General features: G+C 36.5%; 2 protein-coding genes, 1 long non-coding RNA gene and 1 pseudogene across 3 annotated transcripts; 3 read left to right on the top strand and 1 right to left on the bottom strand.

The window, feature by feature from the left end:
- The first annotated feature begins 4127 nt into the window (after positions 1–4127).
- On the top strand, positions 4128–14076 carry LOC110921865 (diacylglycerol lipase-beta). Its single transcript, XM_022166188.2, has 14 exons — positions 4128–4517; positions 7053–7191; positions 8163–8382; positions 8462–8562; positions 9683–9804; positions 9879–9970; positions 10067–10172; positions 10935–11089; positions 11681–11784; positions 12522–12643; positions 12728–12825; positions 12915–13168; positions 13258–13657; positions 13741–14076. Exons 1-14 carry the CDS (start codon positions 4236–4238, stop codon positions 13817–13819), a joined length of 2274 nt encoding a protein of 757 aa, XP_022021880.1. The 5' UTR covers positions 4128–4235; the 3' UTR covers positions 13820–14076.
- Positions 14077–23274: 9198 nt separating this feature from the next.
- On the bottom strand, positions 23275–24249 carry LOC118488904. The gene is made up of 2 exons (XM_035986328.1): positions 23960–24249; positions 23275–23851 (listed from the first exon to the last, which is right to left on the bottom strand). The coding sequence occupies exons 1-2, from the start codon at positions 24247–24249 to the stop codon at positions 23275–23277; spliced, it is 867 nt and encodes a 288-aa protein (XP_035842221.1).
- Positions 24250–36638: 12389 nt separating this feature from the next.
- Positions 36639–37521, top strand: LOC110921069. Its single transcript, XR_002582142.2, has 2 exons — positions 36639–36799; positions 37061–37521. It is a non-coding gene; the product is annotated as an uncharacterized LOC110921069 (long non-coding RNA).
- A 15021-nt stretch (positions 37522–52542) lies between these two features.
- LOC110923253 lies at positions 52543–56903 on the top strand (annotated as a pseudogene).
- Positions 56904–72089: the final 15186 nt, after the last annotated feature.

Here is a 72089-nt window from a genome sequence, read left to right as displayed (position 1 = left end):
GTTTGTACTTAAACGACTCCAAACGCACAACTATTGGCCAATCGCACAAGCCCATTCGGGCCTTACTCTTTGTATTCGGATCAAGGGCAGCCCATGATGGGTTCGGCCCACTTCATTTGCACGCATAACATTAGGAGGTAGGGGTATACTCCTCATTAGTTGCAAAACACACAACACACACAAACCCTACACGCTCTCCTTCTCTCTCTCGTGAAGTCGACGGCAACATCCCTCGTTCCTCTCGAAGTTTTTGATTCGGATCATCCTCTCCTCTAGTCGGTTAGTACTTGTGTTTACCGATTACATGTTTGACGATGTTGTGATGTTTGTGTGCTATAATAATCTTGCATGATGATCTAGGGTTCTTGTTAGCATGATTGATTATGATGTAAATTCTTAGTGTTCATGAAATCGGCTCGTATGTGTGTATTGGAATATGTCCATGTTAATCGGATTTGCACATTATGGATCTAGAACCGAATGCTTGTTAATCGGCTGCATGAGTATGAAATCGGATTGTTAGATGGTCGAGTAGGAAGTATTATGAGATGATTGAAACCCCTAGATGGATATGTTTAAGTGTTTTGAATTATTGTTCATGCTATGATTATGTTAGGGTTCATATGAATTTTGTGATGAAAACCCTTTGTTTGATCGAATATTGACTAAGCTTGAAACTGTTGATTTTGATTGATTGATCGAATAAATGGAAACTGTTAAAAATTGATTTACAAATAAAAGGGGTAACCGGTTTCCATAAATCATGGATATTAAGTCTGATTGCACAAGATTCCCATCGCACAAGTCTCTTGATCGCACAAGAGGCTCTGGTCGCACAAGATCACACGCACAAGGGAATCGCACAATTTGATTTAAACTAGGGTACACCGATTAAAGCGTCTTGTACAAGCTCACTAAGCACGGTCGCACAACATCTTGTGGATCGCACAAGAATGTGCCAATCGCACAAGGTGTTGGGCCGCCCAACATAATTTATTATGATAAACAGTTGGGCCGATCAGCCCAAATCCAATCGCACAAGACACCTTCAGTCGCACAAGATCAATGTTTATTTGTTTGGGCCGTTACATGTTGGACTGGTTATGCTTATTTTGGGCCGGGTACTATTGGGCTTCTAAGGGTGAATCGCACAAGGCAGTTAGACTTGTGCGAGCCCAATCTCTTAAATCGTACAAGAGTGATTATGTTATGTAATTATCTGTTAAAGTGTTGCCATGATCTATATGTGTTCGTAACATGTCAACTTGTGTGAAACTTATGTGCATCACTTGAAAACAAAACCTGACTTGTATGGTAACCATGTTAGGACGTGGTTGACCACACTTAGCTCGAGCTACCCCTTCTGTGTATCTGCCGAGCAAACCAAGGTGAGTTCACACTCTTACCAAGGCATGGGATTCCCGGGGTAGGGAATGGGTTTGAATAATGGGGTTGAACGATTATTTGTACTTACACTGTTGCTAGTCAAGTAGGTGATGTGACGCCTACGTGTAGTTAAGGGGTGTGAAAGTATACCCCATAGCCTAATATAATATATTTTTGTTGGGTTAAATAGATAATACTTTATTTTTATTAAAAATTAAAATATTACGTTTTATGTAAATTATTTATTTGGAACAAATTGTATATTTGCGTGTAATCATTTTTTTTAAACTTTTCTGTGTTGGAGCTCAAGGGAGTATTTGTACTGTAGCTCTCAGAGTGAGCACGTGAAATAGGCCTGACCGTGTGGGCCCACAAACACATGAATGCGACAACATTGTATGGGCCGTTATGGAAATCCAACTGGACCGTATTTTGTAATTTTGGTACCATAATAACTAAAATAAAATAAATACAATATTAATTAGAGTTGACTACGAATTTGGTTCATGGACCATATGTCAACAATTTCTACTTTTAGGTTGGAGTTCATTAAATATCATCTTTGATGTTTTTTTGGCAAATTCAGCTCGACCTGATTGGCTTGTATAAACATTTGAATCAAGTTCGAGTTTAAAGTTACTCGTTATAATATATTTTTAATCCTTGTATATTAATAGTTTTATACTTTGTTAATTGAGACTTTGATAAGGATCTAGTCAATTGTTTTGATTAGCTTTAGTGTTTCTTTCTCTTATAATATAGTTCGAGGAGACCGAAAGTGAACTTTAAATTCTCTGATACTTTATAATGAAGTTTGTTGGGGGTAGTATCTTCTTCTCCAAAGAAATAAGTTGGCTATATGAGCTCAATTCTAGGATGAATTAAAGATTACTAGCGGAGCTAACCCGACTTGTATTTTTATGAACTTTGGCTCAAGTTTATGTTGACTCAACTTTGCTCCCTCGTTAAACAATCTATTTTAATATTCTTATATTTTAAACAAGAACATACCACATATAATAATTATAAATAATAACAATAATAAGAAAATTTGCAGAAAAGTGGGCATCATTAGGCTAATCTATCAAACCTTATTAACAAGTAAGCAAGGTATGTGTGAGACAAGCTTCTGCTTACTAAAGCCCCCCACATGTTATAAAATAGGGAGATATGATGCTAGTGAACACCAAATAGATAAGGCGAAGGACCCAAACCCTTCAAGGAAATCTTTATATAGAAGTTAGTGATCAGTGATGATTTGTGAAAATTTGATAGGGTGCTTTCAAGTGATTATGATATATTGATATTGTCAACATAGACCACCATATATATAACAACAAACCGCCATGAGCTATCTAAATGATGGAACTCTTGGGATCGAACTACATGGCTTTTAGAAAGGGACTTAAATGAAATGAGGGTAGGTGGATGGTTTCTAGTGAAAAAGTTGACTTGTCAAACCAAACATATCATGTGGGCATAATACGTGAGAAGTGCAAATGTTTGAGACATGTAGTAATTAACTGGTTGTGGGGATGTGGATGTAGCCAAGGAAAACATAATAGGAGTAGGGGCTCCACTAGTGATTGAATTCCATCAATCACAATATCCAATCAAGCTCCGTCACGTTATCAAACTTTATTCCATCACTAATGATGAATTTTAGTGGAAACGCACGTCACTCGTTCCATCACTCCAAAGATACCAGCAAAAAAGATGGCTGTGCCTGAGATTTGTGAAGTTTTAATGCGACATGGCTACAACGCGTCATGAGTTCCACGCGTGATAGGATTGAGCGGCGACGGTATTCCACAGGGATCCATGCGTGGTCACCGTGCCACCACGGAGCGCCCCGTCCCCTAAGGTATGGATTGATAATGAATCTTGTGTGTGTGTCACAAGACTTGATACATAAAAAAATGAAGCCAACTAAATACGCCTGAATTTAAATAGTCTCGAAGTTCGTATACAATACACTTAAGTGTTGAAAGATTATGAGACACAAAGTCAATAAAGTAAGCTTCACTCCAAAAATACCATAAACATTAAGAAATGTGTGAATGCACAAAGTAAGCAAGTGTGATCATATTCATATGTTTATTTTGGTTATATATATTTTTTTTTCATTGGACATGTAATATTTATATTCCACCTTGGTGAAAGAGAGAATGCTTTTTAAAAATTCTCCCACCCCTCAAATGCATGGCTTTAAGGTTATTAGGTTAGTAGAAAAAAATGATTGCTTTTTAGTTTTTGGTTTGGTTAACATTTTATTACAAAGCTACACGTGACACAAAAATCTCTAAATAGCCTAAACTTAACAGTTTATTACCCTTAATTAAAAGTTAAATATCATTTTAATCTCTGTGAATTGGCCATTTTGACAGTTTAGTCCAAAGTTTTCATTTTTCGACTGTCGGTCTAAAAAAGGTTTCACCATTGCCATTTTAGTCCACTGGATTAACTTCACTTATTTTTTCTGTTAACGAGAAAGGCAATTCGGTTATTTTATATGGCTGAATTGCCCTTCTAGTTAACAGAATTACATATAAAATGACCAAATTGCCCTTCTCGTTAACAGAAAAAACTGATGAAGTAAACCCAATGGACTAAAATGACAACGATGAAATCTTTTTGAACCCACACGTAAAAAATGAAACATTTATACTAATGACAAAATAACCGGAATCACAAGAATTAAAATGTAACTCCTTAATTAATTTACCAAAAACGATTTTAAACAATCAAATTCAACAAAGATACATCCATCCTTATACACAACCGTTTCCAAAATCCCCGTTGATCATATCGATGCGATTCATCATAATTCATAATCTACAGGCATCACAATGATCTCCAGTTTTCACATCAAGCAAGTGCGATGGAGTGCGCTATTTCTAGGCCTTTCAAATCTGTTTTTGATGATCATCAGCCTCATTTTAATCATCGCTGCATATCCAGATTGTGCATTTGCAGACGTTTTTCCACTTATTGTCATTCTGCTTGTTTCCTGTTTGAGAATCTCCACCATGATTCCCATTGCAATCGCCCAACGAGCCACCGCTTTGACGATTGTTAGTACCCCTACCGAAACAAGAGCTGCTGGAACCCTAATTAGACGTCACCAGCGGGTATAATGATTATTAATATTCATTTGTTTAATTACCTATTTATTTATTTTAGTTGTATGATATGAATTCGGTTTTATTAGCGAATTATGGATTAAACTTATTCTGCATGTTTGTTTAACAACTAGATGATTTGAGTTTGATTAATATCGTTGGTCAACACGGGACATGTTAATTGCAATAATCAAATTAAAGAGAATAAAATGTTCATTTATGTTGTGTATTTTTTTTTTTTTTTTTAATTTTGAAAAAGTTATGATTGTTTAAAAACTGCAGAGAAACAAGGGCAATATTGTCAATATTTAATTGTTTAATAAAGGTGGGGATATATTACTTTTAGCTTGGATTACATCTAAGAACTACTTAGTGGTCCTTGAAGTTATAATTTATAAAGGGTGTTTATGTCATTTCATAGAAACCTAACTAAAAAAACTAACACATGTTAGGGCCGTTTGGCAACATCTGAATGGTTAAGTGCTGAACCAGTAAGAGGTTTGAACCATTAAGTGCTGAATCAGTAAGAGGTTTGAACCATTAAGAGCTTGTATAATTCTTAACCGTTCAGAGGCAAATGTCTGAACCATTCAGACATCTGCTCGCGAAACAAACAGTCTGAACCATTAAGTGCTGAACATGTAAGAGGTCTGAATAATTAAGAGCCTCATTAAGAGGTAAATAAACAACCCCTTAGTCTTAGTACTCTAGGTTGTTACAAAATTGGAAGTTGATACCTTAGAGTGTGACTTTAAACTATTAGCACCTGACCTTGTTACTTCTTATAAACCACAGGGAATTAACTCTAATACAGTATAAATAGATAGTGAGTAAGGATTCTTTTAATGCTCCTGGAGAAAGAAAGTATGAAGTTTATAGAACAATGACAGAATGAGATATGTTTTAGAGACATGAAGTTTGTGTTTAGGTGGCTAATAGGAGGCGGTGGTGGTTGTGGTTGTGGGACTGTGAGGCATTGTTAGGGTTTAGTTAATGAGTTAATTGATAGTTGGGCTTTTGATGCACAATCACCTTAAGGCTGGCATTTGATTGTGATCTAAGGTTAAGCTTGCTGAAAACCAATCACTCATCTTCAAGCATTGGCGGTTGTCCATTTTTATTAAAAGCCCTCCCTCATGGTTTTAAAAAACGGTTGAGGCGTGCGCCTCAAGGCGAAACGCCCAAAAATGATTCTGAGGCGTGCCTCATGGGGTTTCTATTGTACGTGCGCCTCAGAGGGGCTGAGACGCTAAAAAAGCGGCGCCTCAGGGGTTTCTGATGTTTGTTTTTGATGTTTTTGACTTTTTGTGTCAATTTCTAGCAATTTATGTCTTTTTTATGAGTGTTTTTGATGAATTTGATTAATTTAGTTAGTATTATTATTTTTATAAGATGTATAATTTTATATTTATTTTTTAATTCTGCCTCGGGCTTACGCCTCGGTTCGCCTCGAGGCTTACGCCTCGTGAGACGAAGAGAAAACGCCTTGAAACTCGTTTCCGTTTTTTTAAACCTTGCCCTCGCTTCATGCGCCTAGTCGCATTTTCTAGGAGAGTCCCATAAATTGTGCTTCTAGTTCCAAGGCGCTCGCTTCAGCTCTCCAGTCCAGGCACACTAAATACCGATTTATTCTTTTTATTATTATTATTATTTAATTTAATTTAATTTAATTTAATGCAAAATTATTGATCGTCTTCTCAATATAAGCTTCCACAATACCGATTGAAGCAGTTTCATCCAGATTTCTGATCCAATTGAGAACTTTAGAACTTTCAAGTTTTGGAATCACATTTGAACCTTCACTATTTTAGAACTTTTGGTACTAGTTAGAGGATATTTAATGTTATATAATGGCTTTCGTTTACTTTATTTGTAGAATAGTACTATTCTAATACATAACATATTTTTTTTTATTTTTTTCATTTAACTGCGCTTTTTTTCTTAGGCTCTCGCTTTTTTTTGCGTCTTGAGCTTAGGCCTCAGGCGAGGCGTATGCGTCTTGAGTGCGCCTAGTGTCTTTGATAACTATGGCGTTGTTATTACCGACTTACTAGTTTTGTGTCCTGTTATATAGTTAAGTTTATATTAATTTATGTGCGTGCCATTTATTGTTTTCAGGTTGTGGATAGGTCCATAAATTTGCTCTTTTAGCTGCATTTAGGTTCTCACTTGTTGGACTTTTTGTTTCTTTTTATGGTCAGGTGATTTAGGTGATTCGTATATTTTCTGTATATATGTGTATAGCATTTTAACCTAGTTATAATTGTAAGTTAAGCTGTTCACTTAAATAGCTCTAGATTGCACTTGAAATTTTCTCTGTGCCATTGGGGATCATACGTTTCTTCAGACATTGTTGGTATACATCTATACATTCGTGTGTGTGGGAAGTTTATAAAAACATTGTTTTAAGTAGAAATAGAATGACCTTATAAGCTTATACATTAGCAAACTGTGGCTACCTATATACCTGACGTCATTTCTGTATGCATTTTTTTTGGATTGACACATGTACAAATGTCGCTGAATTTATAGATTATCTAACAGATTAGGTACAAGAAGTGGATACGATGGACCCGGATTGCATTTGTAATTACAGTGTTGCAGTTTCTTGCAGCGAGTTATCTTCTGATCGATATTTCAAAACTTGTTCTCGAAGAGCGAACTCCGAATGAATGTATATTAGGTACACCTGAGAGACCTTTAATCTCTCTACTTCTCTAGACCTGTTCAGTTGTTCTCTTGTTTGAAGTTAAATGAGTTATATAGAATGTTCTATCAAATGAAACTGTATTATGAATATGGTTATATTATTCTAATAGTCTTAAGAACAGAAGTTGGTGGATTTTACGCCACCCCCCCCCCCCCCATTTTTAACAAAATAGACAAGCCAACCCTTCCACTTGACAAAATGGCATTTTTGCCTCTTTTCCATACAAAATGACAAATGCACCCCCAACTTCGCGAAATGGCATTTTTATCCCTTGCTCCATTTTACCGGCATCCACTATACTTTCAAAGTTTGCATTTTTACTCCCTTTGCTTTTCGTTTTGTGTTTTTAACCCAAAGTTTCACCAAATTGCAATTTTAGTCCCTTGGCTTTGCTAACATCAAGGTTTAATCCCCCAGGTTTCTAATATTCCAACATATATAATATACGTTTTTAACATATTATTTTCTTTAATGATTTTCGTTCACTAAGAACTAATTTGTCGTTAACCTCCTCGAGTTTCAAAAGTTTCGACTTTACCCCTTTCGTTCCTTTACTTCAAAAAAACTAACTTTTACGTGCGGATTTTTATGTACGTGTCTGTATAAATTTGAGTTGATCTACTTGTAGACGAAAACTTTTCTTGGGAAACGAGTCAGTGAAAGTATAATATGTTTTCGTTACATACCAAACCGAACGTCGTTAAATATAATACTTATTCATCCGATGGTATAAATTCGAGTTACTCTGCGTTTTGTGTGGTTTCTATTTTTTAAAGCTATAACAAGCCTCTTTTGATTGTTGCGCATCAGCCGCAGGTCACGTAACGTTTGCACTAATCTGTTCGATGTTTGCTATGTACCCGTGCCGCAACGCGCACGGGTCTATGTACTAGTTCTTTATCAATAGATAAAAGCAGGGCTTACGATAATTATTGTTTTTGCAGGGCTTCTTTCAACTAACACCACATGGCTGCGTTATATGGTGGGGGTATTTATCATCATGGTGTGTGTTGTCACTCTGATACAATGCTTTTCAGGATCTGATGTGTTAAGATGGAGGTCTTTCTACACAAATGAAAACAAAGCATGGAAACGCCATTATCGAGAGGTATTTGATCATGGCTTGCGCGAGGCATTGTGCTGTCTGGGACGTTTCAAATACTTGTATGATTCCTCACTGTTGCTTGGCCTACAAGTTTTAAATGTATTGCGTATTTTTAATTCTTTTTACTTCAAAATGTAGGACTGTAATGGAGGAAGATGAAGTGTTTTCAGTTGCACAGTTACTCGGTGACCTTGTTTCTTACCGTGCATCTGGGAAAGGACATCTAGAACTCTTGGCAGGTCTGTCTTGTTCCATTTTATAAACATGATGAAATTATTTGTTCTCCTTTTTCATACTATACATTCTCATAAGAATTCCATGATTCCCATTTGTTGAAATTACCATGCTACATCAGATTCAATACTTGTAAATTTGTTGTTAAATGGTCATTTGTTTTTCAAAAATAGCAACACCTTGGTATTTCCTTCCTCACATAAAGTGATAGGCGTTTATTAGGGATTCAAACGAACCGAACGAATGTTCGTTTGTTAAAGAAATATATGTGTTCACTAACTCTTCATGAACACTTACCGAACGAGATTTTCTGTTCGTGTTCGTTCGTTAAGAAATGAACATGTTCATGATCATGTTCGTTTGTTAATTTTAAGTAACAAACGCGAAGGAACATTCATAAACACAAACTAATGTTCATGAACACAAATGAAAACAAATGAACAAGCGTTCATGAACAGAATATATACTACATTGATACTTATTAAACATTTTATTAGTCAGAATTTTGAATTATTTAGATAAAATATAAAAATAAAAAAACTAACAAACTATCAAACACAAACGAATATAAACGAATACGTTACCGAACGTTCACAAACATAAATGAACAAACGCGGCGTCAGTTCATGTTCGTTCATTTAACTAAATGAACAAAATTTCTTTCGTGTTTGTTCAATTATTAAACGAATGAACACAAACGAACTTCCTGCCGAACGATTCATGAACTATACGCTGAACGTTCGGTTCATTTGCAACCCTAGCGTTTATCAAGGGGCCACCTTTTTAAAATGTTGCATACAACAGTCACGAGTAGTTCATTTATCACGTACATGTTTGCCTGTTTTAGATTCGCACATCAAGAAAAGTTGAATTTCGTATAGTAGACTTCCTGTTTTATTGGATCATAATAAAAAAAATCATTAGAATTGTTGTAATATATATCCTTTTCCCACACTATAATTTATCAAATTCCTTACTTTACACTCAAAGTCAAATAGTTGAACTTTATCTGTCGAGAGACGTTATTGTCCATAAATCCCTGAAATCTAAGTAGAAGATTGGTGTTTACCCACTGTACAAATTGTCGTTTAACACAAAAAATAATGCTCCATTTGCTTTAATCAGGCCTAGCTTTGTTGAGAAGAGAAAGCCTAATGCCAAAAGTTCAAGAGGAAACCATTGAGGCGCCTGAAGAATTGATTCAAGGAGCTGTCGATTTTCATCGTTTTGCTGAAGCTGCATATACGGTCCTCTCAGAACTAAGATCTTTATATATATATAATTATTATAAATTCTTAACACTAACTATTTGTTAGTGCAGGGTCCTTTACTTGATGTTGGAAGGAATCCTATTCTGTTTCTTTGTGCATGGTTGTATAGGCAAGGGGTTATGACCCCTTGGGCTAGGAAGAGGTTGACCCACATTAACTACTTTTTTGTGCAATTTCTTTGTTTTGTAATTTCCCTTATCATCTTAATGGAAATATATACAAATGGCTTTTTCTGCAGGCTTCCCAAACTCAAAGGTGACAATTGGTGGAGAGGTCATGCAAGAGCTTTTCTGAAATATGTAAATTTGCCTGCCAATTCACTTCGACAAGGCCGTGTCTGTCAGGTCCTTGTAAATATAGATATATAAAAAATGTGTGTGTTTATAATGTGTATATATACATAAGGTGAGGTTGAGAACTCATATATTTCGCGAGAACTAGGTCAGAAACCATTCCAAAATAAGGAACTTATTTACACTTATCATTGTTATCAAAATAACGTATTAAAAAATAAATTTACACGTCTAAATTTACATGCATTAGTAAATAATTTTATATTTACACATGTAAAAAATATATTAAGAGGAGAGATGAATTCATTGGAGAGTTAATTCTTTTTTTAATGCTGTAATTTAATAATAATAATGGTAGTACAAAAAAATTGATTTTGATTGGTTTTTTCATGAGTTCTTACGGTTCTTGCAATATTTAGAGTTCTCAAGATAGAACGAATGAAAAAACAATCAAAATCAATTTTCTTTTTAATTCAAATCTCATTATAATTAAAATACAACATTAAAAAAGAATTTACTCTTTATATAATTCATCTATCCTCTCAAAATTACTCTTTAATAATTTTTTACACGTGTAAAGTTGTTGTATTTACGAATACATGTAAATTTAAACGTGTAAATTTGTTTTCTAATATTGTATTCAAATAATAATGATAAGGGTATTTTTTAAAAAAAAAAATTCAATAGTTTTTGACCAAGTTCTCACGGATCTCACGAAATATATGCATTCTCATTTTAACCCTCCCCTATATATACTATTATTATTATATTTCAGGATTCTATATTGACTGGTTCACATTTGTTGGTTTTCAGACAAGGTGTGAAGCCGCATACTTTGTCGTGGTTCTCCATGATATAAAATCTGTTGTAATTTGTGTGCGGGGAACTGAAACTCCTGAAGATCTCTTGACTGATGGTTTAAGTAGGGAATGCTTGCTTGCTACACAAGATATAGATGGTTTGATATAGTAAGTTCTCTCTCCTTCATTTTCTCAGAATGCATACTTCCAAAAGTTATCTTTTTTTTTTTTTTTTTTTACAACTTGCATACCTCAACAAATCATATCTTTCAATCAGTCATATATTAAGATTTTCACAACCATATCAATGATATCCTCTCCTTCCATGGAGTAGTATTTCTTTTCGTAACCATGAGTACCTGTTAGGAAAAAATCACTGGCTCACCAATACCTATTAACCAGTGGCACGTACACTGTAATCCACTGAGGCCGTCCCTGATATAGTCCCGGACTGGCCTGTAGATCCAAGTGTTCAAGTACATCCCATAGCAAAACGACCTTCGAACATTTGGCCCGTGACATTACACTGGTCAGGTGGCCTTCAAGGGGTTAAGGCGGGAAACCAGTGGAAGCCGGGTTGGAAACCGAGACCTCTGCTAGAGGAGATCAGGTGCTTGCCACTGTGCCACTCCTTGAAGGTTCCATGTAGTAGTATTTATGAGTAACGTACTTTTTTCTTGCATATAGAGTGGCTTATGACTTATGACACTGTAACATTTTCGTGACCAGAATCCTTCTTCCTCCTCATCCTTGTCACAGTGATAATCTTATTCCGCCAGGTTCTACACATTATGGACACTCTGGTATAGTGGAATCTGCACGTGATTTGTATGAACAAATTGATGGAAATTCCGAAAACAAAGGTATGCAATGATCTTAATCACTGGGAAACAAATAACATAGAGCGTACTTTCACAAAAATATTAGAATAAAATGCCATTTTCGTCCCAGAGCTTTGGCTAGTTTTCGAGCCGGGGGTCTCACTGGAAGCAACCTCTCTATTCCTAGGGGGTAGAGGTAAGGCTGTCTACATCTTACCCTCCTCAGACCCTACCTTAGCTTTGCTATTGGTGGGATTTTTAGAGTATGATGATGAGCTTTGGCTAGTTTTGCGACTTTCGTCCAAAGGTTTGTTTTTCAACATCTGGATTTAAAAGGTTTGAAATGTTGCCATTTTCATCCGGCTCGTTAACTTCATCCATTTTTCTCCGTTAAGTCAAGGGTATTTCGTCTTTTTTGTTAACCTAAGGGTATTTTCGTCATTTTTGAATACTTGTACATTATGCTAAATGCTTGTACATAAAGTGAAAAGACCGAAGCCCTTTAAGTTAACGATAAAGACGAACATATCCCTGCCTTAATGGAGAAAAGGATGGAATTAACGAGCTTTATCAAAATGGCAACATTTCAAACCTTTTGGATCCAGATGCGGAACAACAGACCTTTGGACGAAAGTCGCAAAACTGGCCAAACCTCAGTGACGAAAATAGCATTTTACTCAAAATATTAACCATTTCTCGTCTAAAAGATTCTGATTCCTTTATGAGATACCACTGATTTCTTCACGAACTGGATTCTTACAATTCGAATGGTGAATCAGAATTCCAAGAAGGTAGATTGCTTACTTCGTTACTGGGAGCGGGATGCGAGTGTGAAGGGTACAACCTTCGTATTGTGGGACATTCCCTTGGAGGGGCTATTGCTGCGATGCTAGGATTGAAGGTATGGTCTTATATCTTCATTTAGAGTAAATTACGATTTCGTCCCTCGACATGCGATCATCTAATTTTTTATTCTTATGAATAGTTATACGGACGATATCCTCGATTACATGTATATAGTTATGGACCGCTTCCATGTGTAGATTCAGTCTTAGCAAACGCATGTTCAGGTTTTGTGACAAGGTAATTAACTAATTATTCTTGCTAATTTTCTGCTATTTACGTCTCCAACCAGTTGTCGATTACTTGATTATTGTCTATATCTGCTGCAGCATTGTGTATGATAATGAATTTTCATCACGCCTTTCGGTTGCTTCAATTATGAGGTTACAAACAGCTGCCATGCTGGCACTAACAAATGATGCAGATGCTGACTCAGCCATAATGCATAAACTTGCACGCCGGTTTCTTTCAGTAACCAATTATCTGTGGAACAAACACGAGGAAGAGCCTCCAGCTTCAGGGTCAAGTTCATCGTCAATGAGAAGAGAAAACAAGCATGATAATGAGGGTGAACCCATGCACGGTACATAACTATATACTACTAAATTAACAAATTATATCGTGTGGCTGTATATATCGACACTAACATCAATTGCCTGAAAATCACTGTAGTGAGAATCCAAGAACCAGATGAAGATTTTAACCTTTGGGACGATATGGACATGTATGATAGTTCAGATGATCATCGTGATGTACGCGATCCATCAAATAGATTCTCTAATCCTTTTTACGAGTCTTCTGATCCCGAGAACTCACGTGCTAGTTTCATGTCGCAATTTATGCAAGCAATGCCGTCACGGAAAGATGATTTATCTGAAGACTTTAGAGAAATGTTTTTGCCGGGTACAGTCATTCATATAATCCCTGAGAATAATAGCTTTCATACACCTTTATATAAACGATGGGCCACGCCATCTCGACACTGTGGATATGAAGCTTATGTGGCGAATCGGGAAGCCTTCATGGATATAATTGTATCACCTGTTATGTTCATTGACCACCTCCCATGGAGGTAAATCCTCTACATGGTTAATTAAAATTTGTGTTTGAGGATTGACCTGCAGATACTAATAATATACATGTATTCATTCTCAGATGCTCCCATGCTCTAAAGAAGATACTGGAAAAGCGAAAGCGTCAACGAGCCTCGGATGATGTGGGTATGAGTCCATGATTCCGTCTTGCGTTAATGCCCATCTATAATCTAAAGTCTGTTATATTTCAAACCGACCCTGCGGTTTTAACAACTGACTACAAGAAACGCACCCTTCCATCCGAGATCACGATTCGAATGGACTTTGTGTAAACTCTATTCGTGTAAATTCCAAAGTAGGATATTCATTTTCTGTTTTGTACCCTGAACCTTGACTCGGCCCTATGATAGATTGAGGAATTTCACAGGGGCTCAAAAGTCAAAAGTAATTACAGTAATATAAGCGAGAGGGTTGGGTTACAAGTTGGGTAAAAATGGATGAATCAATATCTCAATTTAAATTTTCCTTGCAAAAAAGATGAAAAGAATTGACCATTGGGTTGATATGAATGGGTGTCTTTCCTCCCTCTTTAAATGTCATTGTACTTCTAGAGTGGTTGTTTAGAGGGTGGGTTGGGTAAAAAAAATGGGATCCAGGTAATAATAAATGATACTATTAAAACAAAACAAAATAAAAGTAAACAATTTTGAGGTAGCCGCTGGCCCATTTTGAGAGTGAATTGTTCAGGTAAAAAAATCCTTGTATGCTTGTTGTCGACTTGAGGTGGCTATTGGCTATTTGGCCCATTGTGAGAGTGAATTCCTCATTTACTCTCAACTTTATCAGGAACAGGGGCGCAAGATAGAAGGGGCTGGGGGAGGGGGGCGCCCGACCCTCTGAACTTTTCGCTCAGTAGTGTTTGGTATGTAGCTTTTGTATAGAATTTTTAGGTATATACGTTTTCGACTCCGGTTTTAAATTCTTTTTAGGTATATACATTTTCGACCCCCGGTCGGAAATCTGAAGCTTCGCCACTGGGGAGCAAACAAGCTGAGCCCGAGCCTGACGAGCTTCACATGCCAGGCTCAAGCTCGGGCTTGATAAGGCTCGGCTCGTTTTGAGCTTTTTTTTGAGCTGATCTTGAGCAACTCACGAGCCGCTCAGATCGTTTGCACCCTTAGGAACCATCACTAAAGTCAAACGATGTAAAAGAAACAAGATTCGAATCGAACCATCAACAACAGCTCGACTATCTTACAATGCCATGATTCGACATCGGCTATTAACCTAGAACAAGTCCAAGTCTGTTTCACTTTCTTCAACTACATAAACCATTTGGCTTATCTTTTGAACTACAGTCTCATAATGCCATGATTCGACATCGGCTATTAACCTAGAACAAGTCCAAGTCTGTTTCACTTTCTTCAACTACATAAACCATTTGGCTTATCTTTTGAACTACAGTCTCATGAATCCTCTCTTGAACCATAGTCAACGATCATCAACCAACTATCATGAGCTATCATTACAATCGTAAACAAACTAAACCATTTTCTAAGGTTATCGTGGACTAATGTCGAATGCTCGATTACCCTCTTTAGTTTTTCAAATATGGAGGGTGACAGACGTAAATGTTTTGTCAATTTAAGGTGAATTGAATTATATTAGTTCCTTATTTGTTCTTGGCTTCTTGCCGTTTACGTGTTATAGTAATACACCATACATTATTATTTTATTTAAGGTTGATAATGATTATAAGTGTTATATAAGAATAGTAAAATTAAAATTAAGAGAAAACAACACGTTATAATTCAAAATATTACTTTAGTTCTCACACACACATATAAACCATAGATAATAGGGTATAATAGATGATGATTTATCTTAAAAAAAAATAACGCAAAAGAGCTGGCCCAACCATTTTGAAGGCGCTAGTTCACTTAACGATGGAAAAGATAAGAACGTAAAAGCAAGAAAGTAAAGGAAAATAAAGTATGTCTTTCCTTCCATTTCCTTCCAAATTGAAAGGAAAGAAAAAACTAAAGAATTTAGCCTTATTTTCCTTCCATTTCCTTCCTTAAATGAAACTTTGGAACACAACATTTTTTATTTTCTTTTCTTTTACTTCCTTAAATGAAACTCTGGAACACACTTTCTTTATGTTTTCTTTCCTTTCCTTCCATTAGTGAACTCTCGAACAAAGTGAAAAAAATAGGCCTTTTTCCGAATTGTTTTTTTTTTTCTTTATTGAGATATAAATTACTAAAAAACTGACAAATGAAACTTATATAGCACCTAATCAACTCATAAACTAAGAACCTAATCAAATCTCACCAAACAATCAATTTACCTAATCTATCACTGACAAGTAACAAATTTTCATTTGTCTCGAGGTAAATTAATATGTTATTAATCACTATATTTGTCTTCTTAATTAAAAAAGAATATATAAGTATAAATTAGAATATAAAAATGCATATTACCTTGGAGGCAGGGGCGTAGCTTTGTGGGGGTCGGGGGCGTCCGACCCCCCGAACTTTTCGCTCCATAATGCCCGGTATGTAGTTTTCGTATAGGATTTTTTAGGTATATACGTTTTCGATCCCCCGATTTTATAGTTTTTTTAGGTATATACGTTTTGACCCTCAATCGGAAATCTCAAACTTTGCCAATGCTTGAAGGGATATGTCTTCCACTCAAAACATACAGCGTCACACTTCCATGGTTGTAAACCATACTCTACATGTTAAATAATTTAAATTAGGGTAAATTACTTTTTAAGTCCCTGTGTTTTAGTGGTTTAACTAGTTGAGTCCAAAAGCAAAAAGTTTAACGACCTGAGTCCCTATAAGCATTTTCATTAACCATTTGAGTCATTTTGAGTCCAAATTTTAACCTTTTGAGTCCAAATTTTTGGACTCAAATCGTTATAAAATGAACAAAATTGGACTCAAAACGTTATAAAATAAATGGCTAGGGACTCAGAGAGTTAAACTTTTTGATTTTGGACTCAAGTGGTTAAAACTACTAAAACACAGGGACTCAAAAAGTAATTTACTCTTTAAACTAACAAAAGAGAAAAAAAGCAATGGGGTTTAACATGGGTATGCCTTAGTTTCAACATGATCATGCTTTTATTTTAGCATGATCTAGGTTTTAAAACGTAGGGATGAGCATTTGGTACTGGGTACCGGTACCGAATTTCTCGTACCGAATTTTTTCGGTACTGGTAACCACTTTTTAGCATTTTCGGTCCGGTACCGGTAAAATACCGAATTTTACCTTCAAATACCGGTATCAAGTTTTGGCGAATTTCGGTATCGGTATTTTCGGTACCACGCTCATCCCTATTAAAACGCAATGAAACCCAAAATCAAGAATTTATGATCATGCTTCTATTTTAGCATGATCATGTTCTTTGCAATCTAGGTTTTAAAATGCAATGAAACCAAAAATCAAGAATTTGCACTGCATTCTAAAACGCAATGGAGTTTTAACATGGTTATACCTTTGTTCCAACGTGATCATGCTTCTGGCTTAGCATGATCATGTATTTTGCACTCCAGGTTCTAAAACGTACACTCCATGTCTAAAACGCAACGAGTTTCACATGTCCATGTTTCTATTTTTAACATGGTTATGCATCTGTTTAAACATCCAGAAGAACAAAAATGAAAAAAAGAACTTTAACTAAAACATAATGTGGTGAAAAACACAATTGAGGTTTGATAACCTAAAACACAATGAAAATAAAAAACACAACTTACAAAAGAACTCCGATTAACGATGGTGGACGGAGACAGAACTCCGACACACCGTGGAGAAACTGGTTGTGGTGGCGGTGGGTGGTGGAGCTGTTGGTGCATATTTCGTATGTCTACGACTGTGTGAATAGGTTAGATAGAGCGTGTGTTGAATATTGTATAGAATAGTGTGAAATCCAGTACGAACTGAAAGGTATTGTGATGTAATAGTACCTTCGTATGAAGGGAGTCTCTTCGTATGAACGGACACCTTGATCAGTTCGTATGGATACACAAGACCACTCACCATCTCCATACGAAGGGGCTATGTAGCTTCGTACGAAGGGGCTTGTCCTATATATAGAGGTGCTTGGGTCTTGTGATGGACAAGCTTTTGGTTCCCTAAGGGGAGATATTGTCTAACTGGTTTCACGGGTATGTAGCTTTTAAACATTGAATAGAAACCATATTAAATTGACTTGTTCGGTGTCGTTTCTACTTCTACTCATTTCTTAACACCGAACCGGTTATCTCGGGACCAAAACTCTGTCAAACCTGCCGGATCCTGGAATCTCAATTGGTATCAGAGCTATTGTACCGATTCAATCGATCTAACAGTAGATTGAATCACATACGCTCCTTATTTTTGGATTTTGAGGAGGTTTTGACGTTAAACATCAAATTGAAGGTCAATTCACGGATGAAATTTGAAATTGAAGACATTATTAGATTCGTGATTGATTTTCGCACAATCCTTTGAAGTTTCATCATGAAATTCGCAGAAATAAATATGTTGGATCGAAAAATGTGCTTGGAAGTATTCTTGAGAAATTAGTTTCTCTGGTACGAACGCGCAGCTTCGTACGAACCGGCATTACAGCTTCGTACGAACCGGCGTTACAGCTTCGTACGAACCCACTTATGTCCAGCTTCGTACGAAGGGACCAGGTTCGAACGAATCCACTCACGTCCAGCTTTGTACGAAGGGACCAACTTCGTACGAAGGGACCGTGGTGCAAAATGTCAAATTGATCCAGAACAAATGACTAAAAAAGGCATTTTTTGATCGCAACGACGAGGGGAGTCTCCAGAAAAAATTTGGTGATTGAAAATTTTTTCGAGTTTTTAACGACCAAGCTGGGTTGTTCGGGAACACCGTCCGGGGCTTCAGCGAACAAATTTGATGATGCGATCACTGATTGTGGAAATTAGTGTGGTAATCATGATACTGGTGCAGAAGGTTTATCATCTGGGTTATCTGACTATTTATGGGCCGTAACGTAAAATCCACAATGATGAAAAACTGATGTTTGGGGAAAAATTGTCATATTTTCGGCATAGTCGAGTTTTTCAGAGATAAAAGAGAACTGGATTGCTCAATTTGAGGGGGAATTCAATGATAAGATGTCAGAATTTGCAAAAATGAGGGGGAATAAAAATTTCAGATGAAATTCCAGCATTTTTGAAATTCGTGACACTACAACAGTATTCGGGTGGTTCCGACTTCAGGATATCTGGAGATGCATAGGAACTGGATTTGTGAATTCGTGATCATTGGAAGTTCAGACTCTACAGATCAGGGTCAGATTGACGTCTTAGGGTTTGAGTCCCGGGTCTTCGTCAAGCCGGTCAGCAAGATTAGCATCAGGAGATGATACTTATAAGATATCGCAGACGTGTGATAGTCTAAAGTGTCAGAACGGTTAATCTTCGAGCAGATGAATTGTTTTTCGGACTAACCATCGGGTAATGAAGATGTTTATTGGTTAAGTTGCTGCCGGAACTTACGGAGAAGACTATACATCTGTTATCGTGACTGAAGAGGAAGAATGTGAATCTGATCGTGAATAAATGTTTCTGAGTTTTGAATGCGTTACCAGATGATTCATTATCCGATGAAGATTTGCAGATTGTGGAGAATACCATTTACACGGATCAATCATTCTTATAGGTGCTTAAAGGTGATCACGGAAAACGTGAAATCAGATGTTCATGGGTAATCACATATTTAAAGTTAACCAGTGGGGTGTTCGAAGTTTCTATCAATTGCCGGTTGGGTTATTGTACATTAATTAGATCAAGCAGGCGGAATGCACGATCGATGGTGCTGAAATGATCTATCAAAAACCGAACGCGAATGTTGTCACACCCCAACCGATGGCGGAATCATCGGGGCGCGGCATTGAGCGAAACAGATTGTCCAGAAGTTTCCATAATAACTATAATTACCAATTATTTAAAGCAACATGTCCCATACCATGTCATAAAAGATAACATAATTATTACAGACAAGATCTAGTCAAATTGTTCTGTTTCGACAACTCAGATTTCAAAATACAGACAATTGTTTATTCGTTTCTAGACCTTTCCTAGCCTCGATTTCATAGCAAGCTAAGCATATAAGCATCCTAAGAATCTGTCACATACGTTAAAGTAAAAGTCAATACACATAGTGTAAAGGTGAGCATACAAGTTTAAATAGATATAATAGAGTTCGAAATCGTTACGCATAACCAGCACGTACACAGAGTAAAATGAGGCATGTTAGTTATCGACATGAACCTATCGATACCAATGACTGCGGGTTGACTGCCCAGGGTAGTTCGTAATACACACTCACCACTGTGAGCCATGTAACAAATTGTCCGTAACAACCCCTGAGTGAACAGGTGCCGAGTCCAAACAAATAGTACTATCGTTGCTAAGGCAGGTAGACAGCATTTCATGTGTAAACATAACAAACAAGCATTCATTAAGTCATGTATAACATGCGGTAATCGGTAAGCGTTTAAAGTATTGGGTAGTGTGTTCGATCTGATTTAGAATAAGTAACGTATGTAACACCCAAAAGTGCATGAAGCAAAAAGGGATCGAGTATACTCACAGCGATTGATGGATTGAAGGGAGCGCTAGAGAGTAAGGTTAGCCTGATCAGAACGATAGCATAACGATAAGCGACGCGTAAAACGATGCAAAGTGTCAGTGGGTCGGACAGCAATCCGATCGGATGGCAATCCGATCGGGTGGCCGGTCGAGCGGGTGACAATCCGCTCGGATGGTCATTCGATCGGGTGACCTTTCGAGTGGATTGTTACTTCTTTTGGGAAGAATGTGTTTGTGTATGATGGCTTGTCTTTTGAAGTTTTCGTTGTAGCATTTTGAAAACATAGAAGTATCTCTTCCTTTCAAGTCGGTCGATCGGACGACAACCCGATTGTTTGGACACTTTAGTGAGAACAAGTTCACAGCAGTTGGTTACTCGATCGGATTGTAGTCCGATCGGGTGGCAATCCGCTGGCATTGAACATGTTGAAAATTGTTTAAGTATTGAAGTCTGAACATTACATGGTCGAATGGTAGTCCGATCGGGTGGTAATCCGATCGGGCAGCACTTCGTTTAATGTTTATCCTTCAAAGTTTTGAAAATAAAAGTTGAGTGTGGGGCCAAGGTGCAAGCCGGTCGGGTGGCAACCCGTTCGGGTGACAATTCGATCGGACAACAGTCCGATCGGGAGGCACTCCGTTCTGGTATCCCGGTCGTCTTCTTCCTTGGTCATTTTGATAGTTTGTCATTTTATCGAGATGATTTGATAACGTATTAGACAACAGAAACCTCGTCAAGACTTAGTAACCTGATCGGACATGAATCACCCAAATCCGACCAGTTAACTGTTCGAGGCGGTGTTCCATGTTCAACCCGAAATCGGTAATCTCGTGGATAGAATCCAGATCTTGAACCAACGCATCCACAAGAAAGAGTAGAAGATCAGAACAAGCTCTGATTCTATCGGTTTTGAAGTGCACTGAGTGTAAAAGAGTTGAAAGAAAGTTGGAAAACCATCTTTCAATCCTTTTCACCTTGAATATGTTTAGATCAATGAAAGATCTTTGTTTATTTATTTGGAAATCGTTCAGATCTAAGTTGTTCTTGAAGGATTGAAACCAAAACATGAAGTTCATAAGAACACCATGATGACATCATCCTAGAACACCTCAAATCTAGTGATTTCACAGTTAAAAGTTAAGATTCAAAAGATAGAAAGGTGTAGGAGTGCGTGTAGATTCAGAAAGTACAAGATTTAGATGGAAAACTTACAAGAATCGCGAGAAATCGGAGGAAAAGTGGGCAAGAAGCGCTGGTCGGATGAGAGAGTGCAAAAGGTGAAGTTATGATGTTGACAGGGGGGTATTTATAGGCTTACCATAAATGGAAAGGGCTGGTCGATCGAGCAGCTCCCCTGGTCGGGTGGCAACCCGATCGAGTGGCACCTCGATCGGATGGCAGCCCGATCGGGTGGCAGCTCGATTGGAGGGCACGGCGCGATGAGTTTTCCGATTTCAATTCGCGTGTTGAGCGTTGCCATGCGATAGAGTTTCCTTTTCAAATTACTTTTAATCCCAACTACTATATCAACATACAACCATCCTTCATTGACTTGCGTTTAGCGTTTACGATTCGATTGCGATTGAGTTTCGATTAATCACAAAACATGTCATAAATAAACATGCACAAGTAACACATAAGGCACACACACACGTAAAACAATATCTAGAACGCGTAATTCGAGTTGTGAGTGCGATTGGGATAAGCGATAAAGCGATAAAACATGCAGTAAATATCGAATAAACTCAAGTCCCAATCGAATAATCAAACACTAGAACAAGAACGAATGGAATAACTCTCCAAGAAATTTTATTATAATCAAGAAAATATAACTCAAAAACTTGATTACAATAACTCATAAAACCATAACTCGGTTTATCTTCTCTTGACTCTTAATAATGTCTAACCCTAACATGGTTTATATAGGCTTACCCTAACTTGGTGACCAAGACATTACCAAATATAACCCTAACTTGGTGACCAAGACATTACCAAATATAATTATAATGTAATTAGGAAACTTAACCAATTATGGCCAACTTGTCAACATTGATCCCTCAAGTTCACCGACTTGTGACTTGAACTCCTTTGTCACCCTTTTACATCACCGACTTGTGATGAGTCGGGAATTACCGCCAACAATCACCCCCTTAATTTCCGACTCGAAATAAGTAGGCTCTAGAATGTCTTCTTTTTCTTGATTCTCATAGAACTCATCTTGATCTCTAGCTGTGTTTTTCAGCTCCTTCCCAGCTCGAACATTCTTACGACCTTGTACTCGACTATTCCTTTTTCCACGACTCGTCCTTTGGTCATAAGAACTCGCACCACCATTGACTCGGCTGCGATCTTGAGCAAACACCCGCTTTCTTGGATCATTAAATGTACCTCCTTGGGTTTAAATCTCTTGCTTAACCTTTTCTTTGAATTCTTGAACATTTTTCTTTGGACTTTGAATTTTGGGTTTCTTCATTAAACTTGGATCTTTGAGAAGATTCTGACTCGTACTTGCTGTATCATCTTTCAATTCAACTCTCTGTAGATCCCTACCCGCAAAATTCTTTATTCCAATCATGTTAGCTTGTGTACCGGGACTTGCTATCTTGAGGTTGATCTTGTACAACCGGTTCTTGGTCCTTGTCACCTTCATCATAAGCTTTCCTGTATCATCATGAATGGTTAGCAAATCACGTTTCATGTGAATGTCGCATCCACCTTCCGTTGCTTGACTAAGACTTATGATATTTCTTTGCAAACTTGGTATGTAGTAAACATCGGCTAACAGGCGCTTCTCCCCCGTTTTCCCTTCAAGTAATACCGATCCCTTTCCCCGTATGTCAATACAAGATCCATCTCCAAACTTCACCTTTCCCGTGACACGCTCATTAAGTTCAAAGAAATAAGCTCGATTACCCGTCATGTGATTCGATGCTCCGTTGTCGAGATACCAAGTGTCTTTCTCCATTGGCTCGGTCTCGAAACGCTTTGGATTCACCCATTCTTCATTTAGAAAAACCGTCTCTTTATCTCATCTCATCATGAATAATGATGGATCAAAATCATCGTTTTTAGCTAAGTTAGCTTCACTTTGTTTCTTCATACGATCCGGACATCCTGACGCGAAGTGACCAAATTTATCACAACGGTAACACTGAATCCGTGATCTATCTTTCCTTCCTTTTTGGTGATCATTGGTTCTTCTTTGACCCGTTTGCTTTGACCCATGATCTTGACCGTCTCGGCTTTGACTTCCATCTTGGTCCTCATCATCCCAGTCTTGACGTCTACCTCGGTAACTTGAATCGCCTCGCCCATGCCCTCGCGTATTTTCATAGGATTTGGATTTCGAGGATGACTCACCATTGGCAAACATTAGATTACCTTGATTTTCTGCTAAAGACTCGATACCCTTAATCTTGTCTTCGAACGTCTTCAGTCTACCGACTGCTTCTTGAAACGTCATGGCCTTCAAATCTGCGAATTGTTGAATTGAAGCTACAATTGGAACATACTTTGCTGGAACAGAGCCTAATAACTTTCTGGTAAGTTTTCTGTTTTCATAGGTGGTTCCCAAACTGGCTGCCTTGGTAACCAACTGACTTATTCTGCCTGCGAAAGAATCAACTGTCTATGTTTCTTTCATCTTCAAGGATTCGAACTCATTTTCCAGTTGCTCAAGCTTTGCCTCTCGAACCCGTTCGACCCCAACATACCGTGTCTTCAACGCTTCCCAGATTTCCTTTGTAGTCTGAAACTGAGCTACTTGAAACACGAGCTCTTCGGGTATTGCTTGAAGTAGAAGTGCAACTGCCATGTCATCCTTTTTGGCATCTACCTCCTTTTTGCCTGGTTCTAAAGCTTGTTGTATTCCATGAACCTTGAATACTGCCTTGATACGAATCGCCCAGATGTTGTAATTTGTTTCGGTTAACATTGGACACTGTAAAGTTGTGGTACTCTGGTCCTTAACCACAACCGGTGGTGGTCTATTCTCGTCCGTCATTGATTTCTGAACAACTTTTCAGAACCGAACGCGTTTGCTCACAGAAACCCGGTCACGAATACCTCTCGAAAACCGAATAACAATCCTGAATTGAACCCCTTGTCCAACTCAAATAACGTTTAATGGTCAAACACAACTTGTTTGAACCAATAAAAAAAGATTAAACCAAATTCTTTTCCTTCTGTTTTAAACTTTTTTACAAAATCAATTAAAGTTATTGGACTTTTTTTTCTCGTAAGTATGCAAAACCAATTTCTATTATTAGTCCTTTGCAAGTTTGACTTTTGTGACACCTTGAAACAAAACAAACCTCAAAAACGAAAAAACAGAAAGTCGAAAAACTTATCAATTAAATCCTTTGTTCTTCCGATTGCTTTGCTGGCGCCGGACAAAACACACTACCGCAGGAACGAAGGTTTGACTGATCTAGATCTTGCCAGTTCGTAACCTCCCCGTAAGCGAGTTATTGATTAGTAACCGCTGATTACACTTGCTATCGGACCACCTCGATTAGAAACCAACTTGTTTCCGAGTTGCTACCGCATGAACAACCTACTCGTTGTCGACTACCGTAACAGTACCACGCCGCTGCTCCGACGAACCAGTATCGTCGGCCTAACCTTCTTGATCGCCGACCTGTTAGACTTCTTAGCCGCCGATTAAGAACCCGAGTACCCGTTTGATATCGACGATTGAACTTGGCTCTGATACCAATTCAAGTCCTAATCGAATAATCAAACACTAGAACAAGAACGAATGGAATAACTCTCCAAGAACTTTTATTATAATCAAGAAAATATAACTCAAAAACTTGATTACAATAACTCATAAAACCATAACTCGGTTTATCTTCTCTTGACTCTTAATAATGTCTAACCCTAACATGGTTTATATAGGCTTACCCTAACTTGGTGACCAAGACATTACCAAATATAACCCTAACTTGGTGACCAAGACATTACCAAATATAATTATAATGTAATTAGGAAACTTAACCAATTATGACCAACTTGTCAACATTGATCCCTCAAGTTCACCGACTTGTGACTTGAACTCCTTTGTCACCCTTTTACATCACCGACTTGTGATGAGTCGGGAATTACCGCCAACATAAACCTCGATTATTAATAAGTACTCCACATAATACAACTAACGTAAATCATAAATTAGGCTATCTACGAGTCAAAGAAGTCAAAACAGGAATTGAGCAAGGAGTGACAGATCGCAATTAGCAATCTTGTCTCCCTTTGACTTCAAACTTGGCTTTGACTTTGACTTTCGAAACACGGGGTGTTACAAATGTGGTTAAAGCTGAAACATAGAACTACATTGATTGGTTTCAAGTTGGTGATTATTTGTGAAGATTGCAGTTTAGTAAATCAGAGGAGGAGTCGTGAACTGTGCAAACAAAGACCTGAAGATTCATTTCAGGGGGAATTGTGCATAACATTGTCAAAGCAAACCCGAATCATCAATGAAGGGGGAATCTATTGAAGATTTCAAGATGTCTGATTGAAGTTACAGAATATTCAAAACATTGCTCAAGGTGTTCAATGAGACAATTCGACAGTGACAGCCAATGGGGAATCTGTTGGTGCATATTTTGTATGTCTGCCACTATGCGCATAGGCTAGATAGAGCGTGTGTTTAATATTGTATAGAATAGTGTGAAATCCAGTACGAACTGAAAGGTATTGTGATGCAATAATACCTTTGTACAAAGGGCGTCCTTTCGTACGAACGGACAACTTGATCAGTTTATATGGATACACAAGACCACTCACCAGCTTCATACGAAGGGGCTATGTAGCTTCGTACAAAGGGGCTTGTGTCACACCCCAATATTTATCCACAAACCGGTGGGCCCGGTGGGGAGTATCCTAACGTAGTTGATATCATCATAGACGTTTAAACACAGTTATAGCACAGTGGAAGGCTTGGAAGGAAATTACTATTGCAAACCGAATGTTCAAAGTACAAAAATAATAATTATACAGACGGTTGTAGAAATGGATCCACATGCGGATCTAAATAATATACAAAACGACGTTTAACAGACTTTAAAGCATCTTATGGACTTGCAAGATCCTCTATTAGACACCGAGCAGCTCCCAGCCTAATTTCGTGCAGTACCTATCACTTAGTCTTTTGAAAATACGTCAGTTTACACTGGTAAATACAATTAATTGACTCATTTGAAAATGTTTAAGAAAAATTGGTTTATGTGCACAAGGCACAAAAATCTTTTATAACTTGGGACGATTATAATTTTTAATCTTGTATACAGTTTACATGTTTATCATACATATGGGGCCCAGTATAGAAACCGAGACATGATTAACCGACACACCACCTTTATAAACCCACAAAGGAGTTATCCCCAACCTTGTGAGTATAATTTTAGCATTTTGCAACTGTCAGGTGTATGCCTACACCCCGTGCATAAGTCGTGGCCATTTGCAATTAAATGAGCCGAGCATATCCCGGACACGGTCGCATTAACCCCCAATGTTTATGTTATCAAAAATACGGATTAAAACGGGTTATGCGGATTTGTTAGTCACAATCCAACGAAGTGATCCCATACCCGACCAAGCGGTAATAATTTACCGTATCCCAAGCCCGTATAAGGGAAAATAAGTTAGAAGTATTTACCTGAGTTTTAACTTTGATTATATAAGCAAGAGTTAAACTACTTAGCCGTGCCCGTATAATCTACTTAGACTTGCAAAGGTAGCTTTTACTGGGCTTCCTAGCCTGGAATGAAGGTAATATTAACCTATTAGAATGCTAACGGGTCTTATTTAAGTCGTAGACTTAGATCGGTTAGCTTAAAGAACGAATTACGGTATAATATGCTAGATTAAGCGATGACCGGAATGGAATGTTATTTAAACCCAACAAGTATGAAGACTTGTATAATATAGGTAAACTAAATACATTCTGGATTTTGAAGTCTAATTGATAAGGTTAAACCCGTTTTGGTTAATTTATGCAAACTAGTCACATAAACCGAACCGAACGCGTATAGGCATTAATGGGTAACCGGGTGAGTCATATACAAGTTCCATGTGTTATTATGCTTAAAATATGTTATGACATCAGTAGGATATCAACATGCATGCCTATAAAGGTTTTAAAACCGAATTAAGCCTCGTAAGGGCATTTTGGTCATTTTATGATTTATAAAAGGAGCTTGCAAGTAATCTGATGTTAAGGTCATAAACATTCTGTAAAAATATTTAATTTATGATATATTAACAATAGGATATCAAATATGTGTGGTTTATGCTTTATGACCAAACTATACACCGTAGGGGTATTTGGTCATTTCACACATAGTTTTAGGGACTTATTTGGATTCTGAGTTCATAACTTATACCTACTGTAAAAATATTAAAAATGGTTTATAAAATCAGTAGGTAACGAGTCTTGGGTGCTAAGTATGGTTTAAAACCATACTATGCACCTAATTAGCGTAAAAGTCGGTAAATGACGAAAATTTTGATGTTTATGTAATTCTGATGTTATGACTAGCTTTGAATAATCAAAATATTTTATTTTGTCATAACATATCAGTAGCAAAAAGATTTTGCATGTTTATTATATTTAAAATCTATTTTAAATGCAAAAAGGGTATTATCGTCATTTAATAATTTTGTACAAGAACTTGAAGGTAAAGTCGGTATATAATCTGACTTAACATCCCAATAATTCCTAAATATGATATCACAACAGTAGGTAATGGGTTTTATGTCAAAATTATGTTTAAAACTTAATTTGCATGCAAAAGGGTATTTTAGTCCTTATAAAAGCATGTTTTACGATTAATTATATATCTTCAGTTTATGACCAGAATGTTAATGTCAAACTATGCTAAACATATTTACAAATCACTATATATCTCATTTGCATGCTCGTTTATACTTAAAACCCTATTTTTACACAAATGGCATATTAGTCAAAATTAAGCATAATAACGGAATCAAGTAAACGAACTCAGATTACTATGTGACCATGTAATATAACCTCGTAGGGTTATACTACAACATAATATGGTCACAAAGAAACCTTAAGACATAAATAAATTATAATAATTCGGGTCAGCACTGAAAGTCAAAGCAAAAGTCAAGCTTTTGTGACTTTCGGTTGCGAACCGACCTTAAACCTGGAATTGTCGGGTTAAACATGTTTATACATGTTCTAATAATATTTACCAAGTTATTAAAGTGATAAAACACATTTTATAACCTCTACATTATCATATTTGAATTATTTTAAAAACTGACCTGTTTGACTTTTTATATTAATAACTTTGACCTGACAATTGACCAAGTAAACGTGATAATTAGGAGGTGCCCTTTTGAGGGATTAACACCTACCTAATTACGATCTCGTAGCCATATTCGCCTTGAACAATGGCTGGACCGTTAAGGTCTAAACCGAAAGTCAAAGCCTTTTTGCGGAAACTTTGACTCTCGGCTTTTAAAAGCTTAAAAACCAAAAAGCAGAGGCTAGGGACACTTACAACAGGTCCTAGCTCGAAAATTGAACTTAGGGGGGTCTCCTTTATGACCAGGAATCTCCAAGAATGCCAAAGCAAGTGAGAAAATGAGAGGTGCAAGGATAAGTGGCAACTAAGCGGGTCTATTTATAGTGCAAGAGGCTTGCCCAAGATCATTCCAGTTGTTCTTTGATGTTCTAGGATGTCTCCAGGTGTCCCTACACGAGTGTTGAGCAAGCATGCAACCTCTTGAATCAAAGGAAGTGGTTTTGGAGTGTTATGTGTGGGAAACAAGCAAAAATTCGCCCAGTACTGAGGTTTACGGACCGTAAACCTGGTCCCCATACGGTCCGCAAACCCTCTTATCAGCGAAAAAGATTTTAAAAGTTGTCAAGTTTGGCCCCTTGACTTGTATAATCTCTCGTATTGTCTTGTAACTTGTAAAAAGCCGTATTTGGCCAATGTTAGGTATACATGTGAGTATGAACAAATATCATAAGGCTCCCGGTTCATCAAAAGATCACCCGGAGGTACTAGTTTCTATAATTGACGCTTTTAACCCTTCTTTTTGCAAACTTGCGCATATTATCATATAACGGCATCAAAGCCCTTCATAGCCAATATCAAGCATTCCCGAGAGTATGATTGAACATTACGAAGCTCCGGGTTCGTTAAAAGGTCACTCAGAGGCAAGAATTAACATGTTGACACTTTTAACCCTTTTGTTACCAAAACTTTCAATTGTTTTCACAAACGGCTTCTCGTGTCCAATAATCAACTCGTTTGAGAATACGAACATCATATAGGGACACTCAGAGGCATTGTTTAAGCATGTTGACACTTTTAGTCCCTCCGTATACATCTTTTCACTGTTTATCAACTTTAGTCCTTCATAGTCAACTTTTTACATAATTAGGGTTCAGGACACGTGTCTTCACATCATTGGACACGATTTTACGAAGTGTTACATCCTCACCCCCTTAAAAGAAATCTCGACCTCGAGATTTACTGAAATAAGTGAGGGTACTTTTGTCGCATTGTGGACTCAACCTCCCACGTATACTTAGGGCCTCTACGGGCATCCCATTTCACCTTTACAATCGGCACATGCTTCCTTTGGAGCTTTTTAACCTATCGATCCTCGATCGATATTGGTTTCTCAACAAACCTCAGGTTTTCATCTATCTGCACGTCTTTATGAGACATTGCTAGCGACTTATCGGCTAAACATTTCTTTAAGTTGCAGATGTGGAACACATTGTGAATTCCACTAAGCTCCTCAGGAAAGTTCAGCTTACACGCCATAGTACCGACACATTTGATAATCTCGAATGATCCAATGTATCTTGGGCTTAGCTTGCCCTTTTTTACCAAAACGCATCACACCTTTCCAGGGTGATACTTTTAGTAAGACTTTGTCTCCTACCTCGAACTTTAGAGGTTTACGCCTTTTATCAGCGTAGCTCTTTTGTCTGTCTCTGGTGGCCTTCAGACGATCACGGATTTGCACAATCTTATCCGTCATCTCCAGGACTATCTCAGGTCCTGATAGTTGGGCCTCCCCAACTTCTGCCCAACAGACGGGCGTTCTACATTTTCTTCCATATAAAGCCTCGAAAGATGCCGCTTGAATGCTGGTATGGTAACTGTTATTGTAGGAGAACTCAATCAGGGGGAGATGGTCATCCCAACTACCACCTAAATCAATGACACATGCACGAAGCATGCCTTCTAATGTTTGAATCGTACACTCACTTTGTCCATCTGTCTGAGGATGGTAAGTAGTACTGAAATTCAAACGAGTGCCTAAAGATTGTTGGAAACTTTTCCAAAAATGAGAAGTATATCTAGTATCTCTATCAGATACAATAGATAATGGCACTCCATAAAGGGACACAATCTCGTCCACATATAACTTTGCTAGTTTATCGGAGTTATGAGTCTCCTTTATGGGTAAGAAATGAGCTGACTTAGTCAGTCTGTTAACTATGACCCATATGGTATCATTTCCATGCTTTGTTTTAGGTAACTTGGTTATAAAGTCCATAGTTACCATTTCCCATTTCCATGTGGGAAGTTCTAATTGTTGTAGTAGTCCTGACGGCTTTTGATGTTCGACTTTGGCCTATGAGCACGTCAGACACTTAGCTACGTATGTGGCTATGGATTTCTTCAAACCCATCCACCAATAATTTGCTTTCAAGTCTTGGTACATCTTGTCACCTCCAGGGTGAACTGAATATTTAGAATTATGAGCTTCCTGGAGGATTAAGTCTCTAAGTCCTCCATGAATAGGAACCCAGATTCGACTATTGAATCTAATAATTCATGTTACATTGTATAACATGCTAAATTGTATAACATACTAAATTGTATAAAATGCTAAATTGTATAATATGCTAAATTGTATAAATCCTAAATTGTATAACATGCTACATTGTATAACATGCTAAATTGTATAACATGCGACTTTATAAACATGTGAAATTGTATAACATGCGAAATTGTATTTCATGCTTTTCATAACATGCGATTTGTTTTAATAATAACATGCGAAATTAATTATATAACATGCTAAATTGTATAGCATGCTAAATTGTATAACATGCTAAATTGTATAACATGCTACATTGTATAACATGCTAAATTGTATAACATGCGACATTATAAACATGTGAAATTGTATAACATGCGACATTATAAACATGTGAAATTGTATAACATGCGAACTTGTATTTCATGCTTTTCAAAACATGCGATTTGTTTAAATAATAACATGCGAAATTAATTTCTATTGGAATGCTCACTGACGAATTCAACGTCTTCAAAATCAACATTTGTGTTTCGTCCGGTGTTGCTCTGTGGATCCATTAAAAATAACAATCGATTAAACTGATACGATTCATAATTACCGGGATAGTGGTGGAATGAACTCGTGATCTGCTTATTGAAGGAATTGTCTAATTTGCCATCTGTTGATTGAATGGATTGTCTGATGTACCCTTATGTAGAAAAACTGAATCAGGGACACGTGTAGGGCTATTATGATCGCGTACGTAATGTATGATTCGGAGATTTGTATTCTACACTTCCTCTCTCTCTATATATATATATGGAGGCCCCTACTTTTAGGTGACCCTAAGCCCATGCCTCACCCTATCAACTATTGGGCCGACCATGTTAAGCAATACATGTGAAAGAATCAAGTCACATATAAGATATCTGAGATTGATTTGTCTAAATCTTGAATCAAGACAAGCTTAAATGAGTTGAGTTAAGTTCGAACCCTAGTTTCATACATCAAGCATAATTAAAGCTTGCGAGACTAAACATATGCATCATTTATGTATAAATTATAATATTAATATTAATATTAATATTAATATTAAATATATAATTACCAAATAAAATGTATTATATATTTGATGATATTGATACTTAGACATAGAGCTCAAAACAAACAAAGATTTAGTCATCATAAGTTAAATAAACCGAACTCAAGTTTTTTCAGACTCGGAGTCAACTTTAACTCATTTAAACTCTTTAACAAGGTTTTGATATGATTATAATACAATATTTTTTATTGATGTACTTTGTTCTAAAAGTATAGAATAATATATAAACAAAAACTCAAATCTTAAGTTTGTGTTGAAGAGATTAAATTAACTTTGTAGAATAGCGATGAAAATGTTAAAAATATATATATTATTAAGAAGACATAAAACAGAGGAAACATAAAACATGAGAAATAAAACAGTGTGCATTAATTTTGGATCATTTCTTATATTTTTTAACATGTAAATTTTAAAATTGAAAAGAGTTATCAAAATAAGTAAAGTCCAACGTTATCGATCAAAACTGACTCACATTAAATAATAACGTGTAAAACTTATATTATTTTATTAACCATAAAAATAAAAATATGGGACAATGTTAGGCATTGAGGTGATTTTAAATTAGTGGAGGAATCTTTCATTGATTTGTTGACTTATAACATCATTGTTGATATTTTTAGAAGATTGGAGTTAGTAAGAAATGAAATGAGTGAAGGTTTACAAAGTGGTCCTGCTCCTTATCAATTTGGCTCACCCCCTATTAATAGTTCAAAAGACCATCATGATAGATGATAACTCAAATGCCTTCTTCCCCATACCTTTTTCTTTATTCATTATTATTAACAATAGGGGTAATGTTGTAATTTCATAATTATCATGTTTGAGTAGTTAGTTGATCAAGACTTCAATATAAAGTTGAAATAGACTTTCATACAAGTTTTGAGTTTATAAAAAAACGTAATACCTTAAATCTTGTTTTAACAACATTATATATTATGCAATTGAATAACTATTATTCTACAAGGTTACTGAGGTATATAAGAAATTCACGCTTTTATTTCTGATTACGAGGGTAGTATAGTAATAACACCCGTGATGTGGTGCTTACGGACCGATGTAGAAGCCACCGAGTGTCATTATGTGTTACATGACTTTGTCAATGATAGAGAGAGTGGGACTTCGTATTTACCCATGGATAGCCATAGACAAACAAATGTGGGTCTCATGTATATTACGGTTTATAAATTTTATGGTTTGTTTCATGTTCAAGTTATGGTTTTACATAACAATTAATAAATATTTAACTACTGCCTCGAGTTTGAGTAACAAAAGAGCAAACATTATTAATTTATTATACAACTTCAAAAAGTTAACTATGCGCTTTTCTCTTCTTCTTCATTTTCCTGTTTTTATATATATTTTTTTCTATCATGGACCATGGGGTAGCATACTAAGTTCATGTATATTTAATACTACATTTAACTTAATGTAGAGGTGCACAAATCCGGTTTTTTCAATACTCGGTTTGGATTATAGAACCGGTTTCGGGTGTGGTCGGTATCACTTATACCGGGTATCGAAAGAATCGGTTCCGGTTGGTGCACAAACCGGGTTTTATCAGTTCCCGGTTTCGATTATGGAACCGGTTCCGGGTATGGTCGGGTAACACTTATACTGGGTATTGAAAGAACCGGTTTCGGTTTCCAGCATAAAAAATTGGGTTTTTTCAATACCCGGTTCCGGTTATGGAACCAGTTTCGGTATCACTTATACCGGGTATTGAAAGAATTGGTTCCGGTTCCTAACATAAAAAACCATACCTGATATACCTGGTTTCGGGTAGGGTATGGAACTGGTTCTTAAAAAACCGGGCTCCTGTAAGGTTGAGGGGTCAAGTTTTGTAGTGGACATAGATGTAAATTTAAGAGTATAATTAGAGGGTATGTGACAATATCACCAATTTTGTATAGGAAGGTTACCAAGTTTTTAATACAAGAATAAAAATCTTGATTAAACCCTTGTTTGCTTGATAATGCCAGGGTTTGTACGAATGTACGAGGTTGATCCAAAATGTAGAAGACACGTTTTTTAGAAAAATGTAAAACTATTGCGTAGTTTGAAGCTACAAGACTTGTATGATATGGACAAAAACATATCAAGCGTTGGACGCTTAGGAAAATGGAGATTGACAATCTATCCAACTCTTAGGTCCAAATTCCTTCTTGTGGTATGAAGCTACAAGACTCGTACGATATGGACAAAAACATAACAAGCGTTGGACGCTTAGGAAAATGGAGATTGACAATCTATCTGACTCTTAGGTCCAAATTCCTTCTTGTGGGTATCCGGTCTTGAACTTCAAGATTTTTCCCGAATTTTCATGATTTTATTTGAATTGTAACAAGTGACTTGTGTACTTCACACGTGGTGTTTAGTTTTTTAATCATGCTATGCCAATTTTATTGTTTTAGGAATTGATAATATCTGCTACATCTAGATTTGCTCTATTAAAAGAGTTTAATGTAATGTATATTGAGACTGTTTAACCATCACTAGTGCTCTAGTGGTGGCCACAGGTATTTAAGTTCCATCTATGATGGGCCTGGGTGACTTTTACCCTCCAGATCTCAAGTTCGAGTCTTGAGTGATAGAGGTTTCTCATTGAGGGGTTTAAATTGGAGATCTATTGTGTGAGGGGGCTCTCTAGCGCGGACCTGGTTAAGACAACGTATGCTAGACCTCCCAATACTCGCGAATAATTCACACCTTTAAAGCCCATGACTTTATAGCCTAGTGGCATCTTGGTGGTGGGATAAGGCTTTGGGACCAATAGGTCCTGGGTTCGATTCCCACAAGGGGGGTTTTCCCATGTTTATTGGGTTTCCTCCTGAATTGGTGTGGCATTATGCCTAGTGGAGATGGATATGATCGGGTGGTTCCTCTGGTGGCACGATGATACTCCAGTGGTCCGTCAGTGATCCAAATTTGCCGTTCAAAAAAAAAAAAAAAAAAAAAAATTCACACCTTTAAAAAAATATATTGAGACTGTTCATCTGACCCATGTCACGTCACCAATTCCTATAGTCTCCATATACAATCAATGTTTGATGTTGTATGTGACTTCAAACAAGAGTTAGTCTGGTTAATTCTTGTTATGTGGCTAGGATTTCGAAGCTAGAAAGATGCCCGAATAGGGGTTGCATCATCAATCAATTAAGTGTCAAATCAAACTTTAGAATTCTTTTGCAGGGGTGAAGATTCTAATAATAAAAGGTGAAAACATCAATCAAATTGTTTGTTATTCGATAACTCACTAATGCTTGTCTTTTAAAAGAAACCATAATGAAAACCATTAGATATGGATGGTACACAAAATAGTGAAATATCATCTTACACCACCACAGTCTATCATCATTACCATAACTTAGATTTGAAATGAAGCCAAAAAAGAGTTCGTTTTCCAATTGAATGTGTATAGGCCATGGGTACTCAAGTATATGTACAAAAGAGACAAAAGTAGAAACCTAACCTCATTCACTTCCCAACCACATCCCCCAACCAGGTGCTCTAACTCTTGTTGTTTATGACTCACATGCTCAAATCCTTGCATTACATTTCTTTTATAATTATAACTAAATCACCCTTTTACCCCTATTAGATTGCGTTAGAGACCGTAAAAAGGGCAAATTCAATTGCGAGATTTAATTGAAACGACAAGACGCCAAAACTTTCTTGGTGTCTACTATATCGTATATAACCTTTATGTTATAACGTACTGGTTTGTTTTATACTCGTTTTGGTTTGTCTGAAAAGTCATAAAACGCTTTATAAGTTAGGTATATTATTCAATTTGGTCACCAAGTAACTAAGCAAGCATCCCAAGTTTGAATTCAAGCATTCAACAATGAGATAAGTTGCCTTTAGCTACCATCATGATATCAATGAAACCTCCTATCATGATTGCTCATGGTAACTAAAGAACAAAAAGGGGAAGTTTTAGGATCCAAACCATGGATAAAGGCATAAAAGAGAAAGTTCATTGTTGGGTCATTTGGGGATAGTCTTTCTTTTACAGAGCTAAAATCAACAAAGTTAAAACAATGTACAACTTTTACTACATGGAATACATGTTACTATAGCATTGTAATTTTAGATTTTAAAATTTACTAGAAAAAGTTTGTATCTTTATTTGGGTCCCACTATGTGTTTTTTAGTATTTAGATTGCAAACTTTGATCAAGAGAGGATTAAAGTACAAATGTTAATTCTCTACTGTGTGTGATTGAGTGTCACATTTGATCTCTTTTTACTACAACATGTGAATTCTCTTTCATTTGGTCCTTGTAATTATGGGTCCTCTTTTCATCATTATGTTTTAGGTTGGTCCAAGAGATCATTGGTGGTCAAACATGTAAATGTGTGATGAGAGATTTGGAAATAGAGTATTTTTTTTTGTAAAATTCCCACTTTACCCCTCATACATACATACACAATGAAACAACCATAACCTTTGCCCAATTGGTCTATATATATGAAACCACTTGTTTTCTCATTTTCTCCATTTTGATCCAAATCTTTCACTCTCTTCTAACACACACATTGTCATTAAGAGGTGAATAGAAGATGTGTCTTGGCACTTCCAAAGAAAACCTCTATCATCCTTCATATCTCACTGCTCACCAATCAAGCCATGAGTTTCACCATCTACAAAGGTTAGCTACTTCACTCTTATCTTGTTCTTGAAATTGAAATGTCATTATAATTATATTTTATATGCTCGGTATGCACTATTTAATTGTGCAAACCGATCATATCGAGTTCCATATATTGTTTATTGGTTATTAACCAATATCAGTATGCATCAATGTTGCACGCGGGTAAATAAAGTCCGGTTATATAAGAAAATATACACAAAGACATATTTGAAAAGTAAATAGTTGTCACTATTGATAATAATTTGTTCAATGTAACAGGAAAAGATATATGGGTTTGAAAAATTCAAGAAACAAAACAAGGGTTTTGTTTGTGATATTGAAAAGGAAGATGGCAATGAAGAACTTGAAGTTGTACATGCAAAACCAATGCATGATTGAAGAGAATGCAAAACTTAGAAGAAAAGCCCTTCTGCTTCATCAAGAAAACCAAATCTTATTTTCTCAACTCCAAAATGTCAAAAAATGATAAGTAAAAACAACATAGTTTCACCAAGAATGTCATAGCCTTGTGAAATATTTGTTTTGTATTATCAGAATTTATGTTTCACTCTTTTCATGAATGAATATTTATAAAAGCTCATGAACTATCAAGGTGTTTAACAATAAGGAGATGTGAGCATTGGTTAGAATACTCTATGCGGACCAAATATGATGTAATATCAAAATGGTAAATTTGGTGCTTGTTCTTTAAGGTCTAGCTTCTTGCTAGTCCATTTTCCCGGTTTAATGCAACTGTTCAAAAAAATAAAATAAAATAAAATACAAAGATAATTTTATAGATAGTTAATTTTCGTTTTGCTACTTGTGGTTCGGTCATTTTAACGGTTTTGCTCCAATAGTTTAAAAATAACTATTTTCCTCCCCGATCTTTCGAGTTTGTCGCCAGTTTGCTCCCTGCCTCTAACTCAGTTAAAACGTTCAATTAAAAGTAGGGGTATTTCGGTAGTTTACTCCCTGCCTCTAACTCAATTAAAACGTTTAGTTAAAAGTTGCGGTAGTTGTGGTCGGCAGGTGGTAGTTGCAGGTGGTGGTGGATGGTTATGGATGGTGGTGGCCGGTAGAAAGAGTGGTTGAAAAGATGGGAGATCAGAAAAGAATAACTTATATACATGTTAATAAACAAGTTATAGGTTTATTTAGGTGAAAAGACTTACATGCCCTTGCTTTTATCTATAAAATTACCAAAATACCCTTCTAGTTAATGGATTTTTTGGATGGAGTTAGAGGCGGGGAGCAAAATAACGATAAGTTAGAAAAATCAGAAAGAAAAATGACTATTTTTAAACTATTTGGGCAAAACCGTTAAAATAACCAAATCACAGGAAACAAAATGGAAGTTAACTCTTTTATATAACTGAAAGTGACATAATTGAGTAATTTACCATTATTACCTTCAAGATTTCATCTATACTTTAGACCAAATGAATGACTCCTTTCTCTTTCTTTGAGAGTTGAGACACACTCTCTCTCTCTCCAAGAAAGCTGTGGATGGATTTGCATATAAAACTATAAAAAGGGTATATTGGGTTTTATACTTTTCATGAGTGTTAGTAATAATATTTGAAATTTCATGTGAACTTCATAAATTCTAGTAACTAGGTTTAAATAACTTAGCCGCGTTGCGGCGAATTTCTTTTGTTATTTAGTCTGTGTTTACATGTATTTTGAAATCACTACGAGCGTGTTGCGAACAGAACTACTGACAAGAATAAAAAGAAAATATAGAAAAAACATTAAAACATAACCGAAAGAAAATCAACCAAGCTTATCTCAACCCCTGATATTAAAAAATGGATTAAAGTTAAAAAGTAAAGAAAATAACTATTATTATAATATTAAAATAATAAAAATATTAAAAATCTATATATTATTATAATATTAAAATCACTATTAATTTCGATTCGCTTATTAATATAGAGTAAAGTAATAACAATAATAATATATAGTAATAATAATAATTTCTCTAGAGGTGACATCATTAAATGCATTGTAAGGTACAATCTAAGTCTTCTGATGCATAACGTACAACTTATCATAAGCATATTAAATATTTGCAGTTTTTGGGTATGGGAAAAAAACAAAAATATTGTCTCTTGTTTGATCATATTGTTTTTTCTTCTTATTCAATGCTTTGGGCATGGTTAAGTGTAGCCAGGCCCTTTATATATGAAGCCAAATCGAATTGGTTAGTTTCATTTTTTTTCACGGGAAACAAATCAATCACGAGCACTTTTGGGGCACCCACTGGACAAACGGAGTACTACGGGAGTAATCCGAGTCGTCCACCACCAATTTCGGGGAAAACCCGATAACCCACCCGTCCGTAGGCACGACGGTAAATTACCAGTGCCCATCAGTGCCTCACTCTTTTTTTTACACCAAATGAGAATTGAACTTGAGTCTTTAAAGAGAAACTTCCTACCAATTAATCTAGAGGTCATTGGTAGGTTAGTTTCATTTCTTAGTTTGAGTTTTCGCATCTATAAAACGATAGATCAGATAAACCTTTCAGAGTATAATAGGTTACGAATTCAACTCGTTACTGGATATTTATTTGCTAACAAGTTGTTGCTTCTACAAGATGGATACATATCGCGCATTTTTAACTTTCAAATGAAGTGTTCATATGTCGTGTTACTTGTAACTTTACGCTTAAAAAAGTAAAAAGTGCTTACTAAGTTTTATGATCTCAAATGTTCAAGGTTATTTATAATCGAGGTCAATTTTTAATTTGTAACTATTTTTTTATATTTCATGCCTTCAGGTTATAAAATGATAGAAACTTGTACCACGTCTATATATTTACTAAAACTTGTAGCATCAAACCATACCAAATTAATCAGATTAGCTAGTTCGATTCTAAAGGTTCAAACCATGAATGAGTTGTTTTGATTAATTGTTTTGGATAAGACCGAAACTAATGGGACCTTTTTGACAAACAGCCATTGCCCGAAATGCATTCATATTTGACTTTCTAACTCATTTTGAACAATATATATTTTCTCAATATATATATAAACAGATCAGGGGAAAACGCCTAAAAGTGTGAAAACGGTGAGAACGAATCCTGGTCGAACACGTGTCGCGCGATATAATAAGGGCGGAAGGGCTTTTTTGTGTTTTTATATTTTTTTTCCCAATGCTGTGTCACAATACTGCTTCATTTTTTGCATCTAAGATTCTTTTTGGTGTGTAGTTAGATTCAATGACTACCATGCGTTTTATTGGTCTTTTTTAGAGTTGGCTCGTTAAATTAATCGGCATTGTGTTACATAGTAAATATTTTGGCGTTTATGGCGTTCCCAAATTTATTAAAATTAATTAATAATTCTAACATCTTGGCGTCCATGGTGTTACCAAATTCAATATATACCTTTAATAATACAAACTTTACAATTTTTTGACTTTTTTGTAGATTTCACCAGTTGAATTAATCCCATATATGTTATAACGGTAAATTTTTTGGCGTTCATGGCGTTCTTAATAATTCATTAATAATTCAAAAGATTACAATAAGATGAAATCAAAACAAACTAATAGTTTTCTGTGTATGGGATTACATCGGAGATGTACCCATTGCTTTGTTCATCACTTTCTTCAGATTCATCATCATCATATTGTGCATTGGCGTATAACGCCATTATTTCATCTCGTCTTTGTTGCAACCTATACCTAAATATCATGACAACCCTAGATCTTGCATCGTTCGAAGGTGCTAAATCACAGAGTTGTTCAAGAAGATTTAGTCTCTATGTGTTCAGCATTTCGTCAATCGACAATGAATATTCCACCCCGTATCGACAAGTCAATTTAACCGTTCTTGCTTGTTCATCTGAACCCCAACTGGTAACTGTTGGTAGACCAGTATCGTCAATATCATCATCATCATCATCATCTGTTGTAAATTTTCTCTTCAATCTTCTTATTACCGTTCGAGTCCGTTCACAATCGTCGGCCCTTGGAATCTCAAGGGCCAGAATATCCCATTGAACGGCTTCATCCTACTAAGTATGGCCTTGAATGTCTTGACCTTCACCCTTCTCCTATCAAAGAGCTTTAGGACGAAACGTCTCTCCGACCTCTCAAACCTCCATGCAATAACCTGAGCCATTTTTTAAGTTTTATGGCGGTTTAGACAACTTGTGGCGTGTTTAGAGAATGTGTGGAGTGTTAAGTTTTATTTACCTGTTCTACTTATATAATGACCTTTTTTTGCCGCTAGGAATGTAAACGAGCCGAGTCGAGCCGAGCTCGACCCAGCTCGAGCTCAGCTCGAACTGAATTCGAGTTGGCTCGGTTCGAGCTCGGAATTCAAATCGAACTGGGATTTGAGGCTTGAGCTCGACTCGATTAAAATTCGAGCTAGCTCGGCTCTGCTCGATCTAGCTCGAACTAACAAAAAATCGCAAAATTTACTAAATAAAAAGCCCTAAAAATGAATATTTTCATATATTAAGGGCCATATATGCAATTTAATTTAACCAAATGGCTAAATATGCAAGTATAAATAGTTAACTCACTTTGTACATTTTATTTACCTTCTTTTATAGGGGAAATATTCCCTTAGTTTTTGTTTTTTGAGCGATGTGGGACAAAAAAATGAAGGATGTAAACCTTATCGAGCCGGCTCACTAGCTCACGATCCGAGCCACGCCAAGCTCGAGCTCGGCTCGTTTACAAACCGAGCCGAGCCGAACTGGCTCGTTTACAACCGAGCCAATTTCGAGCTGAGCTTTTTTTGAACTTTTTTCGAGCGAGTTTCGAGCGACCTGCGAGCCACGAGTTTTTTGAACACCCCTATTTGCCGCCATGTAGGATGCAGACTTATAATGTGACAGGTAATTATGGCATTTTGAAAATATAAATAAATTCAATTACCCATGGAGTGGCTTTTAATATAATAAATGTTAGTAATAAAGTTTCCATCGTTTCAGTTACTGGTTGTTCAGTTTCATCTATTAAGGTTGTAACACGTCACATCTTTTAGATTTTGGCGTTTTGTATTTTTAATGGCGTTTAGATAAAGATGGCACATTGTTCTATTCTCTTGTACATTGTTTTATACATTTCAGTAATTTTTTTGGAGTTTTTAATAATACTTGTCTATAGTAATTTTATTATAGTTTTGGAGTTTGGCGTTTGTGGCATCTTGGCGTTTTACAAGCATTTTTTTTAGAGAAATAATGTATTTTTTAGTGGAAAATTAGATAACAAACCAAAGAAAAAAATAGAAGTGAAAAAAATAAATTAAAAATCCTAATCCAATTTCTCTTCCAAAGCTTCACTGTCATCAGTCTCTTTCTTCTTTGAAACTAGAAGAACTGTCACAAGTATATGGCGTTTTGGTTTTCGTGTAATTTTATTGTTGTTCGTTGTTGAAGTGGCTTTGTGGATGTTGGAGACATAGATCGATGTCGTGTGGGTGGATGCAATTTGTCCGTCATCTTTATTATCATCATGGAGTCCAAAATATCATTTACACTAGGATCGGTCTCTTCTTCTCATCCAAACCTTCTTCAAGAACAAAGCACACAAAATGACATTTGACTGTCATCAGTCTCTTTTTCTTGAAGATTTGGCCATCTCATGCAGCAAAATCTTATTGAGTTACCCCCCCCCCTCACCTAACAATCCATTCGGTGAAACTTCACGCAGAACAATACTGAATATCCAAGAAACGATGTTTGCCATCTTTGATTTTTTTTTTTAACTTTTTTGGCGTTTTATAATAAGTGGTATTTAGGAAACATCGCGTTTGTTTTTTGGTGTGATCAATGCAAGGTGCTGAGACGTTTCTCTTTATAGGATGTTTTTGGCGCGTAGTTTAGGTGGGATATTATTATAATATATGCTAGTAATAAAGTATCAGTCGTTTCAGTTACTGTTTGTATTTATTGTTTTGTTCAGCTTTATTTGTTAAGTCTGTAATACTTCCCATCTTTCAAGTTTGTCGTTTTATATTTAATAGCGTTTTTGTAGACCAAGATGATAAAATACACCAACTAAGACACAGGAAAAATTACGCAGGAAAAATAGTTTTTATTATTTGGCGTTTTGTATTTATTTGGCGTTTTATATTTAATGGCGTTTATGCAAGAAACGATGTTTACCTTTTTATCCTTAATGAAGCACGTTCCAAGTAATAAAATTGATGTTATTTACGAAAACGCCACAGTGCCAAACTAGTCCATAGATTGTTTTAATCTGACAATCCATAAGCGTTCTCACCGTTCTCACACTTTTCACCGTTTTCCCTAAATCCTGACCGTCAGGATTTAGGGAAAACAGTGAAAAGTGTGAGAACGGTGAGAACGCTTATGGATCGTGAGATCAAAACAAACTATGGACTAGATTGGCGCGGTGGCGTTTTCGTATATAACATCAATTTTATTACTTGGAACGTGCTTCATTAAGGGTATATATATAGAAAAGATCCAAAAAAAGATAATGGGATTAAAAAAATAACCAAAATAGATATGCAAGATCAAAGTTTCTAAAAATAGACTGTCACACCCCAACCGATGGCGGAAACATCGGAGTGAGACGAAATAGATTGCTCTAGACATCATAACACTAATAATTATGACAAGTATTTAAATAGTAAATTTCATTTCATTTCTAAAGAATAAATTACAAGAATTTGAAGTAAATACAACATCATGAATAATGAAATACAATGCGATAAGAATACAAATTAAAGTGTGTATCTAAGCATCCTACTACATTCCATGCATCACCAACATCATCGCTAAACCTGCAACATGTTTTAAAAAGCATAGTTCAATACAAAGGTATTGGCGAATACACTAGTTTTAGACTCGTGGCATGTGTATAAAAGTATTTCCAATCCAACATAACATTTGGTATACGAGGTCAAACTATCATGCATAACAATATGTCAACTCTAGTGTCCACTAGTATTTAGCATCCCTCGTCACAAAAGTAACGAGACCGTTATAGAATAAAGACTTAACAAAACCCCATCGGGTGGTGTGCTACTCCTATAGTGCTATAATTGTTTAAGCCGAGTTAACAAGTAGTATGTATTCTAGCATGAACCTAAGCATAACAAAGCATGTATATGGATCGAATGAATAAAAGCATGTTTGTGAATTGTGCAGTTTAACAAGTAAAACATGTTGCACCCAAAGTGTATTAAAAGGAAAATGGGTCAAGTGTACTCACAAAATTGCATATGCTTTCCGATTATCCAATGTGACGGAGTTATTGAGATTAGAAGGTTGAGTAAGTTCGGTTTGGGATTTAAAGAGACGGATACATTCAGTCTAAGGGTATGGAGTTTAAAGTGCATGAAAAGTAAGTATATGAAAAGTAATCATCTTGTACACATAGCACATGTTCTTGACACTATTAAAACTCCAAAGAGTTTGTAGGATTTCATGGATCAAAGATCCATTAGATTCATAACAAGTGTATGATCATAGATGGTGTAAGTCTAGTACTCTGACGAATGAACACAAATTCATCATCAAAGATTCGAATGTTGAATAGTATATATAGATATTATTTAGGTTATGTAATATATAAATAAGTCCAATAGTTCAAGCATGGGTAGGAGGATGAATCCTCCATTTAGGTACCTCTTTATTGTCATAGAAATCATGTAGGAGGTAGGAAGTAAAGTCTTCCATTTAGGCACCTCTAAGTGTTTACCACTACACTTGATGTTATGAACATACAAGAAGGGTCATGAACTACAAGTAATACAAGAATACTAACCACTAATCTATAAGAAATCATCAAGCAATGTGTGGATTTTATGTAGGACAACCCAAGTTAATCCTAAATCACACAAACATCAAGTTTTGGACTTGAACATTACTTGTGGGTTAAACCCTTGAACAAAACAGAAAGTTTGTGAGGATTAATCCTCTGATTTTGAATGTCTCAACCTTGTTTTTAAGCCTAACTAACCATAGAAGTGGTTATAAGCATAATGACATAGGTTTGAGATGAGTTAGACTCAAGTTTGAACAAGTTTAGTAAAGATTTAATCAAAATAAAAACAAACAGTGAACTTTGGAGCCTTTTTGGCGACGTTCCAGGGACTGGTTTACTTTGAAAAACCCATGGAATCGAAGCTAAGATCAATCCAAGCACATAGGAAAAAGAATGAAGTAAATCGGACAAGAAACGAGTGAGTTATGCTCACTTTTGTGAAGTAGGATGAATCTGCTTGAACACTGATTTGCAGCTGCGTTTTTTAGAGTCTTAGAGTGATTTGGATGAGTTTCCAAAGTGAAAATGGCTTGGAGTATGCTTGGTATTTATAGGGGATGGATTAGGGTTGAGTTGGTGACTAACTAATGCAAGAAACACACTTAGAAAGCAACAAAACCAACAAAATGTGACCAATCCTGTAGGCTGATTGAGCTGGTCTCGGATTAGAGTCTGTGGCGACCCATGGAGGAATTCTCCTCCACCCGTCGCGGGTGGCGACGCCATGCAGCCGAGAAAAATGTTGAATTTTTGCCACTTTTGACCCCTAGACTTTGGTATATTGATGTTTTTTAGGTATTTTAGGGTGTTTAAGTGTAAAGGATCATTAGTAAAGGTATGTAATGCAATTATATCATAAAACACATACAAAACAAGTATACATATGTACGGATGTCACGAATATGTATCGTATTTGTAAGAATTGAGCATATCTGACAAGTTTAACGTACTTTGTAAAAATTACCAATAAGGTATCGTGTGTATAGTCAATTCAAATGTATGAACATGTATGAAGTACGTAGAACATGAATTTAAAGAAATACAAATTTTATTTATGATCCAAGTCTCGGACTTTACAACGATTACAACGAAAAGACGATTACAAGAACACAAGACTTCCAAAAATAGAAACACAAACGGGACTTTCTATTTATGGGAAGTACGGAAAAGAAGGGCGTTACAGTCTCCCTTCCTTTAGGAAATTTCGTCCCGAAATTTATTCAAGAGGAAGACTTGAAAGAGTTTTGGCAAAAGGTGATTTATTAAGAATTAAGACTCGAAAATTTTGAAACGTAAAAAGTATGAAATTTTGAAGAATGACAAGATAGGTTTGCAAAGGAGTTCATTTGTCTAAAATGATTTGAGGTACCAAACATAATTGGAAACGTATAGTTGCGTATATGGAATTGAACGATTGACTCTTAATAAACGAATGCAAGTATAAGAATGGCATATGTATTGGATAGACGAAAGTAGCGTGCGAAGTCTCGTCATGGATAATCGGATATAACACGTTTGTGAGTTGTTTAAAGTTTGAATTAGGTCTAAAAGGTCTACAAAACACTGAATTTCTCATGGCACGTCTTACGAAAGTTTGGTAACATGATGAAAACACTTATATATAGGAAGTACCAGCGGCGTATCCACCATGTTTTGACCATGTTACGTCCATTTCGTATTCGGTGTCATGTTACGTTCCGTGTCTTACCATATACAGTAGTACACTCTATGGTTTTCACACGCCTATCACTATATTCCCGTGTGCACCCACGATTATTTTGATCGCCGCATGATCCGCATAGCTTGTACTAATTATGTATGAATCAGGGTATACATAATTTTAAAATATGAGAACGTGTACGTATAAGAATGTAGTATATAAGCAAGTCCATGCTTAAGTATGCGTGGGACCCACGTAAGCGAATCCCTCGGATTATGCTCGCGTACGGGTACGAATGTATGAATCATGAGTATGAATGAATGTATGAGCATAAATATGAGTTTAAGTATGATTACACATGTAAGTATAAGTATAGACGTAAAACGTATGAGTAGTATGAATATAAGTATCAGCACGAAACGTATGAGTATAAGTATAAGCATAAAACGTATGAATATGAGTGTATGTACGAATAATAAAAATCACGTATATAGTGTATGTTGAAGCATAACGAATTTGGGCATATAAAATGCTCGAGAAATTTGAATATGTAAAACGAGTGATATAAGTGATTTCGTCGCGAGGTATCTATTAGAACGTATATGACGATATACATGTATAGTTGGTTTAAGCGAAACGTCTAGTTTATCGAATCAAAATAGATCGAGTTTGATTTGGAAGGTAGAATATAGTTAGTAAATGTAAGACATTATAAAGTATTCATTGGTTATGCATAACGTATTTTGAAATGAATGAAATGCTACTTTTGTTTTAAAAAGAGTTTACGTATGTTGAAGATTGTCGGTCCCCATGAAGTCTTCTAGCCCATGTTTTTGAAATTTGGATGACGAATTAAGCGGTGTAGAAAAAGGTTTTTGAATATAACGGGTTTGTTTCATTTGCATCAAAACAAGAAATTTTGAATTTTGGAGGTTCTTGTGAAAACGTCGATCCTTAGAAAAGAAATTTAGCAAAAGAACTTAGTGATTGTTTTTAAAAATTTAACAAATGGTATGTTGATGTTGAAAAGCGTCTTGGGTAAAATGATCGTATAATATCTATAAGATCTTATAAGTATATGAGAAAGTTGGTTTGAATTCCGATTGGGAACAAAAGTCTTTAGTATGGTGATATAACGTAAGTGTGTGTTTTAGTGATTAAGTCGAATATGAAGTTCATGGGCAAGAGATTCATTGGACCGATTAAATTGAAGGGTAGCATCTCGTAAGGTTTTGAAATTTAGGCAATAAAACGTTTTAAGACATGATTAAGAATCTCGTGTATATGAGTTGAGTGAAAATAGATTGTAGAATAAGAAGTACATTTGATAAAACAATGTATTTTGAAATCGGTATAAGTAGGTATTTTGAATAATGATAAATGATTTAGGTATAAAACACGATCGGGTTTGCATAATAAAACATTTTGAAAGAAAGTTTTAGTAACGATCACCTAGGTAAGGGAATCAGCCCTAACTTGTTGGTGAGGTCGTTTTAAGGAAAGAGGGAGTGGAGTTAATCGTCAAGGTAAGGAAATCCCTCCTATCTCGATGATATGTCCCCATTTGTTATTACAAAGAATATGAATAAAATTATATGAAATCATGCATATGTATAAATGTATGAAAAAGATTTAATATGTTGTGTGTGTGAGAAGAAAATACCGAAAGTAAATTTGAATTTGAAAGATTGCATCGTATAAGATAAATAATAGAAACACATGTTTGATAAGAATTTGTATGGTTCCAAAATGGAACTTTGACTAACCAAAGTGGTCGAAAAGTCTTTTGAATTTGAGGAGCATGCTTTGGCCTAATAGGTGGAATACTCTCGCCGACAAGTCGGTTAACGGTATGTACCCTTCCGGTTACTACATGTCCCAAATCAATCGAAATTTCGAGACTTGGCGGGATTTATGAAAAAAAATCAAGGAGTGGAACTAGTCGACAAGGTGCGGGTTTCACCCCTAACTTGGCGATTTCGTATTCCTAAGTGTGGTTGGTACTCGTCGGGTCAAAATTTAATTTCAACACTTTGACGAGGGTCCACTAGAATTTGAAATTTGAATTTCTCCATCAAGGTGAGGATTTCACTCCTAACTTGATGGTGAATTTCATGTAAAAAGGAGAAGTAGATGGATTGAGAGTTGTTCACCAAATTGTGGGTTTTACGCCTATTTTGGTGAAGTCGTCTCCTTTGTGTATTACGAGTGGTTTCGATTTTAGTATAAACGAGTAGAAGACGTATGTTCAAAATAATAATAACAAGTATAAACACAATAAGCATCTCAAGAAAATAACACGTAAAAGACATTTCAATGATAGCACATAAAGAATGGGACAATACAACAAGTATTAACAAATAATAAAACAAGTATCAACACAAAAGTGACATATATGTTTAAAAGGTCAAAAGAAAATAAATAAGGAGCAAATAAAGTATCATGCAAGTGGTTCAAGCAAAACATAAGAATAAAGCTCTAGAACTATAGACTAGGTAAAAGCATGGCAATTTTCCTAATTCCCTATAGTTATGGCTCAGATACCAATCTGTCACACCCCAACCGATGGCGGAAACATCGGAGTGAGACGAAATAGATTGCTCGAGACATCATAACACTAATAATTGTGATAAGTATTTAAATAGTAAATTTCATTTCATTTCTAAAGAATCAATTACAAGAATTTGAAGTAAATACAAGATCATGAATAATGAAATACAATACGATAAGAATACAAATTAAAGTGTGTATCTAAGCATCCTACTAGATTCCATGCATCACCAACATCATCGCTAAACCTGCAACATGTTTTAAAAAGCATAGTTCAATACAAAGGTATTGGCGAGTACACTAGTTTTAGACTCGTGGCATGTGTATAAAAGTATTTTCAATCCAACATAGCATTTGGTATACGAGGTCAAACTATCATGCATAACAATATGTCAACTCTAGTGTCCACTAGTATTTAGCATCCCTCGTCACAAAAGCAACGAGAACGTTATAGAATAAAGACTTAACAAAGCCCCGTTGGGTGGTGTGCTACTCCAATAGCGCTATAATTGTTTAAGCCGATGGATGCTATCTGTGAATATTTGACTATGACGATGCCAATCTTACGTCACGATACTCCCCACCCGGGCCCACAGGTATTGTGTTGGAAATTCGGGGTGTGACAACCCTCGCTACCGCATAGCTCAGAACATCACAGCTCGGGTCACTATCAATATTCGAGTGACTCTTTTTCATCTCAACCAGCGAGACATTCTGTCTCAATAACACATCACCATCACACCATTCTCACCATTCATATCATTCCCACCATTCCCATCAATCCCATCACTCACATTCCCATTCCTTTCATGGGTCATTTGACCCAAAACAGTATATCAACACTCCTCCAGCTGCCCAAAACTAGTTGGACCAACAAAACCAGCCGGACGAAGACTCGGATCCAGAAATGCCACCATCTGGGTCGCATATGCACCTCTTGAGATTTCCAAGGGTTCTGCATATTATTTAGGATCACCATATCAGGGTCCTAATGAGTGAGACCAATATTTCAATCAGTTTACCTTCATTCATATCCTCCCTATCACTCTCCGACGTCGCCACCGCCACCTTTGTGACAACCCTCACAATTACAGGTACCGTACAATTAATTAATCTTAATTATGTGCTTAATGACTGTGCTTGATTACAACTGACAATTTAACTGCTTTCTGATTTCTGTTACATACATACACATGCATCACATTCATACTGTCACTCCATTTATTACACACAAACTTTAGTGACAAACTTGATGCACAAAGCACAGTTAGCACAGTGAGGGGATAACCCAGAAAACATGCTGACAATGCTAGCACATAGACAGACAATGTTTTTGAGGCCAGTATGAGCCAGAGACAGGACACTACACTAGTAGGGAGTGTAGGGAAGTGAGGATCATAAAACAGCATCACTAGGTGATAGTTAAAGTGCTAGGAAGTGCCTAAAACCCACTCTAAATGCAGAATTCTGCATCTATTAACAAAATTCAGCATTTAATAGGCTAATAATGTGCCAAAAATATGGCAGAATGGTCCTGTATACTTTCCTAAGTGTCGGGAATTAAAAGTGTCACTAAAAGTTAAATAAAAGACACTTTACGGATCAATTAAGCACTTTAACGGAACAATATCAAACCGAACAACCGGACATTACCCGGAACACAAAAATATTGTCAAAAACATTGTTTCACTTTTACTAAGCTAGTTATGGTCCCCGAACATCATAGCCTATCATACAAAATATTCCTAACTAAACATTAGAAATCTAACCAAACAATAACTAAATAGTTGAAACCCAACCCTATACCCCCCCCCTTGGCGACGGTCACCATGGGTGACCCACCCATGGATTTATTTCATTATTTAATTGGATCATGTTGGTGGATAATGAAGCATATTATACAAAGGTTAATGAGGTGTTAGAGGATTATAAGAGTAACTTGGAGTCCATCATTCTCATCATCATCAAACTCACACAACACACTTCAAACACTCTCTCCTCTTTTCCCTTGGTTCGGCCGAGAACCAGCACCACCATCATCATCATCATTCAACCACTTTCAACCATTCCACAAGCATACAAGTGTGATAAAGGTCATACAACTAAGCTCGGAGTTCTCGAAAGTGGAAGGACCTCTCTTATCTTCTTTTATCCACTCAATTTCTACTCTTGAACTCCCCTAGCCTTGAGCTAGTGGTAAGAACTTAGATCCTTTCATTTTTCATCTTGTTTAAGTGGTTAATGATGTATCATGATCAAAAATATTAAGAACATTAATGAACCATATGAAGAAGACATGAACATAAGCTTGCTAGATGAAGATATCATGATGAATACAAGTTGATATGCATGTTGATCATTGTTTGTTAGTCGAAATGATGTGAATCATCATGTAGTCTTGCTAGATCATGATTAAAAACATGATCTAGCAAGATGAGAAAGTAAGAATGTTGTAGGATGATGGAATCATCCACACATAAACCATGAACTTGAATGAATGAATGATTTCTTGAAAAATAAAGATCAAAGTAGGTGATAATCATGTAGATCTAAAGATCCATGCGTGGTTTTTCGAAAGAACCAAGTGAAAAATATAAGTTTCATTAAAACTTGGATCTTACATAAACTAATCACATTTTTGGTGGATAAACAAGTGTAGAAACACTTGTATAACAAGAAAATTTCATGAAGAAATATTTTTAGAAAATATGATTGGAAGTTGTAAACACTTAAACTCTTTAAAAATAAAGCTTTTAAAGAACTAATCACATTTTAAAAGGTAATAAGACTTACTAAGAACACTAGTAAGTTACTACACATTTTTATAAATTTTCAAGTTCATAAGTTTATAGTTTATGCTTGTTTTTGGCAAGTTTGGTAAGTAGAGGTTGTATATTGTTGATTGAGAATTGTTTGAATGAATTTTTGAAAAGAAAATGATATGCTAATAAGCATGGACACCTCCAATTACAAAGGAAACTCTGGCGAAATTTTTCTAAAATTCCAACACTTAGAAAACATTTTTCTAGCAAGTGTTTACAAATATGTTTTTAACATTGTTCTCAAAATAAACTTCGCCATAGTTGTTATTACAAAAATTACAAGGTATCAGAGGTTGATTTTTGGTAAATAAAAATTGATAGATATAAATTTAGCGTATATATTTCATTCTAAGACTATTGTGTGATTATTTGTTCATTTTGTGAACTAGTTATATTATTTTAGGGTAAAATAATATAACTTGACAAATACCATGAAAAACTACAACTCCAAAATAATACCAAAACTCTCACGGAATTTAAGTTACGCATTTGTTATTGCAACACGGAACGCTAAAACGTAACTTATGTAATATTTCAGAAAATACTCTTATACGTACATTTTTGGTAAAATATTATTTTGAAAAATTAATGAAGTAAAATATATTATTCTTTGGAAGGTCAAAAAGAATGGATGAAGTTAACCTAGTGGACTAAAATGGCAACTGTGAAACCTTTTTGGACCCACAGGTTAAAAATGAAACCTTTGGACTAAACTGGTAAAATGGCCCAAACCACAGGGACTAAAATGGCATTTAACCACTACTAGAAAAATGGACAATTGCCACCGTAATTTGTCACAAAAAAAACGGTAGCGAATTTAAAGACCGATTTCTCACCAAAATGAAAATTAAACACGCTTTCAATAATATTGTGGCTAATCGGTGGAAAAATACAAATTAGGTGGCTAAAAAGTCCCAAATACAGAGAATTAAAAAGGTATGTTTGAATTGCCACCGTTTTAGCGGTGACAACATGTGAACATTAATTGAGCGGGTTACAATTTGAATGGTCGGGCAAATATTTTCGCTCTCCAAATGTTAGGGTTTTGAATAGAATCCCAAAATTAACCATTCATTCATATTCCAACTTGCTATTCTCCAACACCTCCGTTTACTTCCTAAACCCTAAATTTGTTTCCCTCTAATTTCAGCACTCCTGCTGTTAGGGTTTTGGTGTGCTTGTGATGAAGAGTGATGGGAAAAGACATTAATGGCGGAAGCATACGGCGGAGGAACTTCCAGAAGTGGAACCTAGACGATCTTGTTCTTGCTAAGGTTAAAGTATTTCCCGTTTGGCCTGCTACAGTATGTTTGTTGATTATTGTTTATATGAATTTGGTAGAGGTGATGCCTGATGTCTGTTCATTTGCATTTAGTTGGGTTTTGTTTGACTGGTTTGTTAGTGTTGAATAGATTATGCACTAGGTTAACTAAATGAGTTGTTGATGACGAACTGTTGTATATTCTGCACACAGCCATTTCGGCTTCATTTAGAAGATCCATCTGATAGCATGAAATTGCGAATTAGTATCTGGACTGAGGCATTTGTGTTCCTTTATATTAAAATTGAGTCAAACATGTTAAAAAACAATTAGAGGTTGCTCTCAGTTTTGAAGTAACACAAAAAAAATCCCGAGGATTTCCAGTTTGTATTTAAAGGTTGCTTTGAATCTACCAAATAGTATAATGAAAAAGGTAATCTTACCCTTCATTTTTATATGCACTGGTGTGCACCCAATTGCTTTCTAAAGTTATATTAGAGTTTTTGATATTTCATAGTGAGTATAAAATAGATCTGTTCAAGTATCAATATGTTAAAATGAAAAAGGTCACTAGGGATAAGCAAATCAGACCCGTTACCGGTACCGAACCGGTACCGAATTTACCGATCCGGGTGCTTTTTCGGTTTAAATTGTGAATTCGTCAAAGCCGGTCATCGGTTTGGTTTCATGATTGGTTTCTATTTTATTTTTTGGTCGGTCGACTAAAGTCATCAAATGGGAGCTTAACCATTAGTGACGTTTCGCTGGTTCAGTTTTTATTTTCAATGGTTTGGTTTTGGTTTTTGATAAAAAAAAATCATTATTAATGGTTTGGCTTGTTGTTTTGGCTTAAAATCGTCGAAAGCGAACCAGGAAGACCCCTAGTTTTATATATATTGTTGATGTTAATATCTTTTACAAGTTTTTTTTTATTGTTTTGGCTAAATGTCATCACTCAAATACTACTTGTTGGGTTGAGATCATCCAATATTTTTAGCTTATGCTGTGTTAGACAGTTTCCATTAAAAATAAAGTAAAATAACATTTTTTGATACATTTTTATCACAAGAATTGGTAGAACCATGTAACCTTCCAAACCGGTTATTGGTTTAGTTTCATGGTTGAGTTTTTATTATCTTCTTAACGTTTGGTCGGTTGGTTTAAAAATTGCAAACTAAAGTAAATGGTCTGGTTTGTATATGCTGGCATTTCCTGACAACCTTCTACCTCATGGACACATGATGTATGACATTTTCAATCAAGTTACATATGTAACGTTTTTTTAACCCTGCAAGAAATTTTGGCCTTTATTGACATTTGTGACTGAAAAATATACCTGCTGAATAATCAGTTCTTAATCACTTTTAGAAAAACTATTACCCACACCTAGTTTCCCAAATCCCAATAGACCTTCAGTGATGAATTATCAAAAGTTGGTACCTTTATTGATGGATAACTGAGGGAATTTGGTCACTAAAAGACCATGAGTTTATAGACGAGTCATTGACACTATGCTGTTAACCATTGTCTCTCGCCAAAAACGCGACAAAGAGCTGGCAAAACTAATAAGCTTACAACTTCAGCAGGCCTGCTACTGTACATAGGAAGATACTAGCCATTCTTCACTATCATCAACCTACCATCATACATTTGAAAACCGTAGCCAAAGAGCAACTATTGTTGATGACTTAGAAGAGTCACCACTTTTCACCTTTCTTTCTCTTAGGACCCACTTGTTATGTCAAATAATGAGTCTTTCATGAAAGATTTGTTTATGCTCATATATAATCATTCCTAACTACAGATGCTCGGAGAGAAGAAAGAAAAGCTTTTCTTGCTTTTAAGTGTTCTCTACCCGTTTCACAAAATAGGACGTGTTATCGGAAGGGGTGGGGCCTCTATTAAAAGTGTCAGAGAAGCTAGTGGTGCTCGTGTTGATGTTGATGACACCAGACGCGATGAATGCATTGTAACAGTCCAAGAAACAGAAGTATGCATTTTATTTTGTTTTAATTACTCATAAAGATCCTTTTTTTGTATCTTATCGTATTGTGACGTTTATTTGCAGTCATTGGATGATATAAAATCAATGGCAGTCGAAGCAGTTCTATTACTTGAAGGAAAAATAAACGAAGACGAGGAAGAAAATGTTTCCATTAGGCTTCTTGTCCCTTCCAAAGTTATCGGTTGCATTATAGGTAAAAGTGGTTCAATCATAAACAAATTTCGAAAAAGAACTAGAGCAGACGTTCGCATATCGAAAGGTGATAAACCCAAATGTGCAGATGCTAATGATTAACTTGTTGAGGTATACTTCATTAATTCATTTTACAGTTTTACCATCAGTCGATATTTTAAGTGTTCTATAACTATTATTGTAACATGCAGGTGATTGGAGAAGTTGGCAGTGTGAGGGACGCACTTGTTCAGATTGTTCTCCGCCTTCGTGATGATGTCTTAAAAGATAGGGATAGCGGTCATAACCCATCTTCGGGGAATGATTCCGTGTTTGCCGGAGGAAGTGGTATTCCTGTACCTTTAGTTTTACCTAGCGTTTCATCACTTGCTTCTCTGGTTTATGAGCACCGAGCCGAAACAAGGAGTGGTATGGGCTTGCTTTCTTCAAGCTCCATATATGCAGTATGCTGCATCATGAAATACACATTAAATTTGTAGAATTTAATCTCTTATCTCGTATGCTAAATGGATATGTTTCTGGTTACAGATGAATGACAGTGGGTATGGATCGTTGCCTTCTTATTCTTCAAAGCAACTCTATGGAGGGTAAGTAGTTATTTTGGTATTATTGACTCTTTTGCTCTTTGCTAATTTGATCTTGTGCTTTCTACACTGATTTAATCTATCCTTTTAGTGCTGATTATGCAACTAATAGTATTAGGAAGCTTAGAAAAAAGACCTTAATTAGAATTCTTTAGCATCATCTGCCTGAGAAATCCTATAATAAGTTTACCACCAACCAAATTGAAGATTAACTGCAAAACGAGGCTAGGCCGTTAGGATATGTTGTGTTTGGTTTCTCGTAATTCTGAGGTTAAATTCCATGGCAGCCCTTATTTTTTCTACTTCTTAGTGTTCATTGCAGCCCTAACAAAAACAATTACATGTTTTAACCCAAACCCATTTTGGCCCCAACATTAGACCTTCGCATCCCGCTCATTAGACCCAAATTCAGGTTAAACGGGTTGTGTGCGGGTCAATCCGCGAATATTTGTGTCGTGTTTGGTTTCATGTGTCTAGCACGATTTTCATGTATATTGTGTTAAACTAAGGTTAATGGCTGTATTTTAATTCATCTTAGGCTCTTATTCTACAGCTTCCAACAAATGGTAAGTATTGAAAATGATGGAAGTCGACACAAGCTAATGGTATCGTGACTATGGAAGTCTGTAACAGATGTACAAGATCCATTGTGAAGCGACCGTTTTTCATCTACTGGTATGGTTTAGTTTCAATGTCAAAAGAATCTTTGTAAGTTATTGGTTTGTTTGACCTCAAAAGTCAAACTTGATCATTTTTCATTTACTGGTATGGTTTAGTTTATTTTTGAACAACCAAATGTAACTCTTGGATCATGTATGCAGCTGGTCAACAACTTATTAAGACATGCTATCAACAACCAACAGATTCTCTCCGAGCCTATTTCATTATTGGTAAGAATCTTTCTTGATTCTTACTGATATAGACAAAAAAGGGTGCGATGAGTCTTGAGAAATTGAGTCAGGTATGTTTATTCATATATTTTTCTTTACTCTTTGTTTTTCATTTCATATATCTATTTGTATTTTGTTTTCTTTGCAACCAACTTGACCCATTATTACTTTTCGTTAATTCTGATTTCTTGATCCTATTCATTGATTGTTTTGTAGATTGGAATTATTGCGGGGTTGTTGGCTAACAAAGAAAAAGATAAGGTGGATAAAGATGCGTTGCTTGATAGAATGTCACAAATTGATGCTATGTTAACAACTACAGTTCGAAGATAGGCTATAAACACTTGGTTTTGAATGTTTAGATGTTTATCATATTAGGATAATTTTAGTTATTTTATGTTTTAGTTGGTATTTTTATATGCTTTTGAAAACGAGATGTTTTATATAATTTTGAGATTTTATTAGACTTTTTTTATATTATTTGTAGTTTTATTGATATGTAATTTTGATGGAAATAGCAGGGAGAAGAAATCTGAATTAAAAACCAATATTCCAGTAATCAGTATGGTAGCAAATAAATGGTAGCAAATGGTTGCAATTATGTAAAAAATGATGGCTAAATAGTGGCAATATCAGTGGCTAAATGGTATCAAAACTCGCAAATTGTGTGCTAAATGGTGGCAATATAGGCGGCTAAATGGTATCAAAATGTGCAAAAACCGATGGCTAAATGGTGGCAATATCGGTGGCTAAATGCCTGAATGGGGCTAAATGGTGGCAATATCGGTGGCTAAATGCCTTGGGTTTTCTAACACCACTATCATTTTTATCATCTACCTCCATAGAGCCAACTTCATCATCTTCCAAATTTATAGAGCTATCATTTTCTAGGTCGACTTTGATAGAATCGGAATCCATATCCACCTACAATAGAGAAAAAAATAAATAAGTTACACAAAAGGTTTATAAGGAAATTTAATCAAAAACTATAAAAGTTGAACCAACAACATACCGGTGTTTTGCCCTTCTTTTTCCCCACTTTGTTTTGTGAATCGCTCATGACTTCAATATATAAATAGAAAAATAATGTTCAGTCAGTAACTATATCCAAAAAAAAACCATTTAAGAAACAAATCTAAATAAATGACAACTCAAATCTAAATAAATCATCTGTTGGCTCATTGTAGTAGTTTGTGCTAATAGAATAGGAAATCGACAACTCAAAACTCAGAAAACAAAAGGCAACCTTCATGTAATGACAACAGATGAACATAACAGAAATCACACAAACAGTTTGTGGATACAAAACTGGACATGTATATTCACACAAACAGATGAACATAAATCACACAAATCAGTGCCGGCGAACACAAATCAAGTGCCGGCGAACACAAATCAAGTAACTTTAACTAAACTGGACATGTAATGACAACAGATGAACTTAACAACAGAACGATGACATTCAGATGATCTTTAACTTACCTGAATAGCTTGCCTGCGGACAACAGTGAACGATGAACAGAGGGCGAACGATGATGGGTTGAGCAGCGATAAAAGGTGAGCAACGAAGAAGGTTGAGCAGCGATGAAGGGTTGAGCGGCCGACGATGAAGGGTTGAGCGGCCGGAGAAGAAGGTGAGTAGCGATGAAGGACAGCGATTACCTTATTAGGGTTTATTTGGTATGAACTGTGAAGGGTCGTGAACTGTGAGTATGATTTCAAAATAATGAAAATTTTGGGTGTAAGCTGAATAATACCGCCTGACTCCTCCATATATATTTATATATTTTTTAATTTAAAATTATTAACAGGTCATTAACAGGTCTTAACAGGTTAACGGGTTTTAACCTGTTTAGACACGAAATTTAAATAGGTCTTATCGTGTCGACCTGTTTAGACACGAAACCTGTTAAGGTCAAACACGAAACCTGTTAACTTCGTGTAGGTTCGTGTCGTGTTTTCGTGTTCATGTCAGAATTGCCAGCCCTAGCTAAATGGGGCTAAATGGTGGCAATGTCGATGGCTAAATGGTATCAAAATGTACAAAAACCGATGGTTAAATGGTGGCAAATCAGTGGCTAAATGGTATGAAAACGCGTCACAACTCGGTGGCAAACAAGACGGAGCGTAGCGGTGGCAAATAATTTTGACCAATTTTGTGGTAGTAAAATAAGGTAGCAAAATATAAAAATGGTGGCAATTTGGTGACATTAGGGCAATTGACACGGGTGTTTTTGTCACCGTATTTTCGGTGGCAAACTGGTGACAATAAGGAAATTGCTACCATTTTGTAACCAAAATTTACATGACAAAAACCATGTTTTCTAGTAGTGAACTCTTTGTTCTATTTTTCTTCTTTACATAATAAATTCAAACAAAATGTATAACAACAGTTGGAAAGTAAAGAATTCACAAGGATAAAAACATGAAAAATAGCCAAAAAGTTAAAGTTTTATTTATTCACAAAGTTAAACCCTTTTAAGGTTGTCAAAATTGCTAACCCAAGTTTCTACCAGCAATACGTGGCCCGTCCACTTGGGTTAGCAAAGGGTGTCCGTTGTTTAACAGGTCAAAAGAGTGCAGGAAATAAAATTCGGCAGGATAACAAGTGGCTTCATCCCCCAAACAGAGGATCCATCCACCACCTATTATCCTACCTATTGTCCAAAGGATCGATGATCCTTAAACCTAAAACTATTGTTCAGAGTACAACCCAACATTGTTTCAAAACATCACAACCACAAAAAACTACCAAACTTTAAAAAATGGGCTCCGGCTGTGTCTAGAAATGTCCATCATCGCCCATCCTTGCAGCTCACACCTTGGCCGCATCTTCAACAGCATCACCTCCAGCTTGATCATTCCCACTGCCACTTGCCTCGATTTTCAGAACCTCGGTAGTCTCCTCCTCATCCTCGAGCTCTGCCAATTTTTCCTTCCAGCCCTCCTTGTCCCAGGTGCTCCTGTCGAAGTCAGGATCCTCAGCTTCTTGGGCCATCTGCAGTTTTATCTTGTACATAGTGATGGCAGCAGAGACTTTAGCATCCTCCATGATCTCACGCTTTTCTTGTTCTGCATCAATTTGTGCCATGACCGCTTGCCTTTTTGCTACATTGAGATCTTTTTAAAGGGAGGAGATGGTGTGATCCTTGGCTTGGCAGATCTTCTGGAACTCCAAATGCTTTTGTTTAGTCTCTTCAGTATAAGCATCAAACAGCGCTTGGATTTTGGCAAATTTCTGCAAAAGACAAAGTAAAGTTCAGAACTTGTGATCCTTAACTGGGCAGGATACTCCGTCAGGATCCAGGATCCTTACCTCAGAGAAATACTCCAAGAATTGATGGCGGATGAGGGATAGCCCGTCAAGGTCTTCAGCTTCGGTGACCCTTCTCTTCTGTCCCCCTTTGGAGGTCACAGGCTTGGGGATTATTTTGCTCAGCCTAGCAGCACCTTTCTTTTTTGCGGATCGGGGACCAACGTTGCTGAGATCGCTGACGCTGAAGTGAGAGGCAGACTTGGATAATTTTCCAGCACCTGTCAATTCAAAACAACAGATAAGTATTCTTGTTCTATTTAAAATATTTAACTACATATAAGCATGGATACTTACTTGACATCGTGACAGAGCCTGAGGATACTTCTTGAGAATCCTTGGTGATTGCTTGGAATGATCTTATCGCAGGATCAAGACTCCAGAAGGCGGTGATCCTTTCCTTCGTTGCAGGTGATGGAATGAGGTGAGACACGGAAATCGCTGCAAACAACAAAGAAGAAATCAGTTATCCTTATAGGACCAGGGTTATCCTATGATCCTTCTTTAAGGATCCTTTATCCTACCATGGGTGGCCCATTCTCTAGGAAGATCCTTCCCATTTGGGATGGAATCCCTCCTGACAAAGAAGAATCGCTTCTTCCAGTTGGTATCATTTTTGGTGGTTTTCAGAATTGGATGAGGTTCACCAGACTTGTGTTTGAATAAAAATCGATGTGAACCATGGCTCACAAGTTTGTACAGTTCAGCAAATTCGGACATCCCTAGTTCTATGCCCTCCTGCTCTATGATCCTTTCGAAGGTGTGCAGAACCCTCCAAATCATTGGCATTGCCTGGACATAGGAGATGCCGGTAAGAGAGAAGAAAGACTGGGTAAAGGTAGGAAAAGGATAGGTGTATCCTATCATAAACGGGGTGACTGGAAAGGTAACCGAGGTTTCGGAAACAAAGTCGCTCAGGGTTCTGGGATCAAAGTGTTTAAAAACAGAGTCCGACGGAAAGCAATGGCAAATCCTATCGATTTCAGGATCGGTAAAGCAGCATCGTTCCTTCGGGGAGTCCTTGATGATCCCCTGGCCTTGCAATGAATTTTCTTTTATGATGATCCTTAGCAGGGGATGATCGTAGCTTCATTGTGATTACGAGAAACGAAGGAACATAGTAGGAATGAGAAGAGAAAGGGAGAGGAAGAAGTACATGTTTGATCTTCGAATGAGGATTTAAAGGATGTAACACACGAATTTAAATGCTCCTCAGCCCTTATCTCTAACTTGAATTTATAATCATGATTTTGCAGGGATGTCAATTCAGGTGACATAGGATCTGTAACGGATAGTTCTATCCTAACGGCTATATATCCGTTAGTTTGTTACGGATAGGATCAAGAAAATACAACTCGGCAATTTGCATTTCACTCTTTATATTTTGGGGGCAATTGTTAGGGGAGGATTTTATAATCCTAAGGATCATGGATCCTCAAGTGCTGCTGGGATCAAGGATCCTTAATTCCGTTTGAATTAGTGATCCTCAGGGAGTATTGCAGGATCAAGATTTAGGATCATTATTGTTATCCTCACACTAACGGTTGTTTATTTCGAATATAAAGTTGTTTTGCAGGAGCTGAAGCATGGACCAAGTCTTACCGAAGTTCCTGGAGCATATTCCCTTAATATTCCACACGTGCTAAACTCTCAAGAACGTTACGGAGATCATGGGGGGCTTGCGTAATTGTCGGATTGTTTGTTAGTGTAGTTATTTCTAATTTAAAATGGGGATAACAAGCTTGATTAGAACACTTTTGCTATATTCGGCATACACACACACTCGTAACTGCTCTCAGTTGGCTCTTGAACATTACTTGGCGATTTCATACACATTTTTGCACATTACAGACTAGTGATCCTTGTAATAAGCTTGTTATCATCCCGAGTTGTAATCTTTTATTGTTTAATCTTAGTTGGTGATCGGTAGTTTCCATCACCCGAGGTTTTTTATGCCGGAGATCAACTCTTGATCAAGGGCTTTTTCCTCGTATAAATCCTTGTGTCATTTGTTCATTACATTTGATTGTTATCCTTAGCATTGTTCATTTATTCAAGCATCACACCTCACTACAAAAGATTTGGTTGCATTATCTTTGCTTGATTTTTGACCAAAACAATAGTGATCCCTACCATTTTAGGGAAACGATACATGGAGCTAATTGTCGATTGAAGATCTAGGATAGGACGTAGAACGACTTTGTTAACATCAACTTGAACCCCCCATAAATCAGTTGTGTGTCTTTCTTCCTAAATTCTTTACATAGTTGTTTATTTATTATAATCAAACAATAACAAGTGATCTTCCATACTTGGTCTTTGAACATTGGTCTTTGAACATGAAATATATCAAAAAAATATAAGAAAACTATTAACCCCTTTTAGTTTTATACTTAAAACTTTCATAACATCCGCATGTTAGTCCAATTATAGTGTGTGATTAAAATGAGAAAAGTGCTCTTCAGTCTTCACTATAAGGCTAAGGTGCTGTTTGTTTTTTCTGCGGGAAAAGGTCTGCAGTCTGCGGACCACATCTGCAGGCATCTGTAGGAGAATAGGTGGACCAAATGTCTGCAGTCTGCAAGGAGAAGAGGGTTTGTTTTTCTTATATATATAAAAACATCTTCTCACACTAAACACACACCATCTCTCTGATCTCTCTATCTCTCTGCCTCCCTCTACCAGCACAACCACCGTCCACCCCCACCACAACCAACCACCACCACTTCAGCCACCACGAAGCCAAACACCACCACTTCAGCCGCCGTCAACCAACATAAAAACGAAACCCTAATTTCACCATGGCTTCGATTTGGGGGTTTCTGAAGAGAGAGAGAGAGAGCGAGAGATCGAGGGAGAAGAGAACGATGGTGGTTATGATTGACGGCTATGGCTTCGATATGGGGGTTTCTGAAGAGAGAGAGAGAGATCGACGGTAGGATTGACGGTGGTGGTTATGATTTCAGAGGTGGAGGTGGTGATTGTTGAAGGTGGAGGTGATGGGTGTCGGAGGTGTGATGGTGGCAGCGGATGGAGGTGTCGGAGGAGGTGGAGGTGTCGGAGGAGGCTGTGGTGGTGCTGGTGGTGGCGGATGGAGGTGTCTGGCGGATTTGGGGATTGACGGTGACGATTTGGGGAGCAGGGGTGGGAGGTGGTGGCGGAGTGGAGGTGGGCGGCGGAGGTGGAGGTGGTGGTAGAGGAGGTGGTGTCTGGAGGAGAAGAGGAGAAGGTGAGAAGAGGGAGAAGAGGTGTGCATACCTTAGAAGACAAGGTTCAATGTCTGTTTGAAGCAGAGGTCTCGCAGACCTTTTTTAATGAAAGGTCTGCGAGAAAACAAACAAGCTGCAGACACTTATGTCTGCGCGTGGTCTGCGCGGCGCAGACATAAGAGGTTCTGAAGTGCTTCTAGCAAAAAAACAAACACCACCTAAGCGTTATAATGCTGGGTTCCTTGCTTTATGCTCTCTCTCGTAGTAGTAGTGTGGTGTTCCTTGCCATCCCACACTTCCACACCAACTTCCTTCCCCACATCTTCCTCAAATCCTTCTTCTTTTTATCGTGATGAGCAAGATGGTGATACTCTTTACACCGCAAATTAGCGAGATGCATAAGTGATGTGGGGATGTTTCCCACTCTTCCGCATGGCAACCTAAGCCTCGCCCCACTCTCTCTCTCCCACAACAATACGGATCTTCTATAAATCATGTATATATACACATGTGTCATGAGTGTTCATACACTTCCTATAAAAATCTCTTTTAACAATAAACGAAATATACATATAGATATATAAGTGAGAAGAATCATAGAAATAACTTTTTGTTCATTCTACCTTTTTGGACCGATTTGAGGATAATTCTCCAATGAATCATTCCATCATTCTCTTGGAGGATATGTTAGAAACCAACAATTATCTCACCCTCTTTTTTCCTGTTCATCTATCTTTTCTCCTTGTTATCCTTATGTTTTATAACAAGATTGCACGAGACCAATCTTCACCCATAGGATGGCTTAAAAACTAGAAATGACCTTCATAATTTAGTTTAAACTTTCCCAAAGTTGTCCACCGTGAGGTTTAATTAGAGGTGGCAAAATGAATCAACAAAATGGAAAAAAATGCTTTGACTCAGACTGTCCTAATTTTCGCTTTGAAAAGAGTTTGAGATCAATAAAAATTTAATAAAAATGAACACAAGTGAATTGACGTGAACACTCCCAATTGGAGCAATGCAAATTTGCAATTAACCAGGTGCAACCTCATTATTGGGCCATCCTAACTAGTTTGGACAGCCTAAATTGGGCTGGGCCTCCGCAGCCCAATATAGTGACTTAAGCCTAGTGGTGCACAAAAAACCCGAACCTGGACCCGGAAAAAAAAACCTGAAACCGGGTATTACAAAACCCGGGTTTTTTATACATGAACCCGAACCCGACCCTACCCATAGGGTAGGGACCGGGTATTCATATCTGATCTAAAACCCGAACCCGGAACCGGGTTTTTTTATACCTGGTTTATACCCGGTTTCGTAGTACCCAGTTTTATAAATACCCGGAACCGGATTTTATAAATACCCGGTTATGGGTTTTATAAATACCCGGTTATATGGATTGGATGTATTTTCAGAAAAAAAAAATGGATTGGAATCTTGGATGCGCACAAAGACGATTCAAGTCCTATCTATGTTTTTTTTATCTATGTAATTTTATCTATGTTTTCAAGAATTAAGACTTCTAGTTCTTATGATTTAACAAAATTATGTATGCAACTTAATGCAATCTTGTTTAATTATTGGGTTTCTAAGAATTATGTATGCACTTTGATGTAATCTTGTTTAAAAATGTCATTAAATTTGAATAAGCTAAACCATCCACTAAAACATATAAAGAAGCATTTAATACCCAGTCGGGTTTTTTTAATACCCGGTGTGGGTTTTTTGCCAACCCGATGCATACCCGAACCCTACCCGATGCATACCCGAACTCGGAAATAGGGTATTATAATACCCGGGTTTTATAAAACCCGACCTGGACGCTACCCGGACCCGGGTATATAGGGTATACATTTTTTGTAAAAAACCCGAACCTGGACCCGACCCGTTTTTAAAAAAACCCGATTTTGTAAAACCCGATCCTACCCGAACCCGGTTCCATACCCGGAACCGGTTTTAAAAAAAAACCCGATTTGTGCACCACTACTTAAGCCTATCAAGCTTTAAGGTATTCATAATTCAACTATTCATTAATCATGTGCAACATCATTTAGTTTTATACTTTATTTTGAGTAGTAAGTTTTATAAAATTAAAAGATTGTTACATCATCAAAGGGGCATACCCCCCAAGCTATCTATAGCCGGTACACCCAAACACATGCTTCGGGGACAGCTAAACAAACAAATCATACAACACCTACTAAAATAATAGATCCTAGTAAGAATTATATCACTTCCTAAAAAGCACAACATTACAAATTTACAAGGTCACCACATATAATTTAAACACCACCCACATAATTTGGGCCTTCAAATTAACACCACCAGGGGCCTACAAACCATTTAAAATTAGAATTTATACTTTTTTGTTCAATTAACTCATTAATTATGGCTCGTTTACAATCTAATTACAAGTTGTTTACACTCATTTAGTCAGATGGATTACCGGGTAAGACGATTTAAGTGTACAAGTTAAGGTTGATATAGTTGACATAGGTAAATATATGGTTTATATATGTCCAAGTTCATTGATTTCACCTCGTCAACCTTTTACCATAGCCACCCACCCGTAGTTAGAATGCATTAGGTGACATGTTAACTAAGCCCAATCAAAACCTAATCATAAGCCCACATAACCCAATTAAAATAGCATCCCCATTTGGCTAAAGTGTTAGACGACAACCTGTTGGTGTTCTTAAGGTCTTGAATTTATTTTGTCTTTATTGTGTTGCATTTATTTGATTTTAAATTAACTATGTTTTTTCAAGGCAATTCTAATACAACACAAATATCCACCAAAGGACTTAAACCACAACCTCTTGAGATGAGCCACCACTTGGATACCAGTTAAATCAAATATGTGTTATTATGTTTTGCGTTCACTTGTATAACTTAAGCTTCAACATTGTTTATTTGTATTTCTCAGTAACCTGTTTTTGATGTTGTCATTGAACTATGATTGAAGGATCAACTACAACTGCGAATTACACTTCTTAGTTTTAAATTAAATTAGGTATTATGCAGGTATAGACTTGGTTCACTGCTGCCATAGAAGGTAGTTAGAAGAAGAAAGTTTAACGGTTAACATGTGTCGGAGAGTAGCAAGGGGAAGGGAGGCTTCAGCCGGTTTGCGATTGGTGGTCGTAGGGCCTTTGATTGTAGCAGCGGGGCACCTCAGAAAGAAAGCGACTAGAGTTTTAGAAGAATAGAGAAGATCTAATTCATGTAGGGTTTGTGAAAATTCACCATGTAAGAGTGAATGATGTATTGATCATAATATATAAGGTTACAATAGAGAACAAATACAATCTCCTATTGTTTATATGTATTAATTCACAACTGGCCGGTGCAATAGTCAATTATGGAAGTTTCTTTATTTAACCACCAAACTTCCCAGCTTCATGATAGTGCACAACCAACAAAGAGAAATGGGATTTCTACCCAAGGAAGAAACAGAGACCACCAAAGACCTGCTTCAACCAAGATCCTTGCATCTTTCATCCTACCTTTAAAACCCTACATCTAAACACCCTTTGTTACTGCTGACGACATCTGAGATCATGGCTGAACCCTGGTGCCGTCGTCAGAGTTGTGGTGTTTCCCTCAGAAAAGCCACCACCGATGTGTTGAACTGCAAGAAAACCACTGTCGTCACAAATCGCGTTGCCGGAAAACCGAACTCTCATCCATAGCAGCTCAGATCGTCGATTATGAGCAACACACCCTCAACCGTCTTTGCCGGAGGACCCGAGCACTACCACCGCCATTGTTAGGTGGCTGCAACACCGGAGCTACCATCGTATGAGCGTCCGTTGGTGGCCGCCTGAATCCTCCATTGTCACTCTCTCTCAATACATATCTCTCTTTGTGTAGATTAAAAGTGTGCATGGGTGCAAATAGAATAATAGTGCGAACAAATTTCACATTGCAGGCTTAATAGGTTTGTGTTTTGCTTACTAAGGTAGACAGGCCTCAAAGGCTAAGATGCTAACCACACTTTGTTAATTTTAGTTTCTACAAATAAAAAAAAGTACAGAACGTTTACCAAAAGTGATTTTTTAATTTTGTATTGGGTCAAACGAGAGGGTCTTGAACAATATGGGTGACAGTCGTGTTTACGAACCTTACTCGGTCAGTTTTTAACTCTTACCGTGAGCCGCTCTGTATAATCATCCTTTGAATAAATTCCTTATTCTAAGGTTGTATTATCGGTATAATATTAATTATAATATTACTGTCAACTAATACTTCGAAATTGTGCGGCGGTTTAATGTCATTTTTAACATTGTGTATACGTTTCCATTGACGTTTCGTTTAAAATCAACCTGCCCCGTCGCGAAGCGCGGATGTTAACAACTAGTTTATATTATAGATAGGGGTGAGCAAGTTTAGGTCCGGACCGAAAATAACCGAGAACCGAACCGAAAATATACCCAACCCGACCCGAACCCAAGTACCTAGGTATTTAGATCGATTCCAATTTTCATATAAAATAGGGTCGGGTCGGTTCTCGGTTCTTTTCATAGTGAAACCCGACTTGGACCCATGGACCGGAACCGACCCTATATTTAGGGTAGTGAATCGGTTCTGTATTTTATGTTTGATCGGTTCTCAGGTCGGGTCGGGTCGGGTCAGGTAATGGTCGGGTAGGGTCGGGTTTTTCCTTTTGCTCACCCCTAATTAGAGATTAACACAAGTTTGGTTCACCTTTTAAACGACCAACTAATTGTCATATCATTTTAATTGTACGGGTTACTATTAATATCTTTAGCATGAATAAATATACTGGTCATATTCAGACTCATCGATTCAACCTGTCAACTCAATTACACGCTACTTGATGTAACTTAATTTATCTGAAACCTTAACAAAATATTAGCTAAAGACTATAATTACCTTTTTAAACCCAACTAGAATATAATAATCCATCACTCTTTTTTCCTTTCAAATATTCAAGTCTAATGATATAAAGTTATTATAGTAAGCAACAAAAGGTGCATAAATCTCAAAGTTGAGTTAATAAGTTTTGCCTGAACTGAACTGGACCGTTGACCGGGTTCTCCCAACCAGACATGAAAAACTGAGGGTTAGTTTTCAAAAATTAATAGTGTGACGTGATAAAGGCACATGTGGGTGTTCCTTTGGAAATTGAACCAGACCCATAACCCAATCAATAAGGTCTGGAGCAGTCAGACCGTGTCTTACGGGCGACTTCACATTCTCACCTCATACAAGTATACAGGTTGTTACATTATTTTTGGCGTTAGCCACCACCGGCTTATTCTGTCTACTACATCACAAGCATTACTGTTAGTTTTTTTTTAATTTCTTTATTTTATATAGTGTATGTATAAGTATGTATGTATGTGTGTATGTATGTAATTAGTTAGGTATATGAAAGTGGGGAAATATAAATTTAGGATTTAATTGTGTGTTTGTAGGTATGTGTGTAAATTTGTGTAGGTATATGTTAGGTATATGAAAATTGCGTGTATGTGTGTAAGTATTTATATTTGTGTGTGTAAGCATGTATGTGTATAGAGTGTGTGTATGCAAGTATTTATATGTGTGTATGTAAGCATGTATGTGTGTATGTAAGCATGTGTGTATGTTTGTATGTGTGTGTATTTAAGTATGTATGCATGTGTGTAAGTATGTATGTATGTATGTATGTATGTATGTGTGTAGGTAAGTAAGTAAGTATGTGTGTAAATAAGTGTATTCAAGTATATGTGTAAGTGTATATTAAAGTATGTACTAGTTTAAATGTGTGTATGTAAGTATGTATGTGTGTATGTATCTGTGTATTTAAAGTATGTATGCGTGTATTTAAGTATGCTAGTTTTGATTTTAATTAAAAATACACGTCGGAAATTGAAATCATCATTTAAAATTAACATGACAAGCTTAGAAATGCCCACCCGAAATTGATTTATAAATTAATTTCAGGTCCCCAATTTTGGGACTGCTTTTTGAATGCTTTATCTCATTTAGGATGTGAATGTGTATTACCTGATTGTTTGTTTTTGAAAAAATCGGTTATCATTTTCTCATTGATCCTCGGTTGTGTGTGTGTGTGTGTATACATACTAGAGAGCTTACATGAGATGCTGCCGAAATTTTCTTAAACAAACAATTGTGTAATACGGATTCATATATGAGATAAAGTATTCGAAAAGTAGGTTTAACAGCCTACCATTCAGTTGGCAATAATTATCTAAAAAAGTGGATGCCTTAAACCCTAAATTATGTTTCAGTTACATCATCATGCATGTCAATAAAAGCTAGCTTACCTATGATCGGAAATCACCTGAGTACAATCAAGGACTCAATTCTTCTATCAAGATGTGCGTAGAACACGCCGACAACAAAGAAAATGTTAAATGTGTGTGTATAAAGTGCCATAATGCTTGCTTAATATCCTGCACAAAAATGAAAATGAAAATGCATATGCGTATATAGGGTTCCTATTAAGATTACACGGTGTGGACCTATCATGGTGAAAGTCCAATTCCTCCCATTGTAGTTGTAGATGACGTTACGCCAAGAAACGATATGGATGACGTTATCGAAAAACCTTATTGGGGAGAGTATGGAAAAGGATACGAACCTTAATGAAGGGAACTCAGGTATAAAGAGTAGTGGTGTTCGTGATGATTTTGAAGCCCTGTTAGAGGAAATCGAATCAAAATTATATTCTGGTTGTACTAACTTTTCTTCCCTTGATTTTTAGCAAAGCTTATGCATATAAAGGTAAATAAAATGGAATGATAGTTCATTTGATGAGATCCTCGAGTTGTTCCAATCTTCACATCCAGTAGGCACCAAGATTTCCCCTTCGCATTATGTAGCTAAAAAGAAATTATAGAAGATTGGTTTGGGGTATGAGTTTATAGACGTGTGCAAACAAGATTGTGCTCTCTTCTTGAAAGAACACCAGCCGTTGTAGAATTTTCTTGTTTGTAGTGAGAGTTGGTGGGTCAATAAAGACACAAATGGCACGAAGGTAGCTCACATGGTGCTATGATACTTCCCTTTGACCCCAGACTACGACGTTTGTATTGCTCACGGCTCACAACAAAAGATATAATGTGGCACATCACCAAACGATCAGAAGAGGGTACTATGCGTATCCTATTGATGGAATTTATGGAAAGAATTTGATATAAAATACCCAAACTTGTCGAGGGAACCCTGAAATGTTCGCCTAGGGCTTGCAACTAATGATTTTAATCCATTTGGTATAACAAATATGACTCATAGCAGGTGGCCGGTTATACTCACCACATACAATTTTCCTCCATTTCTATGTATGAAAAAGACCTCATTCACGTTGACCTTGTTTATTCCTGGACCTAAATCACTCAGGAAGGATATGAACATTTTCCTTAGACTATTAGTGGATGAGCTTAAACATTTGTGGCAATCAGGTGTACGTACTAAAGACGCAACGACAGACACATTCTTCACAATGAAGGCGATGTGGTTATGGACCATAAACGACTTTCCAGCTTGTAGTAGTCTGTCAAGTTGGAGCGAACAAGGCTATAAAGCATGTCCAACTTGCAACGAAGACACTTCTTTGATATATGTAATAAATAAAGTCATGTATGTCGATCATCGCCGGTTCTTAGATGCCAACCATCAGTGGAGAACAAATAAAGAGTTTAACAGGGAACCTGAGACAAGAGCCCCTCTGAAACAGTTTAGTTATGCTGACACAGAAACTCAACTCAATCGTCTAATCCATCATCTACCAGGTAGGCATCCAAATTTTGGAGATGTTAAGGACCCGAGAGGAGTTCGAGTTGAACTGGTCTAAACGAAGCATAATTTTCGAATTTGAGTAATTCATATCGAGAGAAATGTGTGTGAAAGTTTTCTTTGTACTCTTCTAATGAACGATAACACGAAAAACAAGCCAAATGCACAAAAGACTTAGAAAAGCTAAAGATTTAGCCGTCACAATGGTTTCAAAGAACGGGTAACAAGTACTATAGTTCCCACCCAAAATACTCATTCTAGGGTGGTGATCGAAAGCTTTTCTACCAATTTATAAAGTATGTTAAACTATAGTATGGGTTCAGATCTAATATCAGCAAGAGGGTGACAGATAACAACACTAACATCATTGGGTTGATATCTCATGAATGCCATATTCTCAAGCAGCGTTTGATACCGATGTGGGGTTAGAGGGTTTTTGGCTAGACATATTTATACACCACCAGTAGACCATTGTATGTTATAAACAACTTTGCTCTAGAACACTATTGGTAGATATGGAGAAAGCGAGGGACACCGTTCTTACAATCATGTGCAAGTTAAGGTGGGTATATCCTCCAACATTTCCTGACATTATGATTCATTTAGTTATGCATTTACCTGATGAAGCGATTCGTAGAGGTTTTGTATGTATGAGATGGATGTATTCGTTTGAAAGGTATATGAAAAAAATTAAAAACTATGTCGAAAACCCAACAAGGCCGGAAGGTTGTATAGCTGAAGGTTATGTGATTGAAGAAGCTCTAACATTTTGTTCGATGTACGTTCGAGATGTACAAACTAAGTTTAATCACCCTAATAGAAACAAGGATAATGTTGTCCAAAAAACTAAGTTGTGGGCTTTTGAATCTAAATGTCGTCCGACCAGCGGAATGAAGATCAAACATCTTTCAACAAGCGAAAAACTCAAGATAGAATGGTTTATCCTCATAGTTGTGAAGAAGTCTGGAACTGTATGAAGTTAGTGTTCCTATATTTAGGTTTTCATTATCTGTTAATTAATATTTTTTCCTTTCCTTACTTGTATATTTGTCATTAGGGCTGTGAATTCAAATCTAAACATCTAAAAGATGATGTTAAAACTAAATTTTCGAAGTGGTTTCTTGAGAAATTAATACATATATATCACACATTTCTATATATTTGTATGTAATACATATATAACAAGCATTATTACTCCGTATTTTTTAGGTCTATTTGATGAAAACAAAAGATTCTCCAGAACTCCACCTAGAGTTGTATGCTCTTTCAATGGGTTCGAAAATACTAGCCTATACAC

This window comes from Helianthus annuus, chromosome 17, assembly GCF_002127325.2.
Source record: "Helianthus annuus cultivar XRQ/B chromosome 17, HanXRQr2.0-SUNRISE, whole genome shotgun sequence".
Classification (NCBI taxonomy): domain Eukaryota; kingdom Viridiplantae; phylum Streptophyta; class Magnoliopsida; order Asterales; family Asteraceae; genus Helianthus; species Helianthus annuus.
Note: the sequence above shows the minus strand (reverse complement) of the source record. Positions and strands in the feature narration are given on the sequence as shown.

What these genes read in the sequence shown, in the direction of transcription:
- LOC110921865 (XM_022166188.2), top strand. Translation starts at nt 4,236, where the DNA reads ATGATCTCCAGTTTTCACATCAAGCAAGTGCGATGGAGTGCGCTATTT. An exon ending in ACATCTAGAACTCTTGGCAG is followed by an intron (nt 8,563 to 9,682) that starts GTCTGTCTTGTT and finishes TGCTTTAATCAG; the next exon opens with GCCTAGCTTTGTTGAGAAGA. An exon ending in GATATAGATGGTTTGATATA is followed by an intron (nt 11,090 to 11,680) that starts GTAAGTTCTCTC and finishes TCCTTGTCACAG; the next exon opens with TGATAATCTTATTCCGCCAG.
- LOC118488904 (XM_035986328.1), bottom strand. Translation starts at nt 24,249, where the DNA reads ATGACGGACGAGAATAGACCACCACCGGTTGTGGTTAAGGACCAGAGT. An exon ending in TGGGAAGCGTTGAAGACACG is followed by an intron (nt 23,852 to 23,959) that starts GTATGTTGGGGT and finishes TTTCGCAGGCAG; the next exon opens with AATAAGTCAGTTGGTTACCA.